We start from the raw sequence: 72,089 nt of genomic DNA, 5'->3' as shown, positions 1-72,089 counted from the left end.
GCAGATACCAGACAAGGTAGTCGATGCTGGTATTGGCTGCTTCGATAGTGGCTTTTTATAATCAATGGGTGACTGAAAATTAAAGGAATAATGTGAAACTACTAAATGTCGCTGTATTGTGTTGTGCAACTGAGTGCTACAAAGCACAAGGAAGAATAAAAATGTTTGGGACATTTTTCTTTTTTTTTGCCCATTCTTTCACAATTTGTTCTGGTTTTTTGAGACTACACTTAGCTGACAGACAAACATGTCAGCTTCCTCAGTTGAGCCCCATGTACCAGCGAGTATTAAAAAAAAAATGTTTACATGATAGTTCATGTATTTTTGCTCATTACTTAAATATATGGCCTGTAGTGAGGGGCCCTCTCCCTCTGGGAGGTATGAGAATTCTCCCACTTTTAAGCTAGCTATGTCACATTTTTAGTTTTTCAACGCATATCCTTTGATGTCGTGCCTAAAAAAGGGACGTAATCAAAACTTTGCCTTAACTTTTACAGTTTTAGAACCAATGTTTGTTGTGTAATTTGTCTTGTTATTGTGTCATTTATTTTTGTGATTATTGTCACAACAAAATGTTATTCAAATATCTGAGCTTTTCACCTATTGGGCGATTAGCAAGTGCGCCAATCAACTGCAACGCCTTTCTTCATCACTAGTGTAATTGTGACCTGTGCAGTACTTTCAGACATTTTGTGATTAAGGGCTATACAAATGAATGTCACTGGACAACCTCCTCATTTGAATAACATTTTGTTGTGACAAAATACACAATCACAACATACGTGACAAAATAAATGCAGAAATAAAATAATGACACATTTAATTCATTTATGTCATATACTTGACTTATTGCTGTGTTCATTTATTAATATTGCACATATTTGTAGGTATTTTTTATGTATACATTTACCTCTACATATAGCAGGATCGGTCCTCCTTGTAAAGGTGTCAATATTTGACATTTTTGTAGTGTAAAAACAAATGTTTTCATGAAAACTTTCTAAAAAGTGCATCAATATGTGGTACTGGTATTTCCGGAAAATACCTATCCAACATCAATAGCCTCTAAATAACTAATTTCCTTTAGAATAGAATAGAATAGAATAGAATAGAATAGAATAGAATAGAATAGAATAGAATAGAATAGAATAGAACAGAATATAATAGGATAGAATATAATGTAATATAATGTAATAGAATATAATGTAATATAATGTAATGTAATAGAATAGAATAGAATAGAATAGAATAGAATAGAATAGAATAGAATAGAATAGAATAGAATAGAATAGAATAGAGTAGAGTTGAATAGCATCGAATAGTCTTGTCATTGATAACAACATAGTGAGCATTGGATGCAACCAAATTAGACATGACACTCCAGGATAAACTAGATACACATGTAATAAAGACTTAAAAGAGAAAGATGTGATAAAAGAATGTTGAAATATTTACTGGGTAGTGCTTAGAGACTGTTGTAAGTTGTAAGTGCAATTGTCTTTTGTGATAACAGTGCAATAAAAGTGCATCGTAACAATAGTGCAATAAAAAAATAGTGTCATGAAAAGCAGTGCAATAACATTTAAGCAGCAACAACATTTTCAAATAAGTCTATAAATAAGATAACCCAGTCATTTGACACTTGAATTGTGAGATCCTCCAGACACCCGTAAGTGCGTCTGTGTCTTTAAGTGAAGCAAAATGACTGCACGTCTTGGGTCAATCGGTTGTTTTTGCGTGCCGACCGACCGTGAGAAAGATGCTGGGATGAAAGCTCATCCGACCGGACGCCTTAATAACCGTCTGCTGGTGTCCGACGGGTTGCAGAGTGCATGCCGGGCATCTGAGTGTCTGCAAAAGGCCGAGCTCGTGTTTTGACTGATGGGCCTGTAAAAAGATAAGGCAGCAGAGGAGGGGGGAGTGGTACATGTGTGCCCGCATGGGCGTGTATTGTTTCACTGGTGTGTTTGAGCGTTCTGCAGAGTGCGTATTTCTGATGAGGTGTCTGTGTTGAAAGGTGATAGGTCTGATGGGGTCTTTTGAAAGTCTATTTAGCCAGAGTAATGAAGTGCGTCTGCCAGGGATGAATATGAGGGAAGGACTCGGGGGCTCGGACTGACAGCTAGGTCACCTCACTCAACCTTGTATGGTGGAAAGGAAAGGGGGATAGACACCATGACTTTGCTGCAATCTGGAGGCGCCTTAAGATCGGGTCAACTATGTTTTGTTGCTCAGAAAGTATGTCTACTATCTCAGTAGATGACTTAGCAGCTGTGACATTTCTTGGTGGTTGGAAGTAGATTATTCTTTTCTGTATGTCATTGATAACCAAAGGTGGATAGAGACAGTTACAATTACTTATTAAATATATCTAAAACACTAGAATTTGTACTTTTACCTAACCATTTCATTGGGCTACATTGAAGCCATTACTTAAGACCCCTCCACAGAAGCACGCACAATTATCCGAGTCCTTCACTTGTTTTCTTCTCTATGGTGTCCCCTGAGTGAGAGCCACTTTGCGGCCAAAGGCCTGCTTATTTTAAAGGGGCAGCATTAAATACCAAGCAGGTGGATTAATGAACTTGAGGCGGTATCATACAACAGAGTAGTCACATTATTTTCCACTGAATTTTCTGCATCCAGTGTTGTCATTTCTACAATAGGCTAATATGTCTTCATACCGCATGTGTTGCATTCAGTATAAAGCTCATATAGGGCTTTTATTTTGTTGCTGCCCCTTACTTTCTTATTTTTGTTTTGGGTTCTCTTTATGGCTCTTTTAACATTTTAGAGGGGTTATCCTTGGGCTACCTTGTTGTTATGCCTACAGAGCCTATTAGAAAATACACTTGGGCTTTAAATGTGCTACTCGTGCTTCATTTATATATTTGATTTATGCGATTATGGTTTTATTGTTAATTGAAGTACTGTAATTTACCTTTATACTCATCCATTTATCAATTAAATGAGAATATTTTTTGATAAGTCGGATGAATTGATTTGATTATCTGGTGAATAGTTATTTTGAAAAATAATAAATAAGGCGTTGCTACAGTTACTCAGTACTTGAGTAGTTATTTTTCACCAAGTACTTATTTTTACTCGAGTAATTATTTGAATAACTACTTGTTCACCTCTACTTGAGTAATAGTTTTCTGAAGTAGCAGTACTTTTACTTGAGTAAAATATTTGGCTACTTTACCCACCTCTAAAAACAACATCGTGAACATTGTTTGCGACAAGATTAGACATGGCACACCGGGATAAACACATAACAATGACTTAAAAGAGAAAAATTTAATTAAAATAATGTCAGGATAGACACAAAGGTTTAATGGCCTAAGATATAAGTGCATCAAAAACCATGTGCAATAAAAAGTAGTAATGACAAGTAGCAGTAATCATACCTGTCAACGTATACAAATTCCCCATATTCTATACATGTTTCAAACAATTCAAATTTTGTATGCCATAGACAATTATTCATCCGCGGTTGGAAAAAATAAATAAATAAAACTACCTCTTGTTTTTCCCATTTTAGTTTTAATCTGGATCTGTCACGGTTGCGGAGGTAGACCCAAATGCAGAGAAGCCAGAACTGACAAATATTTTCTAAACAACGGTGTCACAAGCCAGAAACGGAGACAGGACCGAATAGCGTTCGTTTTACTCAGTTTTATTGAAAAAGAAAGCAGTGCTTGCTTCCACGATCTATTGATCATCGGACACGGGTAGCTGATGGCAGGAACGTGGAAGAGGTAATTCCGTGTCGAGCGAAAATAGTCGTGGGCGACAGAAAAGCTGGGAGCAAGGGCGGTAACGAGTCCAGAAAAAAGGTCGGCAACAAGTATCAGGCAGGAAAGAAGGCAAACAGGTCGATGGCCGGGTCGGAAGAGCAGGGCAGAAACGGGTCCAGAAACAGGTCGGCAACAGGTAACAGGCAGGAGAAAACAGGACAGGATATTGTCGGAGGGTACGGAGCTTGTCTAGCAAAAGCGTAGGTTCGCGGGACGGTCTGACAGTTTCCTCTTGGAAACCGGGGGTTTAAAAGGAGTCGGGGAACCAATCGGCGCTCAGGGCTGTTGGCGCCAACGGGGTAGCCGCAGGTGCCCTGAATCAGTAATCATGACCAACGGGTGGTATTTATTAACAAAAACTAGGAACAACAAACAGGAACAAACTAGGTTTTGACACATTATCAAAGTATCCAAACAAGCCTAATGTGGTCACAAAAACAGGATGAAAGTAACCAAGAAACCAGGATGACAATGGCAATGAACCGACCCAGTGTGCAGTCCCAAAGGTCAATATAAGTGACGGTATACTTAGGGACAGGTGTGTAGACATTGTGCTCAGGGGGAAGGTGGTGTACCGCATCATAACAAGATGGTCTTTGTCACTGGTAGTAGAGAGAAATGTCATCATAGGTTGCAAATATTGTTGCGGTTCCCTAGCGAATGTTATCCTTGATCAAGGCATTATTTTGGTAGATAAAAAATCTTGTTACCCAAATAATCATATCTTTTACTCTATTTGCAGTTAGTAAGGGGGTGGAGCATTGTGTTTGCAAGGTTTATAAATGCTTAGTAAGAGGGATTGCAATTGTTAATAAAGGGAGCAACCGGATGAGTTTGACAGGTATGAGAATTAAATATGAAAATCCAAGAAATAAGATATGAATACCCGTTTTTTGTTCGATGATCTCCCTATGCCTGGCAATGACATTTTTAGACTAAAAACTGTGATCTTGCCTGACGTGCAACACCCTGTCCATTTAATTTGTCAATTTAAGGTTTTGCCACTAACATATACAAGTTTGCATGGTCTTTTTAGCTTTCTGATTTAGTTGTGCCGTGTGTTTCTGCACAAAACGCTGGACTTCTTGTGATTCTCAGAGCATAAAATACCTCTTCGAGCATTGATTTGCTGTGGAATGCTCTGCTCTCATAGATGTGAGTCGCAACCTCAGTGGAAGCATTTTGATAAAGGATTGAGACATATTAAATTCTATAGCTAATGACTCATGTTGGCCCCTTATAATTGCTTTCTTCTGTCTTGTTCTGCTGCCCCGCTAGTGGCTGGGCAAGGGAGAAGCTTCGGTTATGCCAAAATGCATGCAATCTGAGTCAGCAGACCAGAATTGGATCTGATGCCAACATCAGACTCATGCATTTACTTGCTGGATCCGACTGGGAGGTGGGGTTCCCGCGTCCCTGAATGAGCTGTAATTGCTATTTTGGACCAATGTACAATTATAGCTTTTGTTTATCATGTGTTTTTTATTAGTGCCCACTTAATATCCATTGCAACCCTGGTTGTCCTGGAAAGGGAAATACCGCATATGTGGTCCTTTCTCAAGATTTCTCATTTTTCTCCGTGTTGGGTTGTTGTCTTAAATCTTTTTTTTTTTTTTTGGGCCCCCATGCAGGTTTGAAATCAGGGGCTATTGTTACTTTCTTAACTACGGGCCTGTGCAACACTTGAGATTCAGCTGTGATTAAGGACTGTACAAATACATGTGGCTAGTATTACTAGCCACATGTATTTGTACAGTCAATAAGGATGTTGCGGCAACACTGGTTCATGAGACTAAATTGAAAGTCAACCTTACTTTACCAACAATAAATCAACACAAATACTTTGATAAGCAATTATTTTGTAGTCGTTCCCTGTCGTGACTCATGGTGGTTAGAAGTTAAGTGTAGTCCAATGAGGCTACACAAATAGCAATAAAAATCGTCATTTTGCTGACCATACATATACCACAGTTCAAGGATGGCTAATGCTAATGCGGCTAGCATGTCGATGCATTAGCGCTATACATAAAATGCAAAAAAAAGCTCGAGTCTTTTTGCAATCTTCGTGAGTGCCTTGGGTAAGTGTTTCCATTTGTGGGCCCCACGGGAAAAAATGTAATTTTTATGTTATGAAAATGAGACTTGTCATTGAAAAGTTTAACGTACTGCACAACTTTTCTTATTGGCTCATAAAATAAAATGAAAATTTATACAGAAATGAAATTGTTTAGTTGTTTTAATTTCAATCGAATAAGAACAATGGATTTGTTTTTTGGGGCGAATTTCCGTCAAAAACCAAATGGGGGAAAAGTCGATGTTGATCCAATATCCTCCCATTTTTCTGTATGCGGCAACCAGAAAAAAATATTTACAAGGCCTGACCTTCAAACATGCCACACTTTGCAAAACCACAATGATTAATTATTTTTTTAGTTCAAAACCACAAATTAATTTCAAAGCATATGCAGTTTAAAAACAAATTCAACCTTTGTCACTTGCTAAAAATATGAAATATCATTAGCCGCACACCACAATGTCACATTCAATATGACCCTCATTAGTCATGTGGTCCACTGATGGGTTGAATGCTAATTACGAATTAATCTTAACCTTTTTATTTTCTGCGTCTGACCATTTAAATGTGAACTTTAAGGAAAAGACTTTAGTTTTTATTTTAATGATATGTCTACTTTTATTTCATTTTTTGTATTATAATTAAACCTTCCTCATTGCTTTTTTCCCCTCATGTAATTATCTATCCTTGTCGATTAACCGTAGAACATCTTGCAATACTCTTGTCTCCCATGCGTTCTTGCATTTTCTTAACCTTGCTTTGTTTCATCAGCTGACATTTTTCCTACTCCTTATTACCATTTTTTGACATTTTCCTATTCAATATGTCTGATGCTAATCAGCCTAACATTTGTTAAATGTGTTTGCTACTGTTCGAATACAATGGCATGTTTTGGGTGGTGCTCAAGCACGCTAGATACATAAATAAAGATGAAGAAAGATATAAAAATGTTAAGAACAAGATGAGGTTCAGCAAACACTCAAAATATGAATTTTTTTTTCAATTTTCTCACCCTAAAGTTTTTGACTTTTTGCCTTGCCCTAGTGTATGTTTTAAATCAGACCATGTTGTAATGGTGGTCTGTGCAGCCCTTCGATAAACAAAAAGACAGCATCGTACATACTACACTGCCTTAAGATGGTTTAGTCCATTGGATTCTTAGTACCAAACCTTAATTCACATCTTCTCAGTAATAAATCAGCTTGTGTTTGACAACATGGAGATTGATTGATTCATTCATTCATTCATTATCTGCAGCGCTAATCCTCAGTAGGGTCGCGGGGGCCCTGGAACCCATCCCAGCTGTCTTCGGGCAGTAGGCAGGGGACACCCTGAACTGGTTGCCAGCCAGTCGCAGAGCACACAGAGACGCTCACTTGCTCATTCACACCAATTAACCTGACATGCATGTTTTTAGAATGTTGGAGGAAACCGGAGTGCCCGGAGGAAACCCACGCAAGCACGGGGAGAACATGCAAACTCCACACAGGAAGATTCGATCTCATGACCTCAGAACTGTGACGCACACGCTCTAACCACTGCCCCGCCGTGCTGCACTTGGAGATAATTTATGTATTATTTTATTATTGATTGCTTATGTACAGAATTTAAATGTTTATTGACTAAAGTATGTTTATATGGTATTGTTGGTTGAAAGGGAGAGAGATAAGACTCTCTGAGTGACCAGCACCCCCAAAGCTCTAAACCTACAACAAGTATGTTCCCAAATACTAGTGGCAATAGATGTTGCAACTGTAAATCGTATATACTCAGGTCTGGTATCAGTCTGATACAGACAGCTAGTATAAATATTTATCCTTGATTATAGGATGACAGAATGTTGTACCTTTATTACCTGAATTACATTTTTGTCACGTCAACTTCCCCAAGAGGGCACCAATTGGGTATGTAACTGGACACACCTGTGCCCATTCTCTTTTTTCAGTTCCACACTGTTGACACTGCCATATTAGATTATTTTTCTTGTTTCTAGTTTGGACAGTTTGTTAGTTGTAGTGAAAAAAACTGTTTTTCTTAGTAGGTCAGTCACTCCTGTTTATATGTGCTTTTAATTTTTATTCAGTTCTAAAATTAGATACCCCTGCCAGAGTTTCCGTTTCCCTGTGTTTAGGTCACCGAAAACCTAAAATGTTCTCGCAGTTTAGTTTAATTCATATTTTGTTTGATATATTTAAAGAAACGGATTTTTTTTCTCAAGATCAAACCATTAATGCTACCAACAAGAACGCTGTGTTAAATAAGCCATGTTTTTGTTCCACATAGTGCTGCTGTTGCCATGTATTTTACCTCACTGGCATCCAGTAGTGCACAGAATACAGCGGTTGATATATATTTTTTTTCTGTTGGAATAAAAGCATGGGAAATTATGTCAGAAAAAAAAAGAAAAAAAATAATGTTTTTTTTGTTTTTAATATTGGACACCCTCAAAGGATTTTGCATAGAATGCCAGTTAGTTATTTTGACTATCGTGCTTTTGTCTTTGTATGTTGTTTTGACTATTCTAAACTGTTAAATCATTGTCACTATCAGTAAATAATGTTGCTGTTCTTTGATAACCACACCCATTAGGGCTGATCTGCATTTTTAACCGTGGAAATTTTAGAACAGGTTGGAATTCATTATGTGCGGTTTGGGCTCTTCCGTGTTCTCTGCAAGTTTAAATTCTATTGGTGTCTTCTTTCCATTTTTGAGTGTCTGATAAACTATAAAATCATCAGCCTCATGCTTATAATCTGATCTAAAAGCGGTTTGATGGGATTTGAGGTCAAGTTTCATTGCTAGTCATCCGTGTTAGCAACATAATCAAACCAAAACTGCATTTTAAAAAATGTATTTAACTCAGATTGAGAAAAAAAAACGTTTAAATGTTCCTGAATGTTAAAATAAAAACAAAATGACGGCAGAGAATTAGTATACAGTGGATTGTTTTTTGTTTTTTTTAACTTGATGCGTTACATATATGAAGATTGACACCATAGCAATTACTCCAGAAAATAGAAAAGAAATGTAAACAAAAAGCAATAGGTTGAGACTTATGAGAGCATGTACTTTAAAATCTTACTAAATCCTGTCTGCTTCCTGTTATCAGAGTCCCACATTTGTGTTTGTTTGATGGAATGTTTCTGGGTGAGATGGTCATCTGCAACCCAAAGGCCACTCATTCATGCAGAAAATCACCGGATCAGTCACATGCGGCAGTCACATGAATCCTGGCTTCTAAAAGAAAGCCATCTTGTGATTGACAAAAACAGACCATCTCTATTTCCCCTCAGCCAATTGAAGGGTTTGTCTGTGTCCCATTTTGATCACCCAAAATTCAAGAACCCTTTCTTGTCTTGTGGACATTTGCAAGAGGCCATGCGTGTATCACGTTGGAGTGACACAATCACATAATTTGATGGTGGTGGGATCAGCGCCAGTTTTTGGGCAAGATTAAAACATGGAGAAGGTCAATTAAAATGTTCCATATACTACCACGCTCAAAGTGTATCATGATGTATTTCAGAGCTATCATGTAATAATCTAAGATGTTCTAAACAATGGATGGTATTTATTATTGATTATTACAGGTCGCAGTACCATACCGGTCAACCTCCACGGCACCATGCCCGTACAAACTGTCGTATTTTCCTGTACAAAATACAAAATACTCGTACACCTTTTTTTTTTTTTTTGGAATGATGCATGATGGGAAATACCCAGGCGGCAGACGCATACGATTAACAAATTTGCGTTTTTCCTTGCAGATTTCCTTGTACGTCGTACTTGTCTTAAAATGCATAAAAAACGTACTTTGTACGGCAAAACCGTACAGGTTGACAAGTATGCAGTACCATAGAAAAGAGCCAAAGTATACCAATTCCTCGCTTTATCACGCTTGACTTTTTGCAGTTTTGATACTTTGCGGAATTTCTTTCTGCATTGTTTTTTGCTGCAGACAACACACAGCAAATGCTATCATGGGAGCCAACAGTGATAGGCTGTTGTATGCTGTCAGTCAAAGAGCAACGCGGGCGCAGAAGTCGATGGGTCCACCCTGTCAAGATCCAGCGCCACTGTTCATCAGGGGGCGCTGGAGAATCCCCACACCTGCACCACATTATGCACACTTGCCTCTTATTTAGAAGTTTGTATAAATGGACTGCGCTGACAACCTCATTTGTCATATCGGTGTGCTTGAAGCCATTCCTCCCTGCCTAAGTTCCTGACTACTTGTTGCTCTTGCTGTGCCCCAGAAAGACTTCCATTATTCCTCCAGCTGGGAGTATTTTCCGGACTGTATTTTGATTTTGATCATTTTGTCCCTGTTCAGAGCAATTTTTTTTAACTCCCTCTGTCCCCTAGATAAAACTCAACATTCGTTGTGTGTCCGCATTCGAGTTCAACTGCCAAACCTAACACAACCAAGACACAGCGACAGCTAGTAATTTATCGGCTCGTTACATCGGAAATAAATTTATAAATTAAATCGGATCCTGAGAGAAAGTCAGAAGATCGTGAATAATTATAGTCATTAATGTCCCCAAAAAGTCAGGGTAGTTATAACCAGTGGTGGGCCATCAGGGCCTGCAAAGATTTCTCTGCTGCCTTAGAAATACCTGAATCATCTGATGTTAATTATATGTAGTTCATTAAAACTTGTTAAATATTTCTATACTGCCTGTCAGCTTCATTTGATTGCTTTTCCCCTGGATGCACTGCTTTCAGATGTGTGCTTTCATATTTAAGCATTTAACCGATCACATTTCAGCCATTACTTGTTGCCAGGGTCAGAAGTCGACCCAGATGCCTTCAATATCAAGTTACGTGCACTGAGGTGTACATCAAGCTGTTGGTTTAGCCAATCAGATTTAGAGTTGGCGGACCAGGGCCTTCTAGCAGAGCTAAGTAAACATTAGTAGTTTCACAAACTGTTATTGGCTAGGGGCAGTAACAGAAGTACCACAACAAAAAGGAGAAGAAAAATAGAGTATCCCAGGGTCAACTGCTTTGGTCGAACAGACATTTAAATCTCTACATTGAATACAATCTTCCGTCAGAAATACGACAGGACAAACTTTAATTTCAGCATTAGCGTCGATGGTGATGGAAAAGAACTTTGTGACTGAACTGTAATGCACGGGTAATCTGTAAAACAGAATAATTCAAATGTTCTTGAGGAAAGAAAGAATAATGGATTTTGTGCACATAAATAAATCCAAAAAGTATTCCTGTTGAGCAAAATGTGCCAAAACTATATTCATGAATAATGTTGCAATTGTATGAGGTTTATTGTTGATGATGTGTCGTAGCAGGAGCTGCAATAACGGTTGGAGCCATCAAATATTTATTGAGGGTTGGATTGATTCAGGGTGGCACGGTGGGTGGGTAGTTAACGCGTGGCCCAATGATGCAGAAGTTCAGAGTTTGAGTCCAGCAACCACAACCTCCCCGTGTGGAGTTTTCATGTTCTCCCCATGCCTGCGTGGCTTTCCTCCAGGCACTCCGGATTCCTCCCAAATTCCAAAAACAAGCATGTCAGGTTTATTGGCCGGTTGAAATTGTCCCTAGGTGTGAATGAGCGAGCGAATTGTCTGTCCCTGTGTGCCCTGCAACTGGCTGGCAACCAGTTCAGGGTGTCCCCTCTCCACTGCCCAGAGATAGCTGGGATGGGCTCCATACCCCCAGCGACCATACTGAGGATAAGCGAGCAGATAATGAATGGATGGGTGGATTGATTCAGACATAGCCCTACTGAAGGCCTAGTCATGAAATGCATGTCCCGCGACTGGGTTTTCCCTTGTGTTTAGACATTCTCTTTTGGCCTTAACTGGTGAAATTTTCAAGACATTGTTTTGTCAATTTTCCTTTGGGTCAAGATTTTAGATGGCCTGAGATATGGCGTTGTAACAAACAAAATAAAATAAAGCCAAAACATTGCAGTGACATCTTTAAAGTCCACCAGAGTTGTCTGGGATAATTCTACATCTTAAGAAAATGCAAGCACTAAAATAACAGCAAAAGCAGGAAGTGTCCTGTTTTTGAAACCAAGAAAAGCACTGGTTTCCCTGTGGACATCAGGCAAATTATTCCCGACAAAACACACATTAAAGAACTTCAATGACACAGTTTATTTATTACTTGACCTGTGTGTATGCGTATGCATTTGTGTGTGAAGGTGTATTTGTGAGCCTATGATTGTAATATCTTTGAAATATCGCTCGGTAGTAATAACCCCTCCCTCTTCCTGTACATGAGCATACACTGAGTTAAAATACACAGGCAACCAAGATCCTGGTGAAATGGTGAAAATAACTAACAAATTATAAAAAAGTCAACCAAAACTTCTTTGAACTGAACGGGGTTTGCTTTGTTTTTGTCTTTTGTCTTTTTTTTTCTTTTTTTTTTCTTTACAATTAAAGCATTCCTCGTTTTCAGTCAGAACTTTCTAGCACTTGGAATTGTTGATTGAATGTGGTGTACAAACCAATGGATACACAGTAATCAGAGAAAACAAAACATTTTCTTTGTATATAGTTAGATATAGTTATATATGTATAGATTTATATTAATTTGAACGCCTTTTAAAATAGCACAGTAAACACATTTCACACATGATAAAAACCACTGAATGCTTCTGATTGTTTATGTATAGGCCAAGGGCTTTGAAAGAATTACGTCCTGGTAATCCATCAAGTCACTCATCGTTGTTGGTCCAGAAGTCCGCTTGTGATACCAAAGTCTTCCGGAGGTGGACTTAGCCTTCCCGTTTGTCCTTAACTCAGGTTATATAAACGCATCTATATGTGAACCACACACAATAAACTGAATTTCTACAAAGAACTTCAAAAAACTGAAACACAGAATGTGTAGTTTTCTGCATCCCTCTAGTTTTTTGTGCCATCAAAAACCTGAACAGTACCTTCTGGTCTTCTCATCCTTGAATTTCATCCTCTTTGTACAGTTATCTCAACGGTGGCCATCGGAATAGCTAAAGGGCTCCACGTGACTCATTTGGTCCAACTTGATAACACTTCATGGCTGTAAACAGGCACGCGACAACGCTTAAGAGTCCAGAACGAAGCAGGTCCTTTGTATAAGAGGCCCTTTGGGAAGTAAATCATACTTGCTCTCACATATGACATAATACTCTCACACATGCACAACCATACTTTCATATTGACAGAGTCATACCCATAAACAAGCAATGCATGGTATACATACTACACAACTCTCATACACAGAACGATACTCCTACGATAAAACCTTCATACACACACTACTATACTTTCATACAAACACGCTACTATACTTTCACACATACAGTTGTTTCTAAGCAACAGGCTCCACTGACCCATTAAATCAGTCTGAGTTTTTTGCCGGACTGTCATGTATGCTTGTCATTCTGATGTTTTGTTGAGTGTTCTAATTGAATGTCTGTTGTATTTCCCCAGTACAGTGGGTGGGAATGAATCTCCCTAAGGGGACCAATAAATTAAATCTAAATCTTATCCAGAACTACTATGCTCTCTTACACACACTACTATATTCTTTCTTACACATATTACCATACTATCATACACTCACTACTTTGCTGTCACGCACTTACTTTTATACTCTCTTGCATATAACACTATACTCCCTCACTCATACTACAAAACTGGGAACAACTCCAGTTTGATGTAAAACTATTCAAAATATACTCACACATATCAGTGTGCATTGTCGTGGTTACAAAAAACAAGCAGTTATCCTTATGCACAAACACTCCAATACTCTTTTATAATGCTTCTAAAATCTCATGCACACAACTATAGTCTCACTCATACGACCATACGTCAATACATACCCTAATACACTCGAGTATAAAAGTGTGAGTAAGAATCTAAAGTAGTGTGTGTGGGGGAGTATAGTGGAATGTGAATGAAAGTATAGTACCGTGTATCAGAGCATAGTAGTATGTATGCAAGAGAATAGTAGTTTGTTTATAAAAGTACAATAGTACGAGTGAGAGAGTATAGTAATGTTTGTGAATGGGTATGACTGTGTCCGTATGAGAGTATAGTGCATGTGTGGGAGTATGATATTATACGTAAAAGCAAGTATGATTTCATTCTCACAAAGCAACTCATACCTTTGTGGTCTTTTATATTTCCTTTCGCTGATAACTTCCAATCATTTTAAATGTCTCAAGCCCAGATCTCAGTCCCGCTGAGAGGAATAAGGCCTTGGTTATCTCCACCAAAAGAGAAAGTTTGACAGCTACTCGGAATTGAATCCTCCTCAACTCGTGGTGGTGGACCGAAGCTGAGACGTTCTTCTAGTTTGTCACCCGAAAAACGGCGTTTATCCGGAGTTGTTGTTGTCCGGCTTTTTGTTGATTTAGTCTTAGTTTGAAGTCTCTATCATCAGTGTCGGTGGTCTGTTACTGAACTTCACGCTGTCTCTGACAGGTCCACATGGAATGAGCTAGTAAATCCTCTTGCGGGCTGCAAGACAGAGAACAGTCATTAAGACAAATGACACTATTTCCCATGTGGCTTTTTAGCCACAGCTCCAAATACAACTCAATGAAGGATGCGTGCCACCAAGGACTTCTGTGAAGTTATTTATAAAACACAAGAGCTCCTCCTTGCTTTGCAATACTAAACGTAAAGAATGAGATTTAAAAAGCGCTCATTATTCTTCAAAACCTCAAGAGCGGTATCTAGACTTTTTGAACCTTATTCATGACCAGCTTAATTACTCAAAATTTATAGATTGAGGTAAATTTGAAAGATATGAAATGTAGATATGAAATTCCAGTGCCTGCATCAGGGACGTCAAACTCAGTTTAGCTCTGGATCAGGACTTTCTGTTCTTAGATGGGTTGGATCAGTAAAATAATGTTAACTCCACATTGTTGGCTCTGTTTTTCAGTACTGGGCTTTATTCTTCAGCCTACATTCACTAACCTACCCTACATATTACAATGATAGATGACAAGGGATCTAAACATATCACAGGAAAAACTATTTTCATGTTCAGCATTGAATGTGTTAGCTGGTTTATTTTAACATTTGAGTGAATGCGGTTTTACACCTGAACCAACTCACACCGCCTTACAAACTAAACAATAGGTTTAGACTTAACCTCTAGCTGCAGAAAAGACCATTTGTTTTATATTTATTTAAAAACACTTATTTTTGGATTGAAATGACCAAAGTACTCTTTTTTGTTGTACTCAGAAATGTATGGAGGCCGGATTAGATCATCCAAAGGTCCAGATTTAGCCCACGGCCCACATGTTTACCATGACTGGTTGACCCAATCAGAATGCACAATGCAAATATGTGAAGTAGCGAAACCACGCAACAGCTAGGCATTACTGTACTATATTCAGGACATAATATTAGGACTCTGAAGAATAATTCATAATGCTTTTTGTCCAAAAGGGATATGAAGTAATTGGAGATTCGGAGATTAACCCAAAAATTTGATTAGCATTTCCATAAAATATATTTTAAAACGTTATACACATAATGGTGGATAATAATGCGACCTGGATCAGGCCTGCTGGCCATATGTTTGACATGAAGACCCTACATTGATGATGCACAAAAAACTAACCACTACAAATATTTGGGAAAAGTGTGTTTAATGTATTTTTTTGTCAAACAATTGTACTTACCTTACATAATGTTCAACTTCAGGATGGAAATGAACAACTAAATTCAATGAAAAAAATGTTTTTTCGAAATGTGAGTGTGTTCCTTTTTTTTTTTTATTATTGTTTCTCCCCTTCAAAAAATAATACTATGAAAACAGTGTAATTTTCAGAACAGGGGTCTTTAATGTGGTGCCCGCGGGCACCAGGTAGCTCCCTGAGAACATCTGAGTGGCCTATGGACAGGTTCTGAAAGTCATTGTGGTTTTCTATAGAATATGATTTTGAACTGGCATGACAAAGTAGTTGTTAACTAAGCCTATTTTAACTCTAAATGTGAAAAAAATCAAAACCTTGTTATAACATAATAATAACAGAGTATTGAAACAAAAAATAACTCTCAGCTACAAAAATGTTGGTGACTACTGCTTTAGAACATTGGAATTTTTGTTTGTTTAGAGGACACATTTTGAAAAGCCTTGAAACAAGTTTAGATTTAGTGTCACACAGAGAATTTGAGCTTTTAGTTATTTAGAGGTTCAGTTACAACTATTACTGAACCTGATAAATAATACACAGAACCTTAAAACGTTAAATATGGTCAGACTGATAACGAAGATGAGTTTACAAATTTCCGTCCATTATATACAGTGGGATAAAACAGTTTCAATGACAATTTGTTATAAATTAATTTATATATAACAAACAAAAGCAGGTCATTTCTGGCACTTAACTAAGCATTTTTTTACACCTAACCAAGCATTCCATTTGTGTTTGCAATAAATTTAAAATACCAAACTGAAGAGTAGTTTCATATTGCACATGTATAATTATCCTGTGTGACAAGAGTGACGAATAATTCGCTTTGTTTAGGGCAGGGCTGTTTTTCTTTTTTTTTTTTTTTTAAACGGCCTGTGGATCCAAAGTTTAACCAATAATTCCTGTATTGCTTCTGCATTTGCAATTTTTTTGTGGATTTATTTCATTTATCAAAATATTTATCAATTGTAACACAAATAAAAATCAAAAAAATAAACCTTTTCTATATTTTGAGTATATAATGCAAATTATTGAATGTAGTGATTATTGGGACTGTTTCTGTTATCTGACCACTAAATGTCACAGTATGGTGTTATCGACAAAAAATGGGTGCTGAAGAGCACAAAAAAGTATACAAACTACAGAGACTCATAGTGACCAAAAATCAACATTTTACTTATTTTTTGCTATCCAGCGTTTTTGAGGTTTTTTTGGGTACCTTTTGGCAGCAAGACGGCAGACAATTACATCAACTCCTTTTAGGTGAGTCTTGTGTTATGTCAAATGCGAATTTTTCAACCTACAAGTATTTTAAATAATATGTGTTTATATGAAAGTTCATGTTTTTCCTTCCTTTTTGATTAAATATTGTTTTTATATGAATGTGTTTCTATGACAATATAACAAACTGTCCCTTTAAAAAGGGGGATAATAAGGTGTTTAAAAAGTCTTGCGCACATTTTGACATTGAATATCTCTAAAACTGTTACGTACATAAAAATATGTATGGATTCAGGGAGTTTGTAAATGTACTGTTCAGATCATTGTGAGGACCATTGGTAATGTGACACACATAAACATCAAATTATTGCCGAACGCATCCCAGCACACCGTTGTCAGTAGTTACGACAGTTTCTGTTATTTAAGCTCCACTGTTTTGTGTTGTGTCGAAGAAAGTTGTCTTCACACCATTCTTTTTTCAAGAGCAACAGTCAATGGTGAGACTTCATTTTACACCACACTGGAGCCTCAGGGTTTGACCGTTTCTGAACGCAACACTGCTAGACAGTCAAGTCAAGTCATGTTTATGTGTATAGCCCTTAATCACAAAGAGTCTCAAAGGGCTGCACAGACCACAGATGGATTGGATCTCATGTCCTGGCTAACCAGATCTCACACAATCCCATTAATTTTTGGGGGGATTTGTACAAGGATTGGTCCATGTGTCCCCTATTCCAAGAGAGGTGGATGAGCTGAAGGCACAAATAACAGAGGTTGTTGCAACTGTTGACAATGCAATGCCGGGAAGCGTAGGAATGAATTTGACTATCTGCTTGATGTGTGTCGTGTGACCAATGATGCTCACATTGGGCATCTTGGAACATTCCATGTAAAATTAAGATTACAGGCGTTCCAGACGATAAATTCAATCTTTTTTTTAATTTGAATTTGGCCCGCCCCCTTTGCCCTAACCCTAGCCCTAACCCTTTAAACTAATGGCCACTTCAATAGTTTGCCGACCTAAGATCTCAACTCTGCTAACTAAAAGCTAAATAGCATTGATTATTATTTGGTGTTTCTACACAGGAATACCAAAAACTTTTTTAGTAGTTTGCCAGCTCCAAAACAATCCTTTACCTTAGAGTCAGTGTTCAGTGACTTGATTGGAAATGACCTCTCCACTGAGTGTGTATATCGAATCCATTCCCTACTCTTAGAGCTAATAGATTATTCATGCTGTGTGGGAGCACGGAAATGATTTGTTATCGTCTACTAATGAACGCTGCAGAAGTCTTCGGAGCTGGAAATTTCCTTTCATGTTCCGCCTGATATCAATACAATGCATATCAACTTTTCCATGAGAAGATTGTTGAAATGTTGTTTGTCAGTTGGACTGAGAGGATGTCTTTTTTTTTTTTTGTGGTGTGATGTGGAACACATTTCAAAGATTAAATTCATATTTCCAGTGCAAAATACATGACATTTCAATCAATGAATGGCATCCTGTGCAAGTGTGAAGTGATGAAACAAATAAAAACATGAGGTGAGCTTGATGCAGATGGCTTTTACTGAGTTGAGCATCAGATCGAAAGATAACTTGGCAAAGGAGTGTAATTTACAGAAGATGGGAGGGATACAAATGGGCCACAGCAGATAAATTTATATATCAAATTTTCTCTTTTCCTTTCTTTTTTATTAGTATTTAGTAGTGCACATAATAACATACAGTTTTTAAAATTAGTGGGGAAGTCTGGATTTGTAAGGGAAATGTTTACATTTGACATAGAAAAAAAATATAATAAAAACATCCAAGACAACAGAGGTCACCAGTGATGAGATATTGTAATAAAACATAAAAAATAAAAATAAAATAATCAAGATAAAAGTAATGCAAGCTTTTTATGTTGATACATAGTACAATCAATGTTATATTTTTTAATTGATCTAACTTTGGACCAAAATTAAAAGCTTTCCAATTTACTTGTACCCTTGAAAAATAACAATAAAGGCCATCCTGTCATATTTCATATATCTTTGCTATTTGTCTCCTCACGTTTGTAAAAAAAAACAAAAATTCAAGGTAGTGCTATTACATTCATAAGTTTATTCTGGTTTTAATAATGGACACCTGCAAATGAGATTGCTTAGGAGTTATGTTTTTATTTAGACTACATTGCACCGAATAGAATGATTATCAATATCGCCAAAAGTTGGGGCTCTTTGATATTCCACACAAGTTAGGCCAGATCTACTTTCCGTAACCAAAGATATATATATATATATTTTTAAATGGCTCAGGGTTTTTTTTCTACAACCGGTTGGAATGTCATATCCGATGTCTGAGCTCTAAATCTATTGATGTCTCTTCGATTGGGTATACACTAAACTCTAAAATGATTAGCCTGTTGCCTATTAGTTTATCTCACAGCGATTTGATAGGTCAGGGTTAAGTGAGAGTCTTCCGTGTTAGGTAACAAACAGAAACAAAATTGCATTTGTTTTGTTCTTCCATTCACATTGAGAAAAAAATGATGAAAAATGATTCTGAATGTTGAAGTAAGAACACAATAAAGGGCGCATATTAGTATACAGTGGATTGTGTTTTTATTTTATTCTAACTAGATGTGTAACAACATAGCCATCACTACAGAAGATGAAAAATAGATGTAAACAAAAAGCTATAGGTTGAGGGTTATAAGCTTGTGTACTTTAAAATCTTACTAGATTCTGTCATCCTTTGGCATTGTGAGGTTCTTTTATACAGTCCTCTTTTTGCAAGCTCAAAATTATTTTATGTTTTCTCTCCTTATTTCGGAGTTTATTCTATTGATGGAACAAAATAAAAAGAAAAATAGAGCAAAAAAGGATCGCTCGGCTTAAAAAAGATTGGTGACCCCTGCATTACAAAATGACAACAACACAACGAAAAAGTCATTCGGGCTCCTTAAAAACAAGGAGAATTAAAATGTTTTGAGTCCAGATTAGAAATTGAGGGATACTCAGCACGACCCACCCCCTTACTTTTTAGAACCTGTACTGCACTTGACTAAAGTCATAGGGTCCTAGGGATTTATCATACTGATACTCACAGAAAAAAGTGGATTTGTACGGAAGGGTCCCCCTATCATATTCTTTCCTCTCTAGCGTGCTGGCGTTGTGCTGCTGTTGTTGCGGATGGAGGTGATGGTGAAGGCTGTTGTGTGACTGTGACCTTTGAGCGTCCTTGCCAAAGGTGAAGAATGACCTATCGCTGGACGGAGCGGTGGACGATGTCAAGGCGACTTGGGCGGCGAGGTTGACAGAGGAGGGTACCTCAGTGTCTGGCAGCGTGGCGTCCATTCCGGGGACGTGCAGGTTGCTGCGGTAGTCGGGCCCCTGGCGCCCTTCCGAAGGGACGAAAGATGGCATCCAGCAGCGGTCCGAGTGGCCCAGAGCCTTGCACTCTTCCGTGCAGTTGGAGAACAGATCGGCACCTACAGGCGGTTCAGTGAAAAAAGGGAAGATTTTAAGCACGAGAGGAAACGAGTAGGATGTGTGAAGAGGATGCAAAAATATTCAACATTTTGCTTCAGAAAAAAAAAGTTCTTCAGTACATTTACATGCAAGGAATAGTATGATTAAGTTCTGAATATTGCCATTTATTGGGTTTCTTAACCCTTATGTGGTCTCAGGAAATGGCAACAGTAACAATTTTTAGCAGGGTGTAACAGGAGTATTGCTCAATATTAATATGTTACTACATCCTAAAAAACATTATATACACCATTACCATATATTCCCATTATAATGTGATTTAATAAGACATATCATTTTTTATATTTTGTAAACTTGAAACGGGTCACTGGAGACCCTAACACAATATTAGGGTTAAGGTAGTGGTCGTTAGGGGTGGGCGAAACAAATATTCAGGTACTTGGATCGGAGTGGTAACATCATCCTGGGATCTATATTTCACGTTTCCACCAATTTCCTCAAATGTCCCTTCTCTTTGGAGATAGGCAGCCCTTCTATCCCTCACCCAGCAGCTTTGAACACTTTCTAACTGTATGTATGAGTGAGTGACTGACGGGCACACGTTTACCACCTCTCACTATCTAGCCTGATGCTGCATCTTGTCTACCAGGCATAAGTGAGGGCCAAATTTGTGCATACGCCCCAACCAGAAACTAAATATTAAGGAGGCAAACACAAAGTGCAACACGGTGAGGACTTTTTCTACTATGGAAAAGAAAAATGCCACCTCAAATTTACATTTGAAAAAAGGTTCACTTTGCAGAGAGCAATGAGCTGCAACCAGAAATGCAAACAAGTTACTGTTCCTGAACAAAAAAAAAAGTACATTTGTCGTCACTATGGCGACAGGGCCAACAAGAGACAATTGACACTATTTTTGCATTACTGACTTTATTTTCACAAATTGTACAAAGGAAATAATTTTTATTCTCAATATGATATTGTTATACATTTTTTTAATTTTGGTTACATTGTTTCCGTTTTTTCGTTTGACTTTCTTGGCTTGTGTTCGAAACAAACTAATATATACAGGGAGTGCAGAATTATTAGCCAAGTTGTATTTTTGAGGATTAATTTTATTATTGAACAACAACCATGTTCTTAATGAACCCAAAAGTCTCATTAATATCAAAGCTGAATATTTTGGAAGGTGGAGTGGGGCTTTTTTAGTTTTAGCTTTTTTAGATGGATATCTGTGTGTGCAGGTGACTATTACTGTGCATAATTATTAGGCAACTTAACAAAAAACAAATGTATACCCATTTCAATTATTTATTTTCATCAGGGAAACCAATATAACAGCTCAACATTCACAAATATACATTTCTGACATTCAAAAACAAAACAAAAACAAATCAGTGACCAATATAGCCACCTTTCTTTGCAAGGACACTCAAAAGCCTGCCATCCATGGATTCTGTCAGTGCTTTGATCTGTTCACGATCAACATTGCGTGCAGCAGCAACCACAGCCTCCCAGACACTGTTCAGAGAGGTGTACTGTTTTCCCTCCTTGTAAATCTCACATTTGATGAGGGACCACAGGTTCTCTATGGGGTTCAGATCAGGTGAACAAGGAGGCCATGTCATTAGTTTTTCTTCTTTTAGACCCTTTCTTGCCAGCCACGCTGTGGAGTACTTGGATGCGTGTGATGGAGCGTTGTCCTGCATGAAAATCATGTTTTTCTTGAAGGATGCGGACTTCTTCCTGTACCACTGCTTGAAGAAGGTGTCTTCCAGAAACTGGCAGTAGGACTGGGAGTTGAGCTTGAGTCCATCCTCAACCCGAAAAGGCCCCACAAGCTCATCTTTGATGATACCAGCCCATACCAGTACCCCACCTCCACCTTGCTGGCGTCTGAGGCGGACTGGAGCTCTCTGCCCTTTACCGATCCAGCCACGGGCCCATCCATCTGGCCCATCAAGACTCACTCTCATTTCATCAGTCCATAAAACCTTAGAAAAATCCGTCTTGAGATTTTTCTTGGCCCAGTCTTGACGTTTCAGCTTGTGTGTCTTGTTCAGTGGTGGTCGTTTTTCAGCCTTTCTTACCTTGGCCATGTCTCTGAGTATTGCACACCTTGTGCTTTTGGGCACTCCAGTGATGTTGCAGCTCTGAAATATGGCATAACTGGTGGCAAGTGGCATCTTGGCAGCTGTACGCTTGACTTTTCTCAGTTCACGGGCAGTTATTTTGCGCCTTGGTTTTTCTACGCGCTTCTTGCGACCCTGTTGACTATTTTAAATGTAACGCTTGATTGTTCGATGATCACGCTTCAGAAGCTTGGCAATTTTAAGAGTGCTGCATCCCTCTGCAAGATATCTCACTATTTTTGACTTTTCAGAGCCTGTCAAGTCCCTCTTCTGACCCATTTTGCCAAAGGGAAGGAAGTTGCCTAATAATTATGCACACCTGATATAGGGTGTTGATGTCATTAGACCACACCCCTTCTCATTACAGAGATGCACATCACCTGATATGATTAATTGGTAGTAGGCTTTCGAGCCTATACAGCTTGGAGTAAGACAACATGCATAAAGAGGATGATGTGGTCATAATACTCATTTGCCTAATAATTCTGAACTCCCTGTATATATTTTTAAGTTTTCAATGAAGTTATTTAATAAAAAGATGAACCATTTTTTTGTGCCAAAACATTGCCACTTAAAGTGCTGTATGAAAACAAAGCATACAACAAGACAGTGAAATCCCCACCCTGGGAACAGTCAACAAGCCGCTGCCAGAGGACCTCATGGACCGCGAGGGCTGATAAAATAACTAACTCAAGTTTGAGGCTTTAATTATTCCATGATCATGACATTTCCAAGCAAAACGTACCAATATTGGATCATATTGATTTATTACTACCATATTTTTGCTTGGATCGGATCAATGACACAGTTCCCAGTACCTCAGACCCCTAGTGGTCAACAACTTTTTCTCTACCATAGAGCTGTTAAATGGGTAACTAGAATCTTGCGACCTGGCCCAATAATAGCAATACAATTAATCACAAAACCACTGTGTAAACACTAAATCTCTTGTGATCTAGATGACACAGAATCTTTTATCTGATCATCACACTTTCTTACTAAGGGTACAACTTTGTACAATGTTGTTTTGGCTGAACTCTTTCCTATAATTCTCCATTAAAATGTTTTACCAAGTAGAAACGGGAGTAAAACTAGTGTGAGGATGAGATACAATCTGGTGCCTTTTCAACATGTCATCTATATTCCCAGTGGTCCGGTGGTTGGAAATTGGCGTTCTCACTGCTGCATTCCATGTACGATTCCCGTTGCTTCCAATTCGGAGCCGATGTAGTAGGGGGTATAATCGACTGATCAGTCGTTGCTCGAAAAGGGTAATGCACTACTGCTAAAGAACACAAAAATTTGAGTTTTGGGGGGTAGAAATAATAGTGTGTATACACAAATAAACACAGTATAAGCAAAATATAGCAGATTTGTCTTTATGTGCGGCCCAGTACCAATCTACCCACTGCCCGGTATTGGTCCACGGCCTGGTGGTGGCCGACCACTGGTATACAAGGTTACCAAACCAGTCATGCAAACAGATTATTCTTTTTATCTCAATTTGACCATTCCTTGCATGTTCTGTGAACATAACATTTGAAAATGATTCATCAAAAAGACACAGTCCATACTGATGAAACAAATAGCTTGATTTCCTCACAAACTAATTTCTTCGGATGAAAGAAGGCAGGGATAAACACAGCACCATTTTAAACAAAAAACATAAATGGTGATTATACCAGGACATGTGACAAGTGAAGCCACAAAGTATTCACTTGACTGCCAAATTACACTTCAATGTCAGTCATCCTCATACAAGCATGCAGACAGTTGTAATTGACACAGGGTTAGAGCCCAAAAAACAAAACATCCACACTCAAAAAAAGATGATATTAACATGGGAAATGATATATTAGAAGATGAGGCATGAAAGGGATCCAAGTTATGTTAATTACACTCTCTTAGAGAGAATAAAGAGAAGGAGGGTGGCGGGACAAGCGTATGAGCGGGATGATAAATGTGCGGGAGAAATGAGCAAAAATGCAACACGAACAGAGTCATCATAATAATTACACCCTGCAGCCAATTTTCTTCTGCGTAGATTGTTTTTGTGTCTTTCGTGTTTTCCCCTTTAGCTGGTGAGAAGCGAGAGAGCAATGGAATGGTGGGATCAAAGACACAGACGAGAGGTTAGGGCTTGTTAAGGAATTGTGGGAAAAAGAAGAGGGGACAATAAACACCATCCCAATAACACACACAACAACAAGAAACACAAAATGGTTGACCATTAGGGGTGGTTGGATGGAACCCAATATTGATATTGACGGCCTGGGATCCATACTTCGCTCCTACACCAATTTCTTAAAAGCTCCGCTTTGCAATGGAGATTTCTCTCACACAAATAACACCCTTGTACTCTCTTTAGGTTTATGCCAGAGTTGGGACTGAAATGTACACTTTTAAAACCACGCTACTGCATACTGCCGGCGAGGCAGAAGAAAGGGTCAAATTAGCGTCCACCATACCAGAAGCTATAAATGACATAGGAAAACAGACTTTTTTCAACTACAGGAAAGGGCAATGCCAAGTGCTATTTGTGTAGCAAGGTTGACTGCTACTGTGGCAGCATCACACATTTACAAAAAAAAAAATCATATGAAAAAAGCTCACCCTAGAAAGAGCGCTCCCTGGAACCAAAAATGTAAACATGTTACTGTTCCTGAACAAAAACATGTAAATCCATTGTCAGTAAGAGACAACAGACACTTTATTAGCTTTTCTCACCACATTTTCATAATATTGTGCAATAGAAAATATTTTGTTTGTTTTTTAGTCGACATTGTCACACAGTATTTATATCTTCCTTTGGTTGCGGCTTTTTTTGTTTGTCTACAACAAAATACCCAAATCAGTCATGAATGAGATGTAGATATTGTATTTTCTATACAATACATATTACCTCAAACTCGGCCTGAGGATAAATCTGTCAAGATACATGTTTTCCACAGTCTTGCACCCTTGTTCAGGGTGGTGATGGCCCTGGGAAGAAACTGTCTCTAAACGCTTTTTACGGGAACAGTAGCACCTACCAGAGGAAAACAGGTCAAAATAGGTGGTTGCTGTTATTATCCTCAAAACGTGGGAGGGAGGAAGCCAATAACTTTTTGGGCTGTGTTGATTACTTTCTGTGTTGACCAAATTGCATAATAAAAAATCAACTTTTACTGTAACCATTTTTCTCCTTTTCTCCTTCTGGCAGAGGAGAAAAAAACGTAGAAAATCTGATCATTTACATGATGTTTATCCAAAGTGGGACATGTCATATACGCACCATGTAAAATTATATTTTTCACTTATGCAGAAAATCACAAGATAATAGCGCGCCTCCGTGTTGTGTGCATACTATCACGATTGTATCTCCTTTAAACAGGTCGCTCAGCTTGAATTAAAATAATTGGAGCAGACCGGGAAAGCACTGCAATATATCAGGAATGTGGTGTACTTAACCTCGTATCTTACTCACTGGCCGTTTTTCCTGACTATGGAACGTGACGTCCTTGTTCATTAAAAAAAAAAAAATTACAAGCTGATTGGTGAGGTTACATTTAAAAGGATTGTTGTACTCCACTGGGGTGCTTGACATGTATGCAAACTGACTGCTCGAATGAACGAAAATATTTAGCATAGCTAGAAAACAGGACACTTAAGTCAAAAGTACTTGAGTTTGAGAATAACTTGACTAAATTAGAAATATATCAGTTCTTGAAAAACAATAAATGGTGATTTAATTTGGAAAAATACGAAAAAAAGTTGTAATGGATCATATCATTATATTTTTCTTAAGAATGTTTTATCTGTGGGCAGCACGGCGGCACAGTGGTTAGCGCGTGTGCGGCACAGTTCTGAGGTCATGAGATCGAATCTCCTGTGTGGAGTTTGCATGTTTTCCCCGTGCTTGCGTGGGTTTGCTCCAGGCACTCCGGTTTCCTCCAACATTCTAAAAACATGCATGGCAGGTTAATTGGCCGGTCCAAATTGTCCCTAGGTGTGAATGAGCGAGCAAATTGTCCGTCCCTGTGTGCCCTGTGATTGGCTGGCAACCAGTTCAGGGTGTCCCCTGCCCACTGCCCGAGGATGGCTGGGATGGGCTCCAGCACCCCGCGACCCTAATGAGGATAAGCGCTTCAGATAATGGATGGATGGATGTTTTATCTGTTCGAGTTTACAGTACTTAATTTGTTTGGATATGTTATTAATTCCGTTACCATGACGCCTCTTTCTCGTGTCACGTTGTTTTAGTGCCTGGTCAATGTTTTGTACCAAAAAGCTAATGCTACCATCGCCGACTTGGCTGATTACTCTCAAGTGCAGGGGTCTCAAACTCGAGGCCCGGCAATTTTTGTCCTTCAGGGTGATAGTTTGAGCCCCCCAAATTAATAAGAAAGTTTAAGGGACATCTTGTATTATTTGACCACTGGAGTATTCTTTCTTGCAACTAAAAACAAGTGTTAAAAATCACAGGTAACAATGATGCAAATAAGCACCTTATTTCTTTTATCTTTTTGACCAGCCTTTCACCATTTTTTTAGGTACCTGTAGCAGAAATCTCCCTCTCAGGGAGGCTCATGGTATGTAAAATAATAAGAAATTTCTCAACCTAAAAATAAAAACTATTTAAAAAAAGCACATCCAAATGATAACACATGTATTTTTTTAATGTATTTAAATTAGTGTTATTTTAATCTAATGGTGGACGTGTTTTTTTACTAAGTGGAGGCACTAAATAAAATACACTGTCCGTTTACAACAACATTTTGTTTTGTGTGGATAATTATAAAAAAGATGGTATTTGAAAAAAAGAGGAATGTTTTAATCAGAACTTTTTTCATGGAAAACACAATTTTCCCAACCTCACCCAGACCAAAGTTTTGAAGCCTATCAAAATGCCCTATCTAAATCAGTATTTCTGGCACAATGAGTAAAAATAGTGTTATCATGAAATAAGGTCTAGCGCCTTTTCATATGTCACGTGTACCACAAGCAGTCTGGTGGTAAAGTGTCAGCGCCTTCAATGCCACAGTTGGGTTTTCATCCCGTTGCATCTAATGTACAACGAATGGGGACAACAGACCGTACAACTTGATGTAGTAACGCACACCTTTAAATACTGAATACAATTCCAATCGTATTCACCGCATTTTGCGGAATATAAGACGCACCGGGTCACAAGGCGAACCTTCTAATATCCGGCTTTTTTTTTTTCTGCCCTTGATAGTCCGCGAAATACGGTATTTGCAATCATATCAACTGGTCATAATAGCAGTTGGTCCTTGCGTGTTTTGTGCACGTCTATACAATAACGCAGGCAGTTTAATTCAGAGCACGAGAGGAGCAAGGCAGGCCATGCAACCTCAGTGACCAAGGAGGAAGATGAGACACAAAGCTCGCAGACAATCAGCAATGTGGGCCAAACAGAAGCGAGAGTCACGAGTTTCCGGGGCACGGACAAAACAAAGCCGCGGGAGACATAAGGAACCCAGAGAAAGACCGCACAAAACACAGATGGGAAGAGCCTTGGCCAAAAGCAGATGGGGGGGACAATGCAGATGGAACACAGAGAGTGGAAAAACACATACTACTGGAGACATTGACAAATAAGTAAACAGACTTTTAGCATCCCTCGTTTTAGGGTTCTACTATCTTAGCTTTTCTTTTGTCAAAAACAAAAACAGAACAAAAATCTTTCGATAGACATTACCTAGAAATTCGCTTCTTTTTTGACTGATACTTAATATTCTCTGATCTCTATAAATTGTCATTGTTTTGTTTGTTATTCATTATTTTTGTTATTGCATTCATTCATTTTTGAACCCCTATTTCTCAAGATATCTTCCTTCATATTGCATGTATCTATTAGTAATTCATCATTTTTTCTTAACAATTACAAATCAAGATATTTAGTCGACAACTTTATTGGAATGACTACAGGGAAACATATTTTTTTCCACTATTTCAATACTAGCTAAGAAGTTTTCTCATTTGAAATGTTGGATACTACATTCTTCATATTGATACCATGATTAGTACACAGGTGTATTCACTCGTACCAACCAATTTTCAAAATAATAGACTTCTGATATACAACAGGGACACTGTGTAATATTTGACCTCTCGATTTCGCTGTAGCAGCAAAATGGCAGACAGCCATGTCAGCTCCTTCTAGTTGAGGCTCATGTAAAAAAATAAAAATACAAATGTCTTGACCAATGAGTGTTTTAAAGAATGCACGTTAATATGATAATACATATGTGTCTGTTTATTACAAGAATAAACATTTTTTTCTTTAAATGAATTACACTACGAGGCCCTAAAACACACACAATGTCCCTTTAAAAAACTCCCTAGTAATTATATATTTTTGTAAATGCTATTTTTCAATTGTCCATCAAAGTTAGACACAGTACCTAAAATAAAGCCTGGTATCCGCTGATACCAATTCTGCACTTTGTATTGGTATTCTCTCATGTATTTGTTTAATATTGCTATTTATTGCTTGTATGATTGGATTCATCTATTTAACACCTCATCCTATATTGCATTTATTTATGGGAAATTTAGTATTCCTATAATCCAGGATACTAATTATTAAAATGCCAGATAGCCGATACCAGTATCACCTACCATCATGAGTTCTTTAAGAATGAGCTTGTATTGGCACTTATACTGATACCTGGCATCAGACTTCACCCACACACAATGTAAAGTACATGAGAGTATATCATTTTGTACATATCTATGTTGTAATAAATAAACCTTGCGGACCACCTTTACATGAGTTAAAAATTAAAAGCTGCTTAAAAGGGACATTATGTATTATTTAGTTCCTCCTAAAGGTAAAAAAAAAAATACAAAAACAATTATTGGATTTAAAAAAAAATGTTTGAATTTTAGGCAAAAATGCATTTATTTTTAAATAAAAGGTTGAGAAATAAGCATTTTTAATCCAACATGAGGCTCAGCTAGAGAAAGGTGGCATGCTTTCCCGCCATCTTGCGGCTAAGGGTACATCCAAAAGCTAAAAACCTTGTGAAAGGGTGGGCAAAGAATTTTGAAGAAAAAATGTGTGGCTTGGTCACTTTGAGTCTGTAGTTTGCATTATTTGCTTTTCAGCATTCTTTTTTTTTTTGTTGCATAACACTGTACAGCGACATCTGATGGTCAATTAAAACATTGTCCCTTTAACTTTGGAGAAAAACAGGTTTAAAGCTTAAACCAGCTTTCATTTTGACAGTGCTGGTATTCTATCTAAATTCTGAGTCTGCAGAGTTATTATTGTTATCTTTCTTCCACTATTGTCCCTTTTGTTTTTATTCCTATTAGTACGAGTACTATCAGAAGTAGTAACTCTGAAAAAGCTACTGAAAAATCTACTTAAAAACATCTGCACCACTTCGACTACCTCAATGGCCTTTTAGCCTTTTAATGATTTGTTGACATTTGCCTGCTCTGACCTCCGGCACTCTAATCTTCTCAGGGCCATTGTGCTGATAAGTGCTCCACAATCACAATGCTCATTCATCTTAAAAATCTTAATCAAATCTACGGCAACAAAGAGTTATCGTGGTGGGGAAAACTTAAGCAAATATTGTATGCAAAAACACGACGACTTAAGAGTTGTCTTTTGCTGTCAGCTCGCTCCTAACCAACAGTGGCATCAACTCATGTGTTTGCAAACACACAGGCTTAAAGGTACAGAGGTACTTCTTCATACAGGCGCCTCTAAGCACGAGAAATTTGGTATACACAGTTTATTTCCTACAAATCTCGCTTGCTATACGAGGAAAAATTCAGCTTACTAGCAGTCCCAGAGGCTACCACTGCTTATTGTCAGTTACCACCAGCAGGACCTCGTCTTGTTTATTCATGCAAACTACATAAGGGGAAAAATGTGCTGTACATGTTCTGTGTGTGTGCGTCCATTTAAAGTTACAGTAACTTAAATTGTATGTGTAGAGTAAGTGCTAACATTTCATCAACAGTCTTTCAATCTCATCCCCGTCAACCTGCTCCCCTTATTAATTATTGCAAATTCTCCTTACTAAGTAATAATAAAGGTTACAAACTCCGCTTGGCAAATATATACTCACACCTAGACAAACTATAAAGAACACCGCAAACATATCACCGATAACGTTGTCGTCTGATACCAGTGACCAAGATGATCCCTATTAGAACGAGATTATTTCTTTTTTTTTTTCTATGGAGCTCATGGTTTGAAAATGTTCAAATGACAAATAAAATACAGTTAAAACCTATAAGTTGACAGGCATGCTATCTCTGTTAGGTGACAGTGATGCTCGGATGTTTGGTCTCAACCCAATCCAAACTAATAGAGTAGTATCGATCAATCTTCATACTGATATTTTCATGCTATAAAATGCCTATATCGTTGAATAATTACACAAGTACTGGTAAATAGACTCAGTCAACCATTAACAAATAATTTTACAAGAAAATCACAATGACCCAGCACTGGTGAGCTATTTTCAGCACAGGTCTGTGGGCACCTTAGCTGTACTTAGGAGGCACACAGGTATAGTGCAACTGAATGGACAACTACAAGACTCAAAGTGACCAATACACACTCATTGTTTATGTCAAACCTTAATTTGTAAGGTTTTTGGGTACCTGTAGCAGAAAAATCACAGACAATTATGGAGTCTCCATTTTAGGGAGTCACATTGTATGCTAAAATCTCAACGTATGAGTATTTTAAAAATGCATGTTTATATGATAGTTTGTATTTGTGCTGATTATTTAATTAATTTTTCTTTTAACTAAAACTAGAATAACTAAAATGCAAATTTTCAAAGAAACCTTAAACATGAAAATTAATATTTTCTATTAACTGTTTCAGAACAAGTCAAGACAGTCAAGCAAAAAAAGCAGCAATGTAACAAAAATACATACATTGTATATTAATGTTTACAAGACAATTACAATATCTTCCATTGCACAATATTTTCAAAATAAAGTCAGTAGAGCAAATAAAGTTCAAATATAATCGGATCGATTTGGAAAGTTTTAACGTATGTATAATCTTATCACCCACTAACAACATTATTGGAGTGATAACTAAAATGGGACGTCCATAGGATCGAGGTACTGGTTCAGTATTGACAATATCGATATTTGGATTGATCCGTCCACCCTCACTATTTAAGGTTCATTTTGATGCTTTTTGGAAAATTGGAACAATCTAAACGTTTTTCATGATTTCATATTGGGAAAAAAATGCTCTCTAGAAGAGCAATTTGAACTATGAGCACAATCCTGTAACGAATTAAGCTCACTGTATTTTGCACAAAGACTCAACGGCCTGACAGTGGTCTTTGCCTGTCAGCTTGTTCTTAACCAACAGCGACATCAACACATATGTTTGCAAACACACAGGCTTAAAAGTACTCTTATGCCAAGTTATGTAAATGCTAGGAAGCAAACAGACAGACGGGCCATGTGCGCATGACACCCAGTGGCTGTTGATCCTCATGAAGCACCTTCACTTCCTCGGGCAGGAAGCAAACAACAACCAAAACAGTGAGTGGCAATGACAGTCCCTGCCAACAGCGCTCTCCCTCATCATGACCTCATCCGGCAGGCAAAAACACACACAAACACACACAAACTTGAACACAAGCAAAGGGGTAAACAATGCTACACAATGCAAAGACAATCTACTTTCTAATAAGCCATCAGCACATTTCCCCTTCGACTATTTTGTTTTTCATTACATCGCCGCATATTTCTGAAATCCCATGTCGGAGTGATTTGACTAATTGTGCAGCCTGACAGACAATCAGCAAGTGGGAGCTTGAGGAAATGAGGAAAAACAAATCCTGAAGAAAAAGATGAGCCACATGTTTGAATTCACTATGTGGGGACTCAGATTAGACCTACTCAATCCCCCCTGTGACACCCAATACCGTGCCCTGCATTCACCTCTTTGCTTTATAATGAAATATAATCCACATCTGGTGAACAGTTTTTTTCATGCTACGGCAGCATTTGTTTTATTCCATTGGTTTGACGATTTTTATTGTGCATTGGGTTCTGCATTCTGATTGGTGAAACAGTCGTCCCACCCCTTTCTGCTTGTTTCTGCCTGCGTGTTAATTATGTTGCGGAGTTTTACACATACGTAAAACATCTTGATACATTTTCACAGTGTATGCACACTTTTTTTCCACTTTAAGTTTCTCTTTAAGCCACCAGGTCAACAAAACACTGGATCGACGAGGTAACTGGCTGCATAGAGGAAAAGGCAGAAGAAGATTGTTTCTATCGCCAACAAAGTTTGACCTTTCGAAACGCTAAACTTGTCTTGGAGTCACATGCGGTTCTTTTGTGCTCCCTAGTGGCACTGGGGTGCATTTTCAAAAAAATTGATAATGGGATAATGTATGGTTTCTTCAAAACAGAACTAAGATAAATTGTTAACTTTGTCCAACGAATATAGATGGATACCATGTATGTTTCCTTTTGTATAATATCAAAATAGGTCAAGTCTTGTTTATTTGTAAAGCCATTAATCACAAACTCCATTAGGGCAAGGAAAACACCTTAGCATACGGAAGATTTATATAAGTTTTTTTTTTTTTTTTTGCTAACGGCGACTGAGTGGATAGCGCATCCGTAGCACTGTTCTGAGGTTATAGGATCAAATCTAGCCACCAGACTTCCTGTGGAGTTTGCATGTTCTCCCCATGCATGAGTTGGTTTCCTCCGGGCACTCTGGTTTCCTCCCATATTCCAAAAACATGCATGTCAGGTTAATTGGCCAGTCCAAATTGTCCCTAGTTGAATTAGTGTGTGAGTTGTCTTTCTATGTGTGCCCTGCGACTGGCTGGTGACCAGTTTTGGGCGTCCCCTGCCCACAGCCCGTAAAAAGCTGGGATGGGCTCCAGCACCCCTGCAACCCTAGTAAAAATAAGCGGTGCAGATTATATATATTCTATTTTGGTTTTGTTTCCTGTTTCTGATTGGGACATGATGTTAGTTGTTTTGTGGCTACTTGGGTGTTAGTTTGTTACTTTATTCTTTGGATTTTCTATTTCAGGTTTTTGGTCTTTGTTTTTGGTTTTGGCATGTTAGGTATGATTTTGTGTGGACTTGTCATGTTTGTGCCCCATTGTTTGTTTTTTACTTTGTTCCTGTTCTTTTTTTTTAAATAAATATCATCCTTATTTTGAGCAGCTGCCTTAATTCTTGCTGCCCCTTGTATGTATCCAGCCCCAAGACCTTAACAGAGAGTACATGCATCCTCATCCCAGGAATGGCAAAGCTTCACAGCTACCGGGTATGAGTAAACAGAGGACCTTGCTCCCTCCCAGAGCAAAAATACACCAAGATGGCTGCCACTCAACAAGAAGATGACAGACAGAGAAATTGCTGCGAGTCAGAGAAAAAAGGCAGCTACTAAACGTTCTGATGGAGAGCCAATATGGCCGCTTGCCTGTGAGCTGCCGGCCTGATTAATATCCCGTCTTACTGTCTGGGCTCAGGGTGACCACTTGTTATTGATCCCCAGTTTCAGCGTTGTTTGGAGGCAACTAGATGCCCTGGATAATTTTAATTAAATCAATACAACTTTCAGAAAGATGTCCCACCTTTTGATAGTTGCAAAATACAGTTCACCATACATTTTTTATGTGTGCTACTCAGTTGAATATAAGTTGTTATAGAAGGTGCAAAACTATGATACTACTGAAATTATTTTTTAAGCAACTGCCAAGCAGACCAATTTTTCCACATTATACAGTTTGTTGCTGTCAAAGTGATTGTTCACTATAGACAAAGTAACACAGAATATCAATTGCTATGAAATACATTCTTTTTTGTGGAATGTTTAGTTCAAATTTAGAAACCAAAAAGTTTTACAACTTACTAATAAAAATGGAATTGTTTTGCGAAACTTAAATTGAAAAGTTATAGCAAACATACTGATGATTGCATTAGCACATTATTATCTTATCTTATTGAATCAGCACATCATTTTGTCATGCTCAGAATTTGTTTTAGCACTACAAGCAGCTCCGGAGTCGCATGCGGCTCTTTGGCACTCACTAGTGGGTCCCAGGTGCTTTTTCTTAACTGTTTGACAATAGGAAAAAAAAGTTTTTTTGAAGAAGAACAAACATGACACAAACGTTTTCAAGGCGATTTAATTTTCCATTATGAAATTGGTGTGTTTCTGACAAATTAAATCTGTTGAGGATAAGATAGCTAGGCTGCTAGTAATAAGTCAGCACTGATGAGTCATTTTTATTTAATGGAAGACATTAAAAACTTAAAAAATGCATCTTATTATTTGGACTATAAAGCACATTGAAAACCATATTCATATTTTGTAATCCAGCGGACACTGTAGACCAGGACGTGCGATAAATACAATTGAAAATTAAATATTACTACATACATTATCTATTTAAGAATTAATCAATGTATTTCAGTGGTGAAACAATAATTCTTGATGTTATTTTGTATTCTAGCTAATGTATTCTCCCCCCCCTACGGTATTGTAAATTTCATACGAATGATGGTATGTTATGAAAATGTTTTTTTTTAAATACGTTCTTTTTAAACGTGTGCCTTATAGTCCGGAAATTACAGTAGGTTATTTCAATATTTTAAAAACATTTTTTGTTAAAATATTGTAAACAAAGTACCTTAAATTCCACATTACAGAATCCCCCTGATTAACAGCCATATGCTCAAATTAAAGAACAAAACCTACGTTTGTCTTTGTACGAGCCGCACCGGATGAGTGATTGCAAAGACAAGCACATATTTACTCCTGCACCAAAAGAAAACGCAAATGAGGGCTGTGCGGCATAAAATGTTAGCCCTATGTTTCTAGACAACAGCACCAGGGCACCCCTACTATGGAGAATAGTGCCATATTGCATCACAGACATGTCTTTTTGAGTTGTTGTCATTCGTGGTTGCTGCCATATCTGACAAAATTGCATTTGCTTGTTATCGTTCCTAAAGAATTAAAGGAAACCTCAACGACCTGATATTGACAGAGATGATACGGGAACATAAGAGTAGCATTTTTGATGGATAGTGTAACTTCCAAAGCTGTTCAATTTGAATGTATAAACTGAGGACTTGATTTGTGGGATTAATAGTTGAATTATTGTATGTTGTAAATAGTGTATTAATTAATTTTGAACTTCCCCTTTTGCTACTGTTATGTATTATTTGAAAAGTGTTGGCAAAATCATGGAATGGGGTCAAGAATGTTTCAAGAAGTCACCGCAGTGTTTTGTATATAGATTTCATGTGTTTGGGAAAAGAGCAGCTCGCTGTTTTCCAAGTGTCCGCCATGAAAAGAAAGAATAAACCTCTCAATTTTTAAAGGCACTGTTCATACAATGTAATAAGAATGTAACCGCTTGGAGTCTGGAATTTACGGTAGTCGTAATGAGTCTCTTTAATGGAAAAATATATTCCCTTCACGTGTCTATAATTTAGATTGCCCTTTTTGTGGTATACAATTTCTGGTTTTGAACAAAGGTAGTTACTAAACCCGGCTTGCTAAATGCCTTTGACGGATCACTGACAAGGAAATATGATGCCAGCCACTAATTCATGATCATCAATCACGTGCACACTTGCCACAATGATTTAATTGCCCCATTTGTCATGGCATTTGCTATCACCCAAAACGTCATTGTGAAGATAATTTTTGTTCTCCGTACCGTCTCACGGATCTCAGCATCCGTGTCTTAGACACATTTTTTGTGCTGGTTCACTCAATTTCCTAATAGTGAGACAAGGGAAATAATGCAGAAAGAAGACAGCTCCTTATTTGAATAAAAGAACTGGAATGGGGTTATGGGCTGGATAAGGGTGTGGCAGTTAATCACTTACGCTTTGGATCCTGATACAGGAGTGTTTCATTGGGGACATGCTGGTCTCAGAAAAGCTATTTTCTTACTTTTTAAAAAGCAACTGGAGATCACCTTATATGCACAATCCATTTGGTGTAAACAACATTGAGAGTTTTATTTTCAAAAGTGTCAATAAAGGTTAACGTGCAGATAGCAAATGCAGGTGCGGATGATGATACGCCAAGTGCAGATGTGTTTCACTTGATTTTAAATATTCAGTGACTTAACCGAACGGGACATTGTGATGCACGGTCCTGTGAGGACAACCTGCCTCTAAACCCCCTTTTGATAATTGCTATGCAAAAAGCTTCAAAAATGAATTACTGCTCAGCCAAGTGTTGCAGGGATCCAACGTGTGGGGGAAACAGAATGAAGGATGAGACTCTGCTGCAAAAGTGCGTCACATGGCTCTTTGGGTGTGTACACCCCAGCAAATTTGCTTAAGCAGACAAATCTTAGAGGAAATACACAAACTGATGTGAGATCTGTGCTGGGTTTAGCTCAGGGATATTCTGTGCATTATCTTGCAAAAAATGTACACTCGGCACAATCACAATACACATAGCACAAATTGAACAGGGTTCCCTCGCCGTATTGTGGTTCTACTTTCACCTCGTTGGTATATTGCATATTGTGTTTTATTAATTACTTCTGTGAATGTGTGCATATTTACCAGAATTCAGAATTCTGTACCCTTTGCCTTTTCTTTCCAGGGCATTGATTAGAGTAATGCAAGTGAATAATCTACATGTCTAAAAAACAGGAAATCCCTGCACACGCCGTTTTTTGAGCAATCTGATCAAGGTGGCATGCATGAGCAACGTCATCACGATAACCAAAGCTATTTCTGCATTTAACGTTTGACATTAAATAAGGGATTATTTTATCCATTCCACTCAGAACATTTGGCAAAGTACTGTGCTCATTTGCTTCATGCTCCTAAACTGGGCTAAACGGTTTCATCCCTTCTGTTAGCAAGGTGAGCTGTGTAGCTTGCCAGAAGCAGAGACGTACACTACATAAGGATGGATATAACTGGTGCATCCACTACATATAGACTGTAACAATTTTACTGTAGGGGCAAAAAAAACAACGGAAATGTCCTGGAAGATCAACCAATACACAAGATGCTTTTTGGAGCGAATAAGCCAGGGTTTTTATGTATCATTTGTCTCCGTACTAAAGTTTATAGTGCTTTGTGGCATCAAAATATCAAGCTTACTTATAGCGTGCGCACTTATGTGCACAAGTAAACAACGAGCTTTACCTTTCGCCCAGGAGAAGAAATTGCAGTTGTATTGGCATAGATAAAGACGCTAGTTTTTAGCATAACAGACAATGCTATTTTTGGGCGCAGAAGAGGACAATGCTAGCTTTCCATGCAAAATGATACACTCGTCAGGATTCCTATAGGTTAAACCAAGTTAGAGTTGAGACTTTTTATGCCATTTTGAACCAACATTTAAGACAATTAAAACAAAAAACATAAAACACAAAATTATTTTTTTGCACACAATACATGGTGCCTCATACACATTACTTTGCACGGCTTTTAACCATGGTGAAAAAAGTTATTCTCATTAAAAGTACACTCTTGTTAAAATGTTGACATTTTAAGACTTTCCAAAATTGATTTTAGGACATTTTAATGCACAACAAGGCCTAATTTTCAGAAAAATGAATTTAATACATTTCAAGAATATTCAAGAATCCGTGAGAACCCTGCCAGTTTTCACCATAGAAAAATAGTTTTTGCCTAAAGAGACTACGGAAATTTTTGACATGGAAGAGGACAGCACTAACTCTCCGTCCTGAACAAAATGGTGATAGTTTTTCGTGTAGAAGAAGCAATTTTTTCAGACGTAGAAAAAGAAAATGTTAGCTTTCCATGTAGAAAAGGGAATCACTGTTATCCGGCATAGATGTGTTTCTTTCAAAAGACAACGTTCATTTTAACATAGAGTAAAACAATGTTAATTTTCCACGTGGGAGGAGACCATACTGGGGTTCAGTGTGGAAAAAGAAGAAGATAGTTTTAGGTGTAGAAGTAGACAATCCTTGCCTTCTGCAAAAAAATAAATCAGCAATAGTTTCCGCGTAAAAAAAGGCATGATAGGCATAGAAGACAACATTCCTTTTTTGGCGTGAAAGAAGACAATGCTAGCCTTTTCAGCAGAAGAAGTCTACACTGGTTTATAACATAGGGGTTAGTATTTGGCATAGATGAAGACTATTTAAGATTTTGGGTGTAGAACAGGAACCTTTTAGCCATTTACTTAGAAAACAATGTTAATTTTCACGTAAAATAATATTCTTTTTGGGGGGAAAGGGGTTATTGATAACTTTTGGCCTAATATAGGTAGCTTACTGCACAGAAGATGATCAGTTTGGAAGAAGGAGGTAGTTTTCAGATGGAAGTAAAAAGACAACCCAAGCTATCCACGCAGAAGACAAAACAAGTTTTTCCCCGCAAGAACAAATTGTTTTGCCAAAAAGGATAACAGCCCTATTTTGGTGCAAAAAAGGAAAAAAACACATTTTTTTCAATCTGCTAAAGCATACCATAGCACAACACCTGTAAACATATGCATTAAATTGTTCATGTATTTTTCCTAGTGAGAATATGTTGCAGGTGAACAAAGTAAGAACAGGAAATTGAAGCTAAAATACTAAGACGCTGCATATAGTATTCACAGAATGCAATAACCATAGGATGGTGATTGTTTACCACGACAACATTCAACTCAGTTTCTGCCAATTACGACTATAATCGTCGTACACTTATCAGTGACTGAGTTAATCATCATAGGCAGAAACCACATAGTGCTCATGTATATATGCTTTATTGTACATTATTTTGAAATATGTTAACACATGTTTGAAATGCTGTTTGTTAATTAGCAAGGCATAAGATTTTGTGTTAATGCTGTGGTTTGAACCATAAATATGGGTAATTATAACCCTTTTTGGCATACATTTTTCATCCGGGAGCTGTTCGATTCCTGTCCTTGATGAATAACTATGGGCTGTTGTAAACAACTGGCAGAGTGCCAGTGGCAATCACTATAAAATAAATATATTTTGAGATCAATTCTACCTATTAGAGGATAATGATTTTCATGCTGAATTATTATCAGTTGAGAAATTACAAAAACACATATAAGAGTACTTTAAAGTATGTGCTATGCATAATGCCTAAAATAAATCATACTGCGATCAAAAAGCTATCATTGTACCCATTTGAAGGTTGGACTTTAAGAGATAAATAGTTTTTAATGATTTGTAAGCCTTCCCACACTAAAAGAAAGGCACAAATATGATCATATCATGCTTTTGGCAGTTACCATGCTGTTTCTTAAAAGACGTTCTGGTGATCAAAACCACCTTACATACTTAAAATCACAATAAAATACTGGACATCTTCAACATCATTTTAATTATGTACTATCTTTTTTATAGACAAAATATTAAAAGAGTATCATTAAAAAATACGGTGTATAGGGACATCTCTGTCTGCAAATCAACACTTACTTTTTAATTTGGTGTAAATCAAATCAACACATTTTTAGGTAACACAAATGTTCTGTTACATCCCATGGAGTGTTCATCTGTTCATTTAAAAATCCCACCAAGGAAAGTGTTTATATATTTTTTAAAGTCAAAAAAATGTTGTGCAATATGTGGTCATACCGGGACCAAACCAAAAATGAAGATGCTGTGAGTAATTTTTGATTGCTGGATCATTATTTGTCAACAATGCATTTAAACAGATTAAAACCATCTTCCTAATCAGCATCAAATAATCATATCAATAACAATCTGCCATAAGGTGTTAGTGATGCCATCGGCTCTCATTTCTCTCCTTTCTCCTGCTTTGTTGCTCACAAATGCTGACAGTTGTTCAAAGAGTCAAATATTTCAATCTCAACTGCTGCTTTTGTGATTTACACAGCGTGACCTTCCTCAAGTGTTTGATACGCAAGAGCTGAGAGCGTGTCGAAGGATGCTGTTCTGTCTGGCCTCAGGTGATAAATACCGTGGTACCTCTTTATACGAGCACCTCTAAACATGAGAATTCCGATTTACAAGGTTTATTTTGAAGAAAAACTTTGCTCTGCAAATGATGGAAAGTCCAGGTCACGGGAATTTCCAGAGGCTACCACTAGAGATTGCTATAGACCGCTCACAGCAAGCATCGGAATGACAGTTTGTGCATGCAAACTACTACAGGTAAAAATATGTTCTGTAAAAAAAACTTTTTCTTTGTACGATTTTTTTAAAGTTACAGTAAATATAATTTGTATTCTCCAAAAATCCTAACGTATCATGAACAGTCTGTAAATCTCAGCCAATTGTATTAATGGTTGCAATTCCCAGTATAATACCACCACAATATTAGCAATGTGCAATGACAATTTCATCTGCTACCAGTGACCGAGACGTCAGAATTTAGAGCCAAAAACAGGCAAAACGAGATCAGTATGTTTTATTCATTTTTTTCCCTGTATGAAATTAGTTTTATAGTGTACACAATTTGAAATGTTCAAAATATAAAATGCAGGGAACATGTATAAGTTGTAGGGGTGGGAATTTTCGTATTCATCCCATCCAAGTAAATTCACGGTAGCATCAATAGATACCGTTTGCTTGAAAATGTCTTAATCGTCTTCTCCCTTTGCGTTTATGTAGTTTGTAATTACAATAGACAGCACACATATTTTAGGCCCTAAAAATGTTTTACTATTTATTCAATACCTACACTAAAAACTTAAAAAGTATGATGTAATGTAATAAAAATACAATTACTTATATATTTTTAGTCACAGCTCGATGCTCTCTGCATGGTAAACTTTTTCATGTGTTTATGTACATGTTTGGTGTTGCTACAGAAGCAGACCACATTATCAAACAAATTACACCTGATGTTGTCATTTTCTGTAGTTAAAAAAAAACATCCACACTGCTCGGCGCTTCAATGTCTTTTCTCATGTTTAGCTTCTGATAATGGTAGGCTCATAGAGCTGGCCATTTCTTTTGCAGGCAGGATGCAGCAGCAGGCCGGATAGGGAGAGGTGCTATAAGTGTCCTTATCAATACAATTAGTTTTACATTATTTAATATCAGAAACATACGCTCATAACACGAGCAATTTGAGCTACGAGCCCGATCCTGGAGGAATTAAGGTTGTATGAAGGGCAGAGTGTCTACAGAATTTTCAGGGCCAAATGCAAGCACTTTTTAAGCACTCTCAAAGCCAATGTTCCAGTAACAATTAAAGAAACAGTCCAGTGTGAATCCTGTATTTTGCAGAGCCACAAATATATCAGCAAATTACATATGCAATATTTAATCTTGCGTGTTCATTTATCAATACATATGATCTTACAATCTTGAGTAAACAGCAAATATAACTGAACAGAACATGTGTACATATTTTTGAGAAATATCTGTCCCCATGTACTGTAGGTGTTTGATAAAAATGTAATTTTCCGCTTACTTTTTCGGTTGCTGAAAGTTCTTGAACATTGATAGTTGATAGCAGACCGTGCACTAATACACGTTTCATTCTGCACTGTTTAGGTGTAGCATGTATCTGTCCTTTTCATAGGACAATGCTATAGAAACTAATGCCGGCTGCCTTTAATCAGGAGGGTCGAAGGTCTGCAATGGCAAAACGAAGTCACCAAATAGCAGTGCCGACGTCATTTTTAAGCAGACTTTTTGAGAAACATGGCAACAAGCATTTACAAGCACTTCACCCAGAACTCAAACCCTTTTTCCTCCTTGAAAAAAACAACATTAAAATTTAAGCATTCTTAAGGATTACAAGCACCTCTACGAACCCTGGGACAGGTACCACTGTAGCCTTGAACACCAGACAACTACCATGGCCCGGACAAGGTGGACCCAAAGAAGTTTAGTTGGTATTCCCAGCAACGATCCGATATTTGGCAGACTCCAGTCCAGACAAAGGTCTTATGCGAGCTGCGTGGAACCAACCCTCGGAGGAAAAGGGCAATTCGATATGAAATGTGATTTTCCGTTGCTCCTCTTTTTTGTCTGACTCCTCTCGGATCAATAAACAGGTCTGAACGTAATACAATGTTTGCGTATACAAGATAACTGCTATGTTAAACTGCGCCGACTAAAATGCACTCCTAGGCACTCCGAACAAAGGAAAAGGGATGGGAACAAAAAAATGTTTGTTTGGGAATAAATAATAGGATTTTTCATGTTTTGTAGTTTTTACATATAGGAATAAGCCTTGAGGACAAGGGTGGGCAAAGTACTGCGTTTTAATCAACGCACCAAAAGAAAAATGGAAAAGTATAAGACCTAACTTATTATTATTTTTTTATTCGTAGCATTTTATAACCAATTTGATAAAACTGATATATTAAAATGAATTATAAAAATAAACATAACATGAATATGTATGCATGCAGCTATATTCCAAAACGCAAATGAGAACCATTCAAGGCCCATTGGTTATTTTTTTAAACCCAAAGAGGCCCGGGACTCTAAAAGTTTTACCAACCCTGCTTTAGGATCAAAAAAACCTTTGCAAAAAATTCTGACATTTGTGCAACTGTGGCAGCGTTATCTCTTCTATGAAATTGTTTGCCATGGGACTGAAAGGTCATTGTTGAAGTGGACAAGAAAAAAAAAAAAAAAAACACTGTCAGTGAGACGTTGGTCTGCTGCTTCCTGGCAACTGTAAAGGTGCCCTTTAACAAGCTTGATGTTTTTTTTTTTTCCTTTTTACTAGTAATGGATAGTACTGGGACTAATGTGACCCAAAGGCAAGAGTTCCTGGAATGCAATTACTTTCCTTGGTAATTGGTACTGTAACAAAATTAATACCATTTTGCAACACTACTGCCGTTACTACATAATGCATCACTGTGTTATCCAGCTACTTATTAAATATAGATTGTAAACAACTTTGTCCTCTGCTTGTTGGATACCCCTCCATCACTAATGTTAACGCATTATATCCTTGATCCACTACCAAAATTGTTTGAAGTTTTGGTATGTTTATATCCCTACAAAAGTCAACAAAATACAGTTATTACGGCACCGTCTCAAGCAGAGTGCGAGGTTGCCGAATTCCTCCTCACAGAGGTAGTCTCCCTAATGTGTTTACTTACATCCAAGCCGAATGTACAATTCTAAAATAAGATATTAAAATCAGGAGGTCATCTTATAGATGCATGGTTGGTTGTGTTTAGCGAATGGTATGCAGCTTGTGTGAAGAGGGGCATGGCTTAAACAGAAACAACAAACCACCGGGAATTCAATAGGGGAAACGTGAGCTCAGACTTTACGTTAAAAATGTGTTGTAAAAGTAATTTTTCAGAACACCCTGCCTGGTGGGAAAAATAATTGTTTAGGAACTAGAAATTGCGGAGGAACGCTTTGCATGAATTGTAGTTCAGAGACAAAATAGATATGGAGTCTCTTGGTTAAACGCTCACTTGCAAACTCTCAAGATTGTAAAAGCCACAAAATATTAAGAGTTCACTGCTTCCACAGGTTAGTGTGCATGTTTTCTACTATTAGTTTCATTATACTGCTAAAGCAGTTTTAGGGGGTCGGCTTCTTTGAGTAACTGGATTGTTACTTTTGGAGTTATATGCTACATTTTAGGTGCAACGTAAGAGTCATTTGACAGTCATTAGTTCGGAACAAAATAGTTTTCCCCCAGTATCAATATTGTGCAACGCTGCTACCCGTCAAACCTGATGTCCAGCTCATCTCTTAAGAGTCAGATTTACACCAGAAAACAACAACGACCAGATGATGAAGATGCCGTATCTTAGTCAGACAAGGAGGCTTTTCCTGCCACTGTGTCATGAGGGGGAGCAAACCCCTACATCAAAACACAGCCAGAAGAGAGATGGTCGCCTAAGACATACCACAGGAAGTGGAGCCCATACGACTAAAATCATTTTTAAAAAAAGCAACTAGAAAATGTAACCAATTGCTGTTTTTCAGTAACACGCCCAGCACTGGTAATGGACATCCAACAATAACAGTGTTGATTTATGTCCCAGTATGAGCAGTACTCTAAGATATCAGTAATCAAAACAGTCTTATATATGATCGAAAAGTCAAAAACAGAAGTATAGTAGGAAATAGTTGTCATGGAGATAAAAATGTCTTTAATATGTTCTTTGGATGGTATCCATTTGGTTCGTATTTTACATTGTATTACTGCAGTGAAGACTAGAGGGCAAGTATAGACTTAAATGTCTTGCATTAGTGATTGGCTGACTAGGATAAAAAAGTGGAATCCAACAATTCATAGAGCTGATTGAAACGCATCTCATTATGTCACTTCAGCTTTCACTTGAGCGGACTTATTGATTACCGCCATGAAAGAAGTGCAGGCCTAACACTTATTGTCCTTTCGGTTACACTCAGCGTAACAGCAGTGAGCAGACGGGGGGAATGTGCAAAAGCAAATGTTGCCAAATCTTCGAACAGGGTTCGCTAAACTTTTTGAGCGAAGGCTATATAAAGGAATGTGCAAAGGCCACATGCATCTATTAAATCTGCTAAAATCAGACACGTAAGGAAAGATATATTGTTTAGGAATGGGGAGTACCGATATAAGGTATTGATTTTGCTGCCGATATCAGCCTTTAAAAGGCATTGATGCTCGCGATGTTATTGGCAACCATCGTCTAGCAATTTTACATTCAGGAACCTGGAATTGAAGCCATTGCCTTTGAAAAGAATAAGGATTTTTTTATATGAAATATATTCCCTTAAACACATTATAATTTCTTTTGCTGAAGGTAGGGATTGTATCTGTGTACATGTGCCCACAAATACTATCAGTATTTGGTAATGGTATTAATGATAATCAAAATGTCGGCATTGTTCGTGAAAATGTGACCTCGAATAACCCTAATATTTTTGGGTAAGAAAGACAGTACCGTATTTTCCGCACTGTAGGGCGCACCGGGTTATAGGGCGCAGCCCCAAAAAATAGTTTTTGGTCCTATATCTTCCATAGATAAGGCGCACCGGATTATAAGGCGCTACAATGGGAACGTCGACAAAACAGTCAGATGATTCAGTCAAATTGATTACCCCCTTAACATTCGCAAAGCTTGCAAAGAAGCAAATGAGTGTCGTAGACACGTGCGGATGCGGTGTCCGTACGATGTCACTCAAATGCATCGTTTCAAATATCATTCGGAAGGTTAAAGTCTTGGGATTCAAGAAATGCCAACCATTCCTTAGTTTCTATTTTCTTTTTCGCTCACAACTTTACTGTGCATATGACAATAAACACTTGGAATTGAGTTTAATTCACTCAACTCATCACAGCAACATCAAGATCGTTCTAAAACAAGATACCGGGAAAATATAAAGCCCCATAGCTCACCTAAGTTCTCACGTTCAATAATGATACGCAATCATGGTCTTCTTACAACCGTGAGTGTAGTAAATCCAGGAGAGTAAAATATTTACAAATACAGACTAATGAAACATGTTTCTTTATGGCGTAGTTTAGCAAGCTTGCTCTTCAGTCATCTTTTTCGGCCAATTGCAGGGTTTGTTTTGGCCCTCTAGCCTATCCGAGGCTCCGAATAACTTTAGCCAATAGCGATCGATTTGACTGATGATTGACACATCTTTTTCGGCCAATTGCAGGGTTTGTTTCGGCCCTCTAGCCTATCCAAGGCTCCGAATAACTTGAGCCAATAGCGATCAATTCAAATGATGATTGACACATTGGTTAGCCAATGAAACGCCGCTATATAAATCCCAGCATACACCGCGGACTACTCCACGTTCGGGGGAAAATCGAGTCGGCGGCTGTTGCGTAAGTTGCGAGACCTTGCGATTTAATATTGAGCCATATATAAGGCGCACTGTATTATAAGGCGCATGGTCAGCTTTTGGAAAAAATTGAGACTTTTAGGTGTGCCCTATAGTGCGGAAAATACGGTACTTTGATTTTTGCAACACGGTGTTTTTATGGTGTCCTGGGTCCACTACCTGTATTAAGTTCAATCCAGGGCAAAAGAAGAATTTTAATTTGAAAAAAAAAAAAAAAAAATGCGATTCGGGCTAAGAAAGATATCTTCAAATACAGGCTAATTCTCAATCATTTCCGATAAGACAAGATTGGAAGAACATTAAACAATTGAATATTATCTTTTTATCATTTAATTTTGTGTTAGGAGCTTCCTTGCCTCCAACTACAACAATAACTCGCTCTGATACTAAGAAGGTGGTGACATTGTCTTTGAAAAAAAAATATTTTGATTTTACCCTGACTGATGAACTGAATTATCATCATAGTTTTCTTTAAAGGGGCATTGTATATTATTGAGTACCTCTTAGTTGTTAAAATGTTTAACGTCATATAAAAAATGAGTAAGGATACAAAAACTATCATACAAACATGCATTTTTAAAAAATAGTTTAATTAAAAAAAATCACTTTATTTCACATAAGATGAGGCTCAACTAGGTACTTTGAGTCTCCATAGTAGATATTGGTTTTACAGTACAATACAGAGACATCCAGGGGCCAAAGAATATACTGACCCTTTATTTGGTTGTTATATTGAAGTTTTGATCCAGAATACACAGATTGTAGTAAAAGTATTTTTATTACATCGGGTTAATCATAAATTTAGTTGGTAAATAAACCAGTTTATAAAATAATTTTCATGAATCATTTCTTTAAAAGTGTAAAAAAGAACCATATATTTGTAGCAAAAGCTTTTGTTTCTAATAAACTTTCCCATTTAAAACATATATCTATAAAACAAGAAATATCAAAAGTCTATACCCAGTTTTGAAGGTCTAGTCAAAGAATGTGTTTTTTTTTGTTAAATTGTTGAATATGTGCAAATAAGTTATACTTTGCTTAAGTATCTACCCCTTCTGTTGAGTTTAACATGTCATCAATAGTATTTTTCTTTAATTCATTCACAGATTTTTTTTTCTCTGTATATCTGCAGCACTTTTATGTTCCCTTGAAAATTGTTAAATTTGTCGTGTTTGACTGTTTCTTGCCAATTTTGTTTGTAATGATGCAATCTTACATTCCAAAGGATTTACTTTTATAAAAACGGTCTCTGCCGGACCAAAGTTGTACTACAATCCACAACTTATCAACAAATGCAATGCACCTATATGCATCTATTTCAAGTTTTTAATAGCTCATAAATCGCGTGAAACAACGAATCAAAGAATACATAGGTTACCAACACTTTTGATAATCAATTTGAAACAATGCTATCAATGTGTTGTTGCAGCCCTAAAATAAATCACAAAAGACTAATTCGGGGCGTGCGCCTTATTATCTGCTGTTTTGCTTTTTATAGTACGGAAACTATAGTATATCTTGTAGATTGGGCACTAACATTTCTGAGAGAATGCAATCAATACCCTTATTTTAAGAAAGGCAGCTACTAGCGCCCAGCAATGAAAGTATATCTTCTAAAAGTTCCAAAGTCACAAGTCTGCACGGTCTGATTGCATTTTAAGAAAACTCACCGGCGGAGTGTCCTCGGTTGGTGGCATCGTGGTCACTGTCGCCTTGTTCGCTATCGCCGTGACCGCTGTCTTTAGAGCTCACAATGTCTGCTTCCTGGAAGGCTGAGCTGCAGCAGAAGGGGCCAGATAGAACTCATCACACAGGGAACAGAACACATTCGCCGGTGGAGACCGAGGTCGGGCTGCAATACTCGTAGCGGGATTAAATAAACGAGGCCGAGGATAGTGCAATTGACGGAGAGAGGGTGGGAGGGTGTATTGAGGGGGCCGAACGCGGAGAGAACCCGAAGCCGCCAACACATAACTGCATTAATACCGTCACGGCGGCCATGGTGATTCTAAATTGGATGTTACACATGGCATGTAATGAAATCCAGTCTTAGAGCTTTAATAGGCAGCGCTCTGTCGGTTATGGGACTGGTGCCAAATTGAAGAGCTACATTACGGACACGTTGGAAAGTGCGCGGGCTCTCAGAGCCACAATTAATGATGCAGAATCCACAAGACTAATACTGATGGGTGTAATATTCACTTTTATAGATCTGCGAATAGATTTGGTTTGCCTTTAGCCAGCTGGATGTTAGCGGTCCTCTGGTAGTGAGAGGTGAAGACTGTCTTGCTCAGCACATTCTTACTATCGACTTTTGTGTGTGCAATTTTCATTACCTGTTAACACGTCTTGGTCTGTCCACCAGGTAGCTGAGTTCTGCACGTTGGTGTTTATTCTAGAAAAGCCAGAAAAAAACGGTTATTACAGTATTCCCTTGCTCTAGCGTGGTTTCACTATAATGCATATTTTTACCGCTCATTGTGTTCTGCATTCTGATTGGCTAAGCAGTTGTCCTGTCCCTTTTCTGCCTGTGTCTGCTTGTGCGTCAATGATGTTATGGATTGAGGTGTGCATGTACATAAGACAGCTTGATAAACCTGCATTACGTATGAGCAATTCTTTTTCAATTTCCTGTTACTCTAAAAGCCAGCATTTATACAAAACGCTCTGGACCGACAAAAGGAATGATGGCTAAAAACATAGTTGTATCACTCGACCGGCTAAAGTTTTTCAGGAAATTTATGTGGATCTTTGGTGCTCCTTGGTTTCTCCCTGCTGCTTTTTCAAAAATGTTTGATAATGGAAAAATATAGGGTTTCTGCCGATGGCAAACGGGAAATGTTCGTAGCATTTCCCAATTACTATAGATAGCTTTCTGTGTTGTTGTGTTGTATTTTGTGTTGCTTCGTATAAAAAGGCTAAACGTTCATATACATTAGAACAAAAAATAAAAATAAATACCAAAATGAAACAGTAGTGAAGAGCTGGGAAAAAAAGAAACAAAAGGAGATAAAGAGAAAAAAAGAGCAGGAAAATTTCGGAAAAAAAGCCAGAAAAAAAGAAAAAGAAACAAATAAAAGGAAAAATGAAATAGAGAACAAAAAAAGCAAGAAAAAAGTAACAGCTGGGAAAAAAATAAAACACAAAAAGATTTGTTTTAGAAATAAATTTAAAAAATAGAAAAAAAACAGAGTAAAAAAAGTTTGTGTTGCATTTAAATAATTTCCAATTATATCAAGTCAATCTTGTTGCCAACATTAAACTCCCACTTAAAAATGTAATTAAATACAGTTCTGTATCGTGCAATCAACTAAATAAGGCCCCAACAATGTTAGTATTATGCGACAAAAGATACCAGGAAAAAAAAAGAAATAGAAATCTTGTGAAAGAATTGTAAAAAGAAATGACTTTTGTAGGCCGTACAACCTTTGCAATAGTACATTAGTCAATTTATTCAAAAGTGAAAAATAATTTTGCATTGCCGGAAACTCAGCAAAATGTAACTTGATGTCAAGTTTTGGACATGTTTGATAACGGATTAGTTGCCACACTTGGGATTGCTGATGCTCACTGTTGTTTCAAGCGTTGCTCACCGACTTTCTGTGAACGCTCAGACCCGGAGAAAATTAGAGGGAACATTGGTTAGAAGGCAAGCCAAAAGAACCAGGTCTCTAATCAGAGCTGTAAATCCCATCACTATCAAAGAACTGTTCCAAAAACAGGTGAACACTGATGAGTTTTCTGTTATTTTGTTGGTAATTTGAAAATATATATTAATAAGTGAATCTTTTTCTAAAATAGGACACTTTCAAACAAAATTACATAGGTTGCCAGTTTTTATTTTTTATTTTGACTATTATAGCTCACTTATTTTTCATTATTTTGACTATTACATCACGGAAACTCAGTCTGACTTTAGGGTCAGATCTTCATTTTCTATTCTAAGATAGGCAGGATCAGTAAAAGAAAGTCAACTTAAAATATTTACCTTACAGTAGTTTTGCAGTATTATTCTTTACCAGTCAGCCTACTTAAGTAGCCTACCATACATTGTATATAACCATAGATGACATGGGATATTTTCCAAGTATAACGCATTTATTTAAAAATAATGGGAAACAATGATTTTTATGTTTGGCATTGAATGTGAAAAGTGGTTTCTTTTAAACTTTGATTTAATGCAGTTTTACTCCTGAATAAATTCACCACACTCTACAAACTCAAGTGGGAGCGAGTTTTAGCTGTGCATGGCCAATCACTTTAGACCAAATCAGATCAAACAAGGCTAAAACTGAGTTTATCCTTATAACCCTCTAGTGGTCAGTGAAAGCATTTGTTTGGCATCTATTTTAAAAACAATACGTTTTGAAAGATATGATTAAAATAGACATGTCCAAAGTCTGTCCCTGGGGCCAGTTAAGGCCTGTGATCAGTTTGTTACTGGCCTGCGGTCTCTGTCGGACAACCGGAGTGCCTGGAGGAAACCCACGCAAGCACAAGGAGAACATGGAAACTCCACACAGGAAGGTTCGAGTATAGAATACTTTTGTACGTTAAAAAAATATATAGCATTTCACCAGATAATAGCCGTAGCCCTTTGGCCACCTCCTCATTGGCTCTCAGTGAGAAATCTAAGCGACTGCGGTTAGTTTCAAATAATATAATATCAAGAGACACGGCTGGACAAAACATGCTGACTACAAAAAACTAACTGGAAACAAACACTGTGAAAAGGTGAAACAACTGGAAGCTGTTTTAACGGCACAGTGATCGGCAAACACTTCAAAGCTTTCACAGAGGAATCATTTTCAAAGACTGTTCGAAGAAAGGCAGGCTCTCACATATTTTCATCTTACCAAATCTGGCCCGCTTTTGAAAAAGTTTGAACACCCCTGGACTAGAGACTCGCTTCTTGTTTTTGACATCATCATACATTTATGACGAGCCGGATTAAATGATTCAACAGCCCGATCTGGCCCACAGGCCATATGTTTGAGATCTTTGGTTTACACCGTTGTCACTATCTGCCAATAATGTTGCTGTTCTTTGATTCCAACACTCTTTAGGGCGGAACTCCTTTCTGTAAACTAGTAAATTTTATAAAAATCAATATTTTAGAAGAGGTCTTTTAAAATAGGTTTGAATTTCTCATTTGAGGGTTCGGACCTGTTCATGTTTTCCTTGCAAGTTCAAAATCCATTGGCGTATTCTCACCTTTTTTTAAGTCACTACTTAACTATAATCTTACGAGAATATGTTTAAATAATGTGTATTATACAAGTATGTTTTTTTTACACTAAAATAAAAAGTCATTACCATGATCAGTGAGTAAAAAAACTTTGTGACTCCTACATCAGAGAAACATAGGTGACCACAACTGCATATATGAGAGTGGCTGGTTAAAAAGTATGCCGTGGTCTATGCGGTATAAGTGTTGAATGCATCCACTGGCACGCACCCATCCACTTAATGAGCGGGTGAGGAGAGAGCAGCAGAGAGTGGGTTAGGGGCCGATTGAATGCGTAAATGATTGAGCCGGCCTACGCCGGGACTGAACAACCTTTGTTCACGCTGCTACCGTGATGGCTCGTGCACAGAATACTTAAAGCGCAGCAAAGGCAAGACTGTGACTGGCTGTCTGGCGACACTCCAGCCAAATTGCAATCAACGGGAAAAAAGCTCGGCGTCCCCCACAAGATCCCCCGCTGCAAAACGGGGCCACCGACTCGCTTATCTCCTTTCGTCTGACGCTGGCCGACTCGATATATTTCGGCCGTCTAAGTATATATAGAGCGTGAATCTTTCCTTGGGGGAAAAGGGACATAATTAGAACCATCTTTGAGCGAGTGTGGTTCTCTGCCCCTTTTTATGCAAACGTTCGAACACATGAACTGTTCCCTGTAGTGTAATTTCCATGAATAAAATTGACTTTGAGGATGATTTGCAGCACATATTAACTTCAAATGGGTTTGCAATTGGACTTTGCATACTGAGTATACATAATATACTCTGACTGTTTGACTAAAATTGTATATACTGTACTTTAAAATATTGTAGGGATGCACAGAAATTACTTGACTGAAGATAATGATGGAAAATGGCAAAAAAAAAAGGACTGTTGATTGGTCACTTACTATACCAAGCCGACAATGCTTTTTAAAACCATGTTTACCAAAAAAGTAAAAGGCTGTTTTACTGTAAATCAAAGTTGTCATATTGTTTGCCCCTGAGGGCCACACCCAAGAAAAAAACACACTACTTATTCGTACCGTATCCTAAAATTTGCATAAAAAAATGACTCTTGTTTAATAAAAAACTGTGATTGGAAATATTTTTTATATCTTTGAAAAATTACCACAACGTCTTAAAAATATAACAGCTATACTTTGGGGAGTACATATCGTGCGAAGAGTATGTTGACCGCTGCAAACAATGGCCCCCGACCCATAATTTGGTCACCACTCAAATATATCTTTAGAAATTAAAGATATAAACTAGATAATTGTAAACAGACTATCCCTAGAAGATGTATACACAGTTTAACTTTTAATATGTATATATATATATATATATATATATATATATATATATATATATATATATATATATATATATATATATATATATATATATATATATATATATATATATATATATATATATATATATATATATATATATATATATATATATATATATATATATATATATATATATATATATATATATATATATATATATATATATATATATATATATATATATATATGTGTATATATATATATATATATATATATTTATTTTTTTATTTTTTTTAATTTACTTTTTTTTATATGTATAGATATATCCCTAGAAGATGTATACAGAGTTTAACTTTTAATTTATTTTTATATATATATATATATATATATATATATATATATATATATATATATATATATATATATATATATATATATATATATATATATATATATATATATATATATATATATTTATATATATATATATATATATATATGTATATTTATTTAGTCTTTTATCTTGTAAGTGGCATTACGCAGAAAAAAACAGTGTATCCCATGTGCGAGAATGGGATTAGGTAGTCTAGCATGAGAAATACTCCAATGATCTGTATGTGCTTCATCTGACATGAGGGAAAAAACTAAAGGGCCACATGAGAATTCCTAATTGGCATGTCAGCTGTCGATTAGGCAAAACGATGATTAAAGGCCAAAGAGTCAAACAGTCAGTCAATTTCCATCTGTTCAAGGTTGGATAGGAAACATAGAATCTACTGTTACATATCAACATGATATTGTGGTGGGAATGGAGGAAGCGAACAGGAGGGAGAATTATTGTCATTCCTTACCTCACTGGAAAGAATACTGCCGTTAGATATAATGTCCGGTTGTTGGTCGCTGTAACCGGTAACCAAGGCACCGCACGGGTTCTGGTGATCCGTCTCGGCACTCCGCGACGGACTGCACGGTTTGAGGAACATCAGATCTGTTTTTGCGGATTCCGGTGTCAGACAGACTTGGTAGCAGTAGGAATTCTGGTTCTGGTGGTGGTGGGATCCAAAGCCACCTCCCACGCTTCCAACCCCTGATTCTTCCACGGGCACTTGGCCCACCGGCCCCACCCCCGAAGTCACGTTGGTACTCTGAACAAGCATGATGTCGGATTTGCTCAGCTTCTTCTGCTTGCGGCCTCGTGCGTGACGGCTGCAGCAGGCACCGCAGCACGAGCAGCAGTCGGCAGACAGCAAACAGGTGTACAGGTTTAGCTTTTTGTCCTTTTGGCAACGCACGGCCAATACGATCATAGCCAGGAGGAAGATAAAGGAGACAGAGCCGAGGGCTATGATGAGGATGAGAGTCAGGTCGAGGGAGGTCTCCTTAGCCTTGGAGGCAGAGCCGCGATCTCCGCCACGACTTTCTACCACGCCATCCACCAATATCACGCTCATGGTTGCTGAGGATGATAAGGGAGGCTGCCCGTGGTCCCGTACTTCTATCAGGAGGTCGTAATGGCCCTGAAACTCCCGCTTGTGGGCCACCCGCCGGGCGGTCCTCAGCTCTCCGGTTCTCCAGTCCATGCGGAACATGCCCATTTCATTTCCCCGCAAAATGCTGTAGGACAGCCTCGCATTTTCGCCGTCATCTGCGTCCATTGCAACCACCCGGGTCACCAGGTAGCCTGGCTCGGCAGCACGCGGTAGGGGCTCCTTTGCCGTGCCGTTCTTACCCACAGGTGCGATAACTGTCGGGGCATTATCATTTTGGTCTACGATGACCACGTTGACAGTAGCATTGGAGAACAGCTCAGGAGTTCCCGAGTCCTGAGCCCGGACCATGAAGCTGAACTCTTTGAGTTGCTCGTAATCGAATGAGCGCAGGGCGTAAAGGTAACCCGTGTCCTGGTTTATGGAAACATACGTGTCCACAGACATGCCCTGTATGTCGCACTCCAATATGGAGTAAGTAATCAGAGCATTCTGTCCAATATCCGGGTCTAGAGCACTCACAGCATGGATAAAAGCCCCGGGAACGTTATTCTCAGTTACATAAACGTCGTAAACCACCTGCGTAAACCGGGGTGCGTTGTCGTTTTCATCCGAGACATGCACTTTAATGGATTTGCTGGATGCCAGTGCAGGCTGGCCTTTGTCCTTTGCCACCACTGTTATAGTGTAAGACTCGGTGGTCTCCCGATCCAGTGGGCCGTCCGTCACGATGGTGTAGTAGTTTTTAAAATTTGACTTGAGCTTGAAAGGGACATCCCCCAGGATCTCACAGCTCATCAAACCGTTCTCACCTGAGTCCCGATCCGAAACGCTGAAAAGCGCAATAACGGTACCTGGTGCGTCTTGCTCACTGACGGACTCGGTGACGGTGCTGAAACCGATCTCCGGGCTGTTGTCATTCACATCCACAAGTTTTACAAGCACTTTGCAATGTGCAGGGACGGCGTTTGCGCCCAAATCTTTTGCCTGCACGTAAATCTGGTGCGTACTGCTCTCCTCGTAGTCCACCTCACCAGCCACCTCGATCCTGCCCGTCCTGGCGTCAATACTGAACAAGTCTTTAATCCGGGGGGTGTTGTGGTTGCTGAATGAATAAATTATTTCCCCATTTTGCCCCTCGTCCACATCAGTAGCGTTGAGTTGGATGACTTGGGTGCCTACAGGGGAATTTTCCCGCAAGTTGACCGTGTAAACAGACTGATCGAAAGTAGGTGCATTATCATTGGAGTCAAGAACTTTAACCACAAGAAGTGCGGTACCAGTGCGTTGCGGGTTTCCCCCGTCCACAGCGGTTAGGACGTAACGGTGCACTGCTTGCTGCTCCCGGTCCAGAGGCTTTTCAAGAACCAATTCGGCAAATTTGACCCCATCACTTTGAGTCTGAACGTCGAGGTAAAAATTATTGTTATTTGTGATGGCGTAGGTGCTGAGTGCATTCGATCCCACGTCCGGATCGAAGGCGTTCTCCACCGGGAAGCGCGTCCCGGGCACGGCGCTCTCGGTTATTTCCACTGAAATATCCGCCTCTGGAAAACTGGGTGCGTTGTCATTGATATCCATCACTTCAATCTCAACGCGAAAAAGTTCCAAGGGGTTTTCCAAAAACACTTCCAGGTGCAGTTGGCACGGAATTGTCTGCTTGCAGATTTCCTCACGGTCGATTTTTTCCTTCACCACGAGCGCGCCGTTCTCTAGATTCATTTCCAGGTAGGGTGTCCGCGAACTAGGCACAGTCTGGAAGCGACGAGCAGATAATTTGGTGATGTCTAGTCCCAAATCCTCTGCGATATTCCCAACCACGGTCCCGGGTTCTTGCTCCTCGGCCACGGAGTAGCGCAGCTGAGAGCGCGCTCCTTCCAGGATGGACACAAGAAAAAGTAACCGGAGCATGATTGCGCTCTCCCTCCAAGTGCACTTCAAAAACAACCAAAAAATGTTGTTCAAAAAGGAGGGTGTCACGTTACTCCTCACGTTTGACAAGCGCGTACATTTCTGAACAATCTGCCCGTAAAACGGCAGCGAGGTTGCAAAAAGGAAAAATGGGTCTCGCAATTCCTCTCCTCGGAATCGCCATCTGATCCAAGTGTCTCCGTTTTAATCAATTCTGCGCCGCGGCTGTGACTTTTGGCGTCAAACTGGAGCCAGGGTGCGCAGCCAGCACTTCTTCCCACACAGCCAAAATAGAACAAAATAAAGACGCATGTATAACAAGCTAGTTTGGGGAAGGGAATACGGGGTAATTTCTAAATGAAAACTGGCAAAAAAGAGAGCGTTTCCCCTTCTCCAAGTACGTCGGTGCGCTGATGTTCTCGGCTAGGCTTCTGTCAGGCGAGTGTGAGCAGCGGGTTGGTTTTGCGCACAGCTCCCTTCGCTAGCAGCCAATGGTGAGCGCAAAGATCGCGCGTAATGCCACCTGATTGGGGCTCAGCGACGCCAGCCAGTGCGCGCATCGGAGCCTCAGCACAAAAAAAAAAAAAAAACAGTTAAGTGCCCTTTGCGCTCCTCTATTTCTCCAGGTCTTGCCTTTTGCGTTGGCGAGGAAATTAAATGTTCTAGACGCTCGGCGGATGAGGAAAGTTCTATAAATGAGACAGGGATGCACGCACACAAATTTTCGTTTTGGGTCAATGTTGCAATGTTGTGCATTTATTCGATTTCAGCCTACGTGGATGTATCGTTTTAGGTGTGCTTAAAAATTTGAAAGTGTAATATTTCATCTATTAAGTATGTGCTAAAAATGACCAAATCATCGATACTCTGCAAGTTCTAGGATCATATCAATACTATTGTCCTAAGATCGATACTTCACGGCTCAACCATGCCTTTAAAGTGTTGTTTCTCAATGCAGATAAACCATTACTCATCTCTCTCCTAGCACCCACAGTCTAAGTGGGTTACTTTCAGACACATTCGTATCACCTCTCCCACCTTGGCCTGCTGCTATATCCTTATTTCCAGGCAGAAAAGATAGCTAAATCAATGTGGCACCCCTATCATAAGCTAAACATGACAGATGCAAACAAGAAGAGTAGCAAAGCGTGGAATCTTTTTTCAATGATAGAAAACGATAATGCCAGGTGTCATCCGTTTGTTAAAGTGGTCTGCTACTGTGGCAACAGCACACATTCACATACACACATGAAATCAGAGAGCAACAAGCTGTAACCAAAAATGTAAACACCTTCCTGTTCCTGAAAAGAAAATGTGTATCTATTGTCACTGTGGCAAATACACCAAAATGAATTCTTATTGACTTTTTTTTAAATGTTGTGCATTGAAATGCATGTTAGCTGTCCCGTTGACACTATTATTCAGTATTTGTATTTGTGTTACATTGTATGCTTTTTTAATTTATATTTCCCTTAATTTATGTAGCTGTTGTTGTTTTTTTTATAATAAAAAACATGTAGTGCCTGAATGTTTGTGCTGCTTTTATCATATTTGTTGACTATTTCAAGGGGTACGGTTAAATTATTCAATGACCCTGGCATTTCCAATCAAAAAGTATAAGTATCAGATTGGTATCAATCGATTTTCCAATGCATTTACTCGGATCGGATCGATACCATAATCTCCAGTATCACCCACTCCTAGTGTTGGTTCTATTCAGCCATGAAGCTTTTTTGGTTTGAACAATTTTATTGACACTATTAACAGCAAATAAACAATGTGAGGTTTGAACAATTTTTCTCGATAATTTTAGCAGCAATTAAGCATATTCACAATTTCGTTATATCTGACAATATGACATTTTAACATTTTTTTCAACATTTTAAACAGCAATTAATGGTTTGAACAAATTCATTGACACTAATAACAGAAAACAATCTAAAGACCACTATCCACATTAGAAACATAATATTCTCAAGGCAATAATTCAGGGGCTATACCCACTGAGTGCATGTTTGTATGTGTATGAATGACGTTTCCCATGTAGAGAGGAAGTTGTCACTTAAAGGGTTTCCCATCAGAGCCCGATCACACATGGCTTGCTTTAATTCAGTTTAATGAAGCATTATGTGTTAGTCCCACCGTGATGCTAATAGCTTGGAGTCTATTAGTTCCCCTATCTTCCACTTCTTATCATTAACTCTTCTCACATGCTGGCCCGGCTGCATCATGTGCGTTTGCATCATGCGTTAATCTAATTGACGATGAATGCAAATGTGGGGTTCCAAAAGAAAGGAGGGCGGGTGGGCAAAAATAGTTGAGATACGTGTGCTTATTTTTGAGAATGCAATAACAAAGAGGATTGAGAGGAGTGTAATTGAAAATAATTTGCATAAATCTCTAAATCCAAGTGTAATAGTCTGGTGCAACAATATGGACTATAATGCAAAGTGACGTGCCTTTTGTGGAGGGGATTAAACAACGATTCTGCATCTAGCCGCACAAGTCAGAAGAAACAAAGAGTAACGTTAGATACATTTGCAGCCATGTCTGAGCAGGAGCTGTGTGACTGAATGGAGCTGACACTGAAGTGGGAGCGCCCAGTCTCTCTCTCTCTCTCTCTCTCTCTATCTCTCTCTCTCTCTCTCTCTCTCTCTCTCTCTCTCTCTCTCTCTCTCTCTCTCTCTCTCTCTCTCTCTCTCTCTCTCTCTCCCGACTTTGGAGGCCAACGACGCCCCCTGGTGTATGCTTTTTCCCCCATTCTTTTTTTCGACATGTGTAAATATGTAAATTCTAGATATAGTTAGTTTTGTAATTACTTGCAGCCTAAGTTTTGATGCAATACATTATTTGAATCTGAAAAGTCTGAAGTGACATCACTGCCAAAAAATACTCTGCAAATGACCAGCTTTATACTGAATTGGCCTGACATGTCTTAGCAAGTTTTTGTGCATGTATACAGAAAAAAAGGCAGAATGAGAATCCTTAAAGCTCACATGAGTGTAAGACGGGCAGGTTCCCACTGGTTGACTGACAGTTTTATAATATATATACGTATATATTTTTAATAGCTGTTCGAAACCGACCCTCACAATACAAATGTGACACGTTCATTTAGACCATTATTTTCACTTTATTTTGTTGAAATTAGACATTCATGAACACAGTAAAGCAGCCTGTATATGATAATCAAAAGAATGTGGTTTTTGTGTGCATCTAAAATACAAGACGGTTCGGTGGCGACCCTAACATAAGAGGATGGTAAAATGTCCAACCATATTTGATGTTTTTTCCTTGCAGGGAATACATATTCAAAATCATAACAGGAAAACAGAACCATACCTTAAAAAACAAAATCAGAAAACAAAGAAACAACATTTTAAACGTGTAATAGTATTGCTAGTGACTCATCTAACATAGACAACCAAACAAGCATTTGATATTTTATTTTCTTAGTACATGGATCCAAAATACATATATAGTATGATTGTGTATTAAATATGAAAGAAATGATTATTTTGTAGCGGATTATGAGTATTCATTTAAAATGTCCCAATGTTTTTTTATGAAAATAATTATGGTTGGAAATGCCTCAGCAACTCCAGCCAATAGTATTCAAGCGCAATAAGTGGCATATTGTTTCCATTTTAGCAAATGTAAACTAAATTGACTTTAAGATAAAATGATTTAAAAAAAATATCTATCCTTCACTTACTTAACAGATTTTAAAAATATAGTTAGATTTAAATGCCAGAAAATAAAATGCAAAAATCTATTCACTAAAAAGACTTCCTTCAAGGAGAAGTAAAAGACAGTGATATAAATACACAACTATTCCTAGTGTATGATATACTAATTTGTCAAAATCCTTTCAGGGGGCATACAAATTATTTTTGTGGAAAGATGTGGCCCGCGGGCCTTGACTTTGACACAAGATGTCTTCAGTTTTTACATGCACGAATGAAAAACAAAAGGGTATACAAAATAATTGAAACTTAGGTGATAAATCATCAAACTGTGAAGTTTAGCAGCATGTACCATCTGTAATGACGAACATTAAACTCAGGTAATTACTATTTGATTGTTTTACATACCTATTGAGGGACCGATACTAATGCAAACATTCTTACTCTGTTCTTTGTTTCTCAAGTATCCGCAGGCACATATAAATTCAAATTACAGGCCCATGAAATGATGCTTCACTTGCTATTGCCTATCAATAACCATATTTTTTCTCGCTCTGTCTAGGATTGAATATTGATATAAAGATAATTATAGCTACTTATTTTTTATTCTAAATGACTTACAAGTTTACCGATATATTTTAAAGAGTGTCTCTTCACTGTTGCGTACATGCACCCATCAAATGTTTACTTTCTTTTCCCTTCTGCACTGTAGAAAACCATTAGTGATACTGTGTTTTTACAGGTCAAGTCTGTCAGTATTACGCTCCTAAACACATCAGTATTTGTTTTCGGGCATCTTTGCTGGAATAGATATTGTTTCAGCTCCTACCAAGCCAAATGTTTAATGGCTTAAAATGCATGAATCATAATGGTTGTATATCTACAAAGAAAAAGATGAAATAACTAACAGTTTAGCTTTTTAATACCCAACAAACTCAAAATCAACAGCACAGAATTCCTGAAAAATATACATTTTGACCAATCACAAGAGAAACATATCACTCAAAGTGAACCTACTCTTGATTGGTGGTTCACCGGCTTCTATTTCCAAAAGACGACTCATCGAGCCGTTTCATCCAAAAACGACAAAAGCCGGTGGCTTCATTCACCAATTTGTCTTTCCGATCATAATCGTAATCTAACCATATGCTAGTCTCTATTTTGAATGGTGGCATGATCTCAAAACAAACTTTGAAGAGAGCAGAAAACCACGCTGCTAAAAAATCCCTCATGTGTGCATGGACACGCTGTTGTTGGCATTCCGCAGCCAAAGTAGCGCACCACTTTTGGCGTTGTAACGGCGGAAAAGTAACTAGTTAGATTATCCCGCTACTGAAAAAAGAACCCTGTACGTAACAGTGTTATTAAACAAGGTCTTATTTTCAACACTGGTATCAATCAAGGATACAACTGTTTAGCCAATCAGAATGAGGAACAGAAACCAAGACAAAAATCCACGAAGTAACCAAACGAAGTAAACCGTGATACAGCAAAGGATTGCTGTGAGTGTTAACTAAAAAGTAATTCGAATTGCCGGGAAATCAAACGTATGAAAATCCGTTGCACATTCAAAAACTAAATAGTGTATCATCGAGAGGAAACAATACATGTGTCACACTATTAAAATATGCATTAATTGGCTAATGTGATAGCGTCAGAGACAACTTGTGAAAAATGCTTTATAGATTTTGGGGAAATTAAAACCTTTATTTCAAGAGGTGCTAGATAGAAAAACGAAACAAGGCCATTCAATTGACTAATGCTCGGAAGGCTATTACAATTTCGTAATAAGAACAAAAATGCAATTAAGACATCATTAAAGGGGAAAAGGACCCAAAGGATATATTTCATGCTTATGACAGAGTCCTCTAATAAGCCTTTAATAAGCCTCCACACAGTTAAAAATGTGTTTTTCGATAGTGCAATAGAACTGAGTTGTGGCTAGTAAAAGGAAACAGTTTAATGTTAGCTGGTGTTTCCGTTGAAAGGAAACTAATAGGATGAAAATCACTTTTGATCTATGGTAAACAAACAGATCGAGATACATTTTATGATGCAAAAGTTGATTTGCAAAAGCTCTTTCGTTTTTTGTCAGATGAACATAACAGGCCAATAAACAAAGCAGATTAAGGCCTGGCATACTGGGATAACCAAACCACAAATGAAAACACACGCTAATAGAAAATTCTAAAACATCCCATTACACAGTCAGTTTCATATTAGAGATTGCAGAACAATTTGCACAAATTGCGAGATAGAAAATTGGAAACAGTTTTGGAATGGGGGGAAAAGAGTATGCATAAATCACTTTTTGTTAAACTATTTGGGCGCTTACTCTGGTTTAACAGGAAAACTGCAGTAGGTATTGGCGGATCGATCCCAAAATCGATGTTATCGATAGTCAAAAGTACTTGGATTAAATTAATACTATTGTCCTGGAATCAATAATTCGCTCCTGCTCCAATTTCATCAAAGCGCTGCTTCTTAAGATAGATAGAGCAGCCCTTTAGACTAACCCAACGACCTCTGCTATTCTCTAAGTTAATGCAAGAGTAGGTGACTGAGAGACAGACAGACTTTTAGCACATCTCCCTACCTGGTCTTCTGCTTCATCCTGTCTGCCAGAGAAAAACGTAGGCCTAAACAATATGTCTACCCCTACCAGAAGATAAAATGAGTGGCAAACAGGAAGCGCAGCATTGGTTCAGACTATTTTTCATCTATAGAAAAGTGGTATAGTGGTCTACAACTGTGGCAACACCAGAAATGTACATAATGACATAAAAAGCATACCCTACAGAGAACAATGAGCTGCAACCAAAAATGCAAATATATTTCGGTTCCTAAACAAAAACCTGGAAATCCGTTGTCTGCAGCAGTCAGTGAAAGACAAATTACATTGTATTTGCATTTTTGACCTTAATATCAAAATATTTTGCGACAGAAGTTGTTTTTGTTAACTTGTTAAAGGTGATTTGCGTTCTCTAATGTATTCTTAAAAAGTTGGAGTAGAATATTTGTTTATTAAGTATGTGTTAGCAATGGCCGACTGGGTTCAAAGAGCCTTAATGTGTTTTTTCCCAATTTTCCTATATCCTTTTATCTCACTTTTAGCAACGCCGTTTGGGCGTGCAACACACTAGTAAGAAGGGGGAAGCGATTGGTGGGAGTTTTGCTGTAGAGTGATTTTTTTTTAATGCTTTAATAAACACATTTTATTTACACTTCCTTACAAAAAACCCCACCACAATATAGTGTTAACAATAAAACCAAATAGTACAAAGCATCCAAATTCTAAGAAAATCGAAATAAAGAAGGGAAACAGTTAAATTACACTAAAGTATCAAATTGTTTACAAATATTGTTAGTTTTAAGTATGCATGCACTTACTTTTACTCAAGTAATATTTTACATAAAGAAGATGCTTACCAAACAGTTTACCTCCAAATCACATAATCCAAAGATATTTTCATCCTCGGTGTTCGGGTAAAAGATGCGCTGTTTCCTTCTTCTATCTCTTTCACGCCAGACGTCATTTCCGCTTCTCGCCAATTGCTTACAAGCTTTACAAACTTTCTTGTTTGCTTTTTGGCCAAATATTTCCCTTTATGCAGCTTGTAATCTGTATAATATGATTTTATTTTGGTGCTAATTTGTTCAGATTCCCTTCTAGTTTTATTCAGTGAACGTTGTTGAAATGTGCACTTTGGCTCTGAAATGTTTATTTTGGTGCTGTACGTGCAGTGCACACTTTATTTGAAGGATTCAGCACCAGGTAAACCCCAAAATGCGTTTCAGCCAAAACGCAGTCTGGCGCTGAAGGATGCACGGTGGTGAATTGAAGTGTCTGGTTTATTTCAAGCTCAGTTATCAATTTAAGTTTATCGATCGGGTTTGGACAGGATCGGGTTTATATACCAGAGACTCAGGTCGTGTCGGGCTGAATTATTTACGCCTGATCTTACCTCAAGTGCAGACCAAATAACAAAAAAGATGAAAACAAAAGGTTTATTAGAGCGCATTCTGGCACATGCATCATAAATAAGCTATGAGGCTGCCACGACGACTTTAAGCCATGAGATGGCGGCAAAGAGTAACAAAGTTTCAAATTCCGTATAGCACCTTTAAAATTTACAATGCAATGATCTACTAAAATAATGAAACATTGTGTCCCTTAAATCTTTGTGCTGTGTTTATCATAATTATAAACCATACCAAGTGGGGAGAGTTCACTTATTCAATTATCCTGACATCCCAAGCAAAATGGATTGGATCACTATCAATACTACCATGCATTTACTTGTATCGGCTCGATACCAAAATTCCCAGTATTGCCCACCTTTGGACTGCAGTGCACCCAGATCTGAGAGTGTACAAAATGGATGGCTGTAGCCTCAGCTCAAAGTGTCTGTGTGTGTGATCAGTGTCTGTCCCGGACAGCTTCGGGGGGGACTCTTGGGCCTCGGGGCGATTACTCAGTCTGATGGATGGGGGGTCGACAGAAGGAGTGGTGGTGAGAAAAGGCTAAGGGTGGTTGGGAGGAAGTAGGGATAGAAGTGGGGGAGGCTCCAAGGAAGGCACGGACACTAGATTAGGGCAGGATGAGAGAACGTCTGGTGCGAATGGACTAACAGGGAGCCTCTGGAGGCTGAGGCGTTAAAGTGTGTGGACGGTTGAAGGGAAGAGGTGCTGCAGAGATGGCAATCTGGCAGATGGGCTTGACAACAGTGAATGGCGCTGACATGAAACCAGGGAAAAATGGTTGGAGAGCACAAAATGAAGCTGATATTATTTTAAGTGGTAAGGTGTTCACAAAGGATTGTGGCGATTTCTCTACATATGACACAGTGACAAAGATAGTTTCTAACTCTATCACCCGGACAGATAAATCACAATCCCCTCGTTGATGGGAAAAGGTTTTGGTGGAATGATGTGCTGAGCAAGGAAAAGTGCAGTCTTTAACACCGGTATCACCACATGTCAAGTCAAGTCAAGTCATTTTTATTTGTATAGCCCTTAATCACAATTAGTCTCTAAGGGCTTCCCTAGATACTAAGCAAATTTGCACCTATTGAGCACAGAAGGCAGCGTATGCGTTAAGGCAGTGCTCTTCAATACGAAAATCGGTTCAGCTACATTTTCAAATCAGGTAGGACAGCCACTTTAAGCACTCTGTTAACTGCAGCTAATACAAATAAATAGATCAACATTAGAACACTTATGTCGTGTTATAGGCCAGGAGAGTCAAATTCGCTGGGGGTCTTTACGGAGGATCACCATTATTTATGATCCAGGAACGCAAGATTTAATTGTAAAACGATTTTTTAGGTTTTTTTTCCTCAATATGTTTTTGTCTTGACCAAGATTTAATCATCACTTTTAGTGTTCAAAACTGTGCATGTATGGAAGTTTATTTGACATGGTTAAACTCATGCAGACTGGAAAGTGACAAAAATCACATACAAACACAATGTTAAATGATTGATTGAATGATTTAAAAGTATTTCTGCTTTTTAATTTCTGCTGAAAATGTTTACCTCAGTATGTAAACTTAGCTTTGGAATTTCATATATATGATAGAAAGAAGCTATTGTGTTCTTTAAATCTCTACAAAAAGACGCATATGCTAGTGTTTTTGTATGTATCATATAGGTTTAAACAGCGCATTTGTGTCCCTTATGTAAATAAAATAAAGCTGGGAAGGGTTTCCTTAATATTCTCTGGTTGATCAATGGTAGTCACCAAATACAGATACAACGGGAGCTTTGCGAGTGGCACCTGGCTTTGGTGGCATCCAGTGGACGTATTTAAAACAGCAAGTTGTTGTTTGACACAGCTAATTTTTTTAGAGTTGATGTGTTGAGCCACATATGGCCCGCCGGTCATGAGTCTGACACATGTAATATCCGCATGAACTATGTTTAATAATATCCATACAACCTTGTCAATAAAAAGAACATTAACCATGTGGAAATTTTAAATTGGTTTTCATATCAATTCAAAGTGAATACCCCTGTGTCCCGGCCTTATTAGCACTGCTAATCATGTTTGAAAATGGATGCATTGTGGGACACATTTTTTAGACCACAGTAGAAAGAGTATTACATTCACAGCATTAAACACTGCAAGTGTTTTTTAGATCTTGTGAACCAAGATGCTCTTTTTATCTTTAAAATTCAATTCAAGTGTTAGGTACCATTGGACGGGCAAACTAGGGGTTTAGTTTTCGGTCAAGATAGTCTGTGCCACTAATAAAATATATATTTTTAGGGCAGTCATGCTTACCCTGTGAATGAAATGAGATGAATGACCCTATGTTCCTGATTATTATAATTTTTGCAGAGCTTGCTTTTGTTGTTGTGAGTTGTACTTAGAGTAACTACGCAACCAGATGATGAAGATGCGGTATCTGAGCCATATCAAGAGCCTACTACTCTCTATTTAATGTGAGGGGAGCAAAGCTTGACCCCAAAAAATGACCTGTAGATGGATGGATGCTACCATGCTCTAGTTGCCCAAGACACGCCATTGGAAGTGGTACCCGGACCACCGAAAATCATTTTTGGTAAATGTGCCTTACCCCATCCTCTCCTAAATTCCGGTGCACAGAATTTGATCGATCATATGGGGTCTTTCATTTTCAGTTGGAAGGGAATAGACATAGCAGCTAGCTGCATGCTTCTGCTAGTTGAACTTGAGCCCAGAAAATAAATACATCAATACATAAATAAATAATTATGGCATATGCACTTTGTCAAACAACCCACTGCCTTCACAAAGTAATCAAGTAAGTAGCCTTTTGTTTATAAGAAGCTAACAATGATATAATGCTTTTCCCTCCTTGTTCGCACACACAACGCCAGACACACACTCACCATTTGAGTTTACATTGTAGAAATGAAAGTGTTGGCGGCCGTATCAATGAATAAGTCTCGAATGTCCAGCAATGTAGTGCTTTGGCCCATATATCTACACGCACACACGGGTACCCTATATGTTGACAAAAAAGGGTTAGCCAAACTACACGGTACAATATCAATATTAACCACTTCTGCAGGTAACAGTATAAGCAAACTAGTATCTTCAAATCAACTGTCAAGTCAAGTCACATTTATTTATATAGCCCTTACTCACAAAAATGTCTCAAACGACTGCACAGGATTACAATTACTCAATTGCACAATTACCTGATCTTAAACCAGCATGCTGTTGCTCCAATTGACTTTTGTTTTATCACACAAATGTCGTTTGTGGTCAGGTTAAAGATGTATTGCAGTTTTATTTCCCTTTGGAACTTGTTAGCTGGTGAGGTGCAGAACGGCCTCCTAATAGACACCCTTTTTCAAAATTAAACAAGTTACAGAAGTATATGGTATTGTTCTATCAAGATTTACTTGGTTTTCCTGTCCTGTCCTGACTGTCTGTCTGTCTGTCTGTGTGTCTGTCTGTGTGTCTGTCTGTCTGTCTGTCTGTCTGTCGGTCTGTCGGTCTGTCGGTCTGTCGGTCTGTCGGTCTGTCGGTCTGCCGGCCTGCCTTTCTGCCTTTCTGCCTTTCTGCCAGCTTGCCTGCTTGTCTGTTATAATTGCCTTCTTCTAATTTTGCAATATAAATTGAGCAATGACAAAAGGCACACAGGCTGGCCATAAAAGAAGATGTCGTTGACTCAGCTTAAGACGGTTGGAAGGATATATATATATATATATATATATATATATATATATATATATATATATATATATATATATATATATATATATATATATATATATATACACACGATATATATATATATATATATATATACATATACACGATATATATATATATATATACACGATATATATATACACGATATATATATATATATATATATATATATATATATATATATATATATATATATATATATATTTATTTATTTATTTATTTATTTATTTATTTATTTTTTTTTTTAATTTTTCAAGTAGAACAACACAATGCATTACTTATTATGCCTTGTCTGTGTCATTTTTTGCCTTTGATTGGTCCATTGCCATACGTGGATGCCTGTGAGATACCATTGTGGGAAGTTGCTGTCACCTTGGGGGTGTTTTTGGAGAACTACTTTGATTTAATCTGATTTTTTTTTCTCATAAGAGTCTTGGTGTTAGGGTTCCTTAAATACCACTCGTCAAACTAGGAGCCATCGTCCCTATGCCGATTAGAAGTTTGACAAAAGTAGGGGACCCCCTGCTTCGAGCAAATATGTCAAAGTCAAATGGACAAAAGTCCAAATACAAAAATAAACCGCATGCTAAACGAACAATTAAAACTAAACAGGCTACTAATGCTAGTTGCAAATGTGCTTGTAGCAAATAGTGATCCATAAAGCGATGCTAGACGATATTTAGGCTATCAACTATCCGCTAAAACTAAGTATGTTTCCAGTTCAGGCTCTCGATAGCTGAGAATCAGAGAAAATTGATGCATAAAAAAAATAGATATATCTCTCTGCACTTTCAATTTTCCGTTGTCTTAATTGAGCAATCCCAATGCTAGTCGTTGAAGCTAGTTGCCAATGCTATTTCAGAATAGTGACAGAGTACGCAATATCAGCTTCTTAAGCTAAGCTAGTTGTAGTAGTTGCAGCTGGCAACCCTTAATGCAATGACCTTTTTTTTTTAGATTGAGAAGATGTATTTGAGGTGTCACCAGTAACATATAATTTATATTTGAGAAAAATTGGGCTAAATTGGCTTCCGAGAAAACTGTATTAATGGCAATTTCCTTTCATTCACTCAACTGCAAAAAATATATATTAAACAAAGGCACAATTTTATTTTAAAGAGGTAATACACATTAAAAAATTAAAAAATTAAAAAAAAAAAAAATCCTGCCGTATATTACAAGAATGTAACAAGATCATTTCAAGGGCCATAAAAAACCTGGTGGGTCACATCTAGTCTGCAGGCCTTGACTTAGAGATATGTGGTATAAAGTATATTATATTAATATACAGTACATTTAGTACATTTAGCTGATTTCAGTACAAGACACATTCTTAGTTTTTCCTTTCAAACTTAACATTCAACACAAATAATTTGAAGTTGTATATATTGGAGGTAACATCTGACATACGATTGGAATCGGTTCTAACCAACCAGTCTTTGTCAGAACCAAAAAAGGAGGAGGACCCAGACCCGTAAGCTTTTCACACTAGCTTAAATTTTACAGGAATGGGGCAGTCGTGCGCGGGATCACAAACGCCAGTGATTCGGCGATCACTGGGCGATAGAAGTAAGACAGAAGTCCGGCATGGAAAAACAGGAAGCCAGAGGCAGACGAAATCGATACCAGATACAAGAGCAGATACCGTACAGGCGGGGTTGATACTGGACAGGACGGGACATCCAGGATCGATACCAGATACATGAGCAGATACCAGGCAGACGGGATCGATACCGGACAGGACTAGACAGACAGGACCGATACCAGATACTAGAGACTGGAGTCAAATATCAGACAGGACGAGACAGACGGGATCGATACCGGATACTGGAGTAAGATATCAGACAGGACGAGACAGACGGGATCGATACTGGATACTGGAGACTGGCGCAGGATATCGGACAGGATGAGACAGGTGGAATTGATACCTGATACCAAAGACTATAGCAAGATATCAGATAGGACAAGATAGACAAGATCTTTACCTGATACTGGGGACTGGAGTCAGATATCAAACAGGACAAGATAGATGGGATAGATACCGGACATGATTAGCAAGAGGGATACCGGACAGAGTCAAAACACATGTCTTGCGGGTGCAGAGGTTCATTGACGGACAACGGGTGAATGACAGCACTGAGCTTCAATATGAAAGAAGCCAATCAGGCAACGAGCTGCAGTGCAATGGGCATACGTGACACTCTTAAATCCATTACTGTGACCAAATGTTGGCGAGACAGTATCAACTTAATAAGTTTAGGGTTGCAAGCTGTGTCAGCTAGCTGCCAAAATAGTAGTACGCATTGCCAGGCTGCTACGTGCTCCGGTGCCAGACATTGAATTAAAATAATGAGCATTCACTGGGAAAAATGAGTTACCCTCGGAAACAAAAGAGAATGTGCTGTCCGAGGACATAAGTATGGGTGGAAACAAGTTGAGGAGGTTTTAAGTCAGCTGGTAGTTGTATTGGGTTTTGGAGATATGTCACAAATAATTTAGCGTCCTGCACAGCTGCATTTTTCTTAGGGAACCACAACCTCACAGCAACCCTGCAAAAGAACAATGAAAAAAGGCAAAAAATAGGTGTTGACTTACCCTGAATAAACAAAATAGAAAGAGACCCTTTCTCCTGATATTTTTATCTCAATTCAGCTAGTGTTGTATACATGCATATCAAGTAAAGGGGGGGAATTTGCAACTACCGAAGGTTTTTAGTTCTGTTTCACGTCAAGCAAGCACCTCCATTTTTTTTCTATTTTTTTTTTTTTTATCTACAGTGCATCCGGAAAGTATTTACAGCGCTTCACTTTTTCCACACTTTGTTACGTTACAGCCACATTCCAAATTGTATTAATTTAATGTCTTATCTCAAAATTTTACACAAAATACTCCATTATGACAATGTGAAAAAGTTTTTTTTTTACTTTTTTCGAAGTTATTAAAATTAGAAAACTAAGAAATCACATTTGCATAAGTCATAAGTTTGTATATTGTATTCTTTTTGCTTTATTATTGTATTGTTCTCAGCTCAGGGATGCTGCTGGAAATGTGAGTTTCCCTTTGGGGATGAATAAAGTATCTATCTATCTATCTATCTATCTATCTATCTATCTATCTATCTATCTATCTATCTATCTATCTATCTATCTATCTATCTATCTATCTATCTATCTATCTATCTATCTATCTATCTATCCATCTATCTATCTATCTATCTATCTATCTATCTATCTATCTATCTATCTATCTATCTATCTATCTATCTATCTATCTATCTATCTATCTATCTATCTATCTATCTATCTATCTATCTATCTATTCACAGCCTTTGCCATGAAGCTCAAAATTGAGCTCAGGTGCATCTTTTTTCCACTGATCATCCTTGAGATTTTTCTACAGCTTAATTGGAGTCCACCTGCAGTAAATTCAGTTGATTGGACATGATTTGGAAAGGCACACACCTGTCTATATAAGGTCTCACAGTTGAGTGTGCATGTCAGAGCACAAACACCAAGCATGAAGTCAAAAGAACTGTCTGTAGACCTGCGAGACAGGATTGTCTTGAGGCACAAATCTGGGGAAGGATACAGAAAAATGTCTGCTGCTTTGAAGGTCCCAATGAGCACAGTGGCCTCCATTATTTACATTTTTTATATTATTACATTTGGAACCACCAGGGCTCTTCCTAGAGCTGGCCGGCCTTCTAAACTGAGCGATCGGGGAAGAAGGGCCTTAGTCAGGGAGGTGACAAAGAACCCGATGGTTACTCTGTCAGAGCTCCAGCGTTCCTCTGTGGAGAGAGGAGAGCCTTCCAGAAGGACAACCATCTCTGCAGCAATCCACCAATCAGGCCTGTATGGTAGAGTGGCCAGACGAAAGCCACTCCTTAGTAAAAGGAACATGGAAGCCCGTCTGGAATTTGGCAAAAAGCACCTGAAGGACTCTCAGACCATGAGGAAAAAAATTCTCTGGTCTGATGAGACAAAGATTGAACTCTTTGGTGTGAATGCCAGGCGCCATGTTTGGAGGAAACCAGGCATCGCTCATCACCAGGCCAATACCATCGCTACAGTGAAGCATGGTGGTGGCAGCATCATGCTGTGGGGATGTTTTTCAGCAGCAGGAACTGGCAGACTAGTCAGGATAGAAGGAAAAATGAATGCAGCAATATATAGAGATATCATGGATGAAAACCTGCTCCAGAGCGCTCTTGACCTCAGGCTGGGGCGAAGGTTCATTTTTCAGCAGGACAACGACCCAAAGCACACAGCCAAGATCTCAAAAGATTGGCTTCAGAACCACTCCGTGAATTTCCTGGAGTGGCCCAGCCAGAGTCCAGACTTGAATCCGATCGAACATCTCTGGAGAGATCTGAAAATGGCTGTGCACAAACGTCTCCCATCCCACCTGATTGAGCTTGAGACTTATTGCAAAGAAGAATGGGCAAAACTGCCTAAAGATAGGTGTGCTAAACTTGTGGGATCATATTCAAAAAGACATGAGGCTTTATTTGCTGCCAAAGGTGGATCAACAAAGCATTAAGCAAAGGCTGTGAATACTTAAGTAAATGTGATTTCTTAGTTTTCTATTTTTAACAAATTCAAAACAAGTTAAAAACAAACTTTTACACATTGT

At 38.1% G+C, this 72,089-nt stretch overlaps 1 protein-coding gene across 4 annotated transcripts; it reads right to left on the bottom strand.

Annotated features, from left to right (window-relative positions):
• Positions 1 to 11,986: 11,986 nt before the first annotated feature.
• Positions 11,987 to 56,489, bottom strand: pcdh10a (protocadherin 10a). 4 transcript variants are annotated; one of them, XM_088342507.1, is made up of 5 exons: positions 53,515 to 56,489; positions 48,479 to 48,537; positions 47,813 to 47,919; positions 19,870 to 20,253; positions 11,987 to 14,363 (listed from the first exon to the last, which is right to left on the bottom strand). In XM_088342507.1, the coding sequence occupies exons 1-5, from the start codon at positions 56,059 to 56,061 to the stop codon at positions 14,344 to 14,346; spliced, it is 3,117 nt and encodes a 1,038-aa protein (XP_088198633.1). In that variant the 5' UTR covers positions 56,062 to 56,489; the 3' UTR covers positions 11,987 to 14,343. The 4 variants fall into 4 exon arrangements, with proteins under 4 accessions (XP_088198633.1, XP_088198634.1, XP_088198635.1 ...); XM_088342508.1 differs by having other exon boundaries at positions 19,992 to 20,253; XM_088342509.1 differs by having other exon boundaries at positions 20,093 to 20,253.
• Between the last annotated feature and the right edge of the window lie 15,600 nt (positions 56,490 to 72,089).

This window comes from Urocampus carinirostris, chromosome 8 (genome assembly GCF_059441175.1).
Source record: "Urocampus carinirostris isolate Australia breed hairy pipefish chromosome 8, RoL_Ucar_1.0, whole genome shotgun sequence".
NCBI lineage: Eukaryota > Metazoa > Chordata > Actinopteri > Syngnathiformes > Syngnathidae > Urocampus > Urocampus carinirostris.
Note: the sequence above shows the minus strand (reverse complement) of the source record. Positions and strands in the feature narration are given on the sequence as shown.

Coding starts and splice junctions, on each gene's coding strand:
- pcdh10a (XM_088342506.1), bottom strand. CDS start 56,061: ATGCTCCGGTTACTTTTTCTTGTGTCCATCCTGGAAGGAGCGCGCTCT. Junction 48,538..53,514: donor GCAGTATTCTTTCCAGTGAG/GTAAGGAATGAC, acceptor TGGCTTTTCTAG/AATAAACACCAACGTGCAGA. Junction 20,254..47,812: donor CAACCGAGGACACTCCGCCG/GTGAGTTTTCTT, acceptor AACCGCCTGTAG/GTGCCGATCTGTTCTCCAAC.